Source organism: Solanum lycopersicum, chromosome 8 (assembly GCF_036512215.1).
Source record: "Solanum lycopersicum chromosome 8, SLM_r2.1".
In the NCBI taxonomy this organism is placed as follows: Eukaryota; Viridiplantae; Streptophyta; class Magnoliopsida; order Solanales; family Solanaceae; genus Solanum; species Solanum lycopersicum.
The window spans coordinates 18776593-18848681 of record NC_090807.1 but is presented as its reverse complement, the minus strand read 5'-3'; the positions used below and the strand labels follow the sequence as shown (position 1 = coordinate 18848681).

Here is a 72089-nt window from a genome sequence, read left to right as displayed (position 1 = left end):
TTTAATTGATCGTAGCCAGATCTTAAATAAACATTGGAAAATAGGTGGCACCCTGAAATTGATCATACAGATCATCTATTAATGGGAGATGATACTTATTCTTGATCGTAACATTATTCAATTGGCGGTAGTCTACACACATACCAAGGGAACCATCTTTCTTTCTTACAAAGATGACCAAAGCACCTAGGGTGAGACACTTGGTCTAATGAATCCTTTATATAACAAATCTTTTATTTGTTCTTTCAACTCTTTTAACTCTACCCGTGCCATTCTATATGGAGGAGTAGAGTTAGGACGAGTAAATGGAATGATGTCTATGTCAAAGTCTATTTCTTTTTCAAAAGGTACTCCGGGTGTAACATTCCATAAAAATTACATATCTTAAAAGAGCCCAGTAAGTCTGTAAGAATGCATATTGGGGGGTAAATAGGCATTTCAATGCCCAATATGTAGAAATATTGGGCATAGTATAGAAATTTGCTAAGTGGTATTAGCCAATTTCTATAAAATACCAAAATAAGCAAAATATTGGGTATATTAGAAAATATTGGCTTAAAGATTGTTAGAAAATTTTTTGAAGTATTGATAAGCTTGTTAAAAAATGTACTTGCAATGAAGACCCTAAGACAAAGAATATATATCATCCAACTCACAAAAAGGTATGACACATTCAAGTGTCATGCCTACCATGGCATATGATCAATTAAAATGATTATGTAGATTAAGCAGCGCACTAGGATATAGTGAGGATTCTTGGGACAATAAGTAAACACTCCCAAATGAACCATTAATAATAGTTAGTTAAGAAAGTATAACCAACCCATGTGCAAGAACATGCGCAAGACATGTGTAGAAGCTGCCAAAGGAGGGGACCACCCTAACCGAATTTGGTTAGGGTAGTTAGGGGGGAAAACGTGAAAAGGGACCACTCCATGTGGGGCCTAACTTCATAACAAATTCTAGACTCTAACCTTATTCCCTAACTAGATAACTAACCTAGGACTAAATGAAATAAACTAATTAGTACACCCAACAATCTAGGACTAAACCGGATTGGTACTACCCTAGTACTAGTTGAAGAGACAACCTTGTACCTAACCTACGATTGGCTAAAGTGTTAGTTAAGGTCCTAAAAACCTAGGGATAATTTGGTACTGTCCCTAGTCTATTTGATTAACTAATTTAGAAACTTAATAATTAATTTAAAGATGCAAAACCGAAATCACAAAGCAATTTCAAAATTTCGATTAAAACAAGAAAAAGACAACCTAGTACCTAACCTAGGATGTTCAAAGGACGTTATGATCCTAACGACTTAAGGGTACCTTAGTATTTACCTTAGGTAACCTAATTATTTAAATTAGCAATTTAACTAATAAGTTTAAATGGTCTAAACGAAATCCTTACACTAACCTAGTATAATTCAAAATACATCCTAGTACTTAATCTAGGATGGTCCTAGGGTTGATTTTTGTTCCAAAGACTTGGGGGTAATTTAGTACTTACCATAGGTCCATAAATTATTTAGATTAAAAATTTAATTAATTCATATAAAGTCAAAATGTTGATCAAAACCATAGTCAATCCAAATTTCCAGATTTTCAGTCAACTCAACATTCTCCTATGTTTAGTCAATTTAGGAAGGGCATTTTTGGTAATTAATTAATTAAGTAATTTTATTAAATTATTAGAACTAAAGATACTAGGAACCGAAAATCTTATAGAACTTAGTTTTAGATTTTAGAACATGATCTCTAACCTATTCAAACTCTTTAGTTCCCAGTATCCTTTTCAATTCCACATTAAATAGGTTAGAGATCACGTTGTTTGTATTTTTTGATAGCTGATATTTTGTGTAATCTTTTTTATTTATTAAAGTCCATTAACCTATGAAGTTGTGATCTTATAATGTTAAGTGCTTAAAACGTAAATCATGTATCGACAATGTGTTAGTTACACCCGTAATCGTTTTAAGTGTTGATGTGTTTGTACAAATGTTGCATTGCTGTTATTATGACGTTATAAGGTGTTAAATTCATCAAATATTAATATTATGCTGTCCAATATGTCATAAAAACGTTACACTAAAGTCCCGAACCATGATTTGTTAATAGAATGATACTATGTTCATATGATGTGTTCGAAACACTTGTGTATGAAGATGATTACGGTTTGTTGTGCATACCTACTGTAAATGTGACTTGTTTATGATGTTGTGTTTGTTAAATGATCATATTATGCTGTTCATGATGTTTAAAATGTTATGCCTAAAGTTTTTTAATAAGGTTGGCTAAAAGTGTTGCCAATCTGTGTTAAGAAAATCAGAAATTACTGGTTGTAATAATCATTCAGAAACACGAAGTAACTGAGATTTTTAGAACCAGTAAATAAGATGAACAGAAATTTATTTCTAAAAAATAATTTAATATGTAAAACATACCAAAATCTTGAATACTCTTTTTGATAATTTAGGAAAAAAATCAAGTCTACTGAATTCACAGTGTTCCCTTAAGGAAATTATTCCCCTCTAGTATCCGAGGTTTGATATGGAATATAACCTCCCAGGGTAAAATGATCTTAATTAGTAGAGTATAGATACCAAAAACTCTACTGTCAGCGAATCAATCCACAGCAGGAAAGTACACGAAGAAAAATGTGTTTTTCTTTAAGAATAAGGAAGATCAGAAAATTCGTTAGTAAATATTCTGAAGACTGAATGGTATTTATAGGCAAGAATAATATATTCTGAAAGGTTGCAACCCTTTCAGAATTGACACAACCATTAATGAAAGGTTGCAAACTTTCAAATGGTAAGACTGTTCCTGAAAATTGCAACCTTTCAGAACAGTGGCGGGAATTTTTTAAATATAACGGAATTTAAAACGGGTCACGCGCGCGGATCCGCTGAGTCGGGTCAGGTTAACTAAAAAGTTAAAAACATTTCGGTTAATTTTTGTTATCAACTGATTAATTGAAAATAATTTTTGGCCATTTAATTAATTAAATAAATAATTAAAATAAATTTGTCCAAAAAATTATCTCTCGATCGATCATTTGCCAAAGCCAAAGCCAAAGCCGAAGCCGAAGCGAGCGAGCAACGACGACGACGGCGCGAGGGGGGTCCCTCTTTCCAACCCTTTTAATAATTAAAAGGAGTGTTTATTTATTTAAACTCTCCTATTTTCATTTCCATTACCGATAAGGGACTATTGCCTTTTTTATTAAAGCATTAGAGGACTTTTCAAGTTCACAACCTTTCAAGTTCTAAACTTTTCAAATTCCTCTCCTTCCCTCTATTTCCCATCAATTCTTGCTACATACCCAACAATACCCCACATTGATGGGGAATAGTTATAACATAGGAACACACAGACAATTGTGTACTTTACAAGCAAGGATTAATTGCATCTGGATAAGTAGGTTTCCCCTTGGACTTTTCGTAGTGAACATATGTCGGATATACTCGATCAATCGGTAGATGTGATATCTTTGAACCGTCGAAATTTTGTGTATACCTAAACAACCATATGTCACACAATTAACCCTTTACTGTTTATGATTCTTACGGTTGTGTTCGTTTCAGCCATGAACACCTCCTGGTTTCATGAGTGTATAGAGAATAGGCTTTTGACATAAAATTCTCTTTGAAGCGGCTTCCACTTCACACTCACATAGGTGATTTCTAACCGTGTCATCTCGTAGATACACTATTTGGTCAAATCTACCAAACTTAGCAAATCATTAAAAAACTTTAAGCTTTATTACCTCATTAACAACCCTTAAAGTTTTAACCTTTTCCTGAACATTGTCTTCATCATGAGAATGGATTGAGTTAATTGACAATGTCGATCCGTCAGCCACAACTTTGTGTTTCTCCTTGAATCTAGCTCTTGGGATCTCCAGTCTGCTAGATAGAGTTACTGTCATGCTGACTTGTCCTAAGCTGTAAACCCATTCCCTTAGTTGATCTTTCAACTGCCTCTCTCACTAGGCCTTTCGTTAGTGGATCTGACACATTATCGCTTGACTTTACATAGTCAATTGTGATAATTCCACTAGAGAGCAGTTGTCTTATGGTGTTATGTCTACGTCGGATATGACGAGACTTCCCGTTGTACATAACGCTCCCTGCCCTACCTATTGCTGCTTGACTATCGCAATGTATGCAAATTGGTCCAACAGGTTTGGGCCAGAATGGAATATCCTCTAGGAAATTCCGGAGCCATTCCGCTTCTTCACCAGCCTTATCCAAAGCAATGAATTCAGATTCCATTGTGGAGCGAGCAATACATGTCTGTTTGGAAGATTTCCAAGAGACAACTCCTCCACCAAGTATGAATACATAACCACTCGTGGATTTTACATCATTTGACCCGGCGATCCAATTTGCATCACTATATCCTTCAATCACAACAGGATATTTATTATAATGCAAAGCATAATGTTGTGACCATTTTAAATAACCCAACACACGTTTTATAGCCATCCAGTGAGTTTGATTCGGATTACTAGTGTACCGACTCAGATTACTAATAGCACATGCTATATCTGGTCGCATACAATTCATAATATATATCAAACTTCCCAACACTCTGGCATATTCCAATTGAGAGTCACTTTGACATTCATTCTTTTTTAATGTACAACTTAAATCAATTGGAGTTTTTACTATATTGAAATTCAAGTAATTGAACTTATCCAATACTTTTTTAATATAATGAGATTGAGATAATGCTAGTCCCTGGGGAGTTTTTATAATCCTGACCCCTAAGATCAAATCAGCAACTCCTAAGTCTTTCATATCAAACTTGCTGGACAACATGCGCTGAGTAGCATTTATATCGTCAATTTCTTTACTCATTATTAACATGTCATCAACATACAAACAAACAATGACTTCATGATTCATAACGTTTTTAATGTAAACACATTTATCACATTCGTTAATCTTGAATCCATTTGCCAACATTAGTTGATCAAATTTAGCATACCATTGTTTGGGTGCTTGCTTGAGTCCATAAAGTGACTTCACAAGTTTGCACACTGTCTTTTCTTTACCAGGAACTATAAACCCTTCAGGTTGTTCCATGTTAATTTCTTCCTCTAACTCTCCATTTAAGAAGGCTGTCTTTACATCCATTTGGTGGATTTTAAGATCATGCACTGCTGCTAGTACTATTAACATCCTAATTGATGTTATCCTTCTTACTGGAGAGTATGTGTCAAAGTAGTCCAGACCTTCCTTTTGTCTATACCCTTTGACTACCAGTCTAGCCTTATTTGTCAATAGTCCCATCAGGATTCATTTTCCTTTTAAAGATCCATTTTGATCCTAAAGGTTTATTTCCTGGAGAAAGATCAGTCAATTCCCAAGTGTGATTGCTTAAAATTGATTCAATCTCACTATTGACTGCTTCTTTCCAATAAGTTGACTCTGACGAAGACATAGCTGCTTCAAAGGTTTGACGCTCATTTTGAAGCAATTGTGCTACAAAATCTGGTCCGAAAGAAACAGATTTTCGTTGTCGAGTACTTCGCCTAGGTTCCTCATTAGTTAGAATATTTTCCATGATTCTTCTCGTGGTCGTTTAGGTCTTTCTCTTGTTGACTCACTTTCAGTTTTATACGGATAAATGTTTTCAAAAAACTCTGCATTATCTGATTCAATTGTCGTATTAACATGAATCTCAGGATTATCAGATTTGTGAACCAAAAATCGACAGGCTTTACTATTCACAGCATACCCAATAAAGACACAATCTATTGTTTTGGGTCCAATTTTAACCCTCTTAGGTAAAGGAACCTCTACCTTGGATAAACACCCCCACACTTTGAAATATTTCAAGTTGGGTTTTCTTCCTTTCCACAACTCATATGGAATTGGTTGTGTTTTTCGATAGGGTACTCTATTGAGTATTTTATTAGCTGTAAGGATGGCTTCCCCCCAAAGATTTCGCGGTGAACCAGAATTGATCATTAAGGCATTCATCATTTCCTTTAATGTTCTGTTCTTCTGTTCTGCCAAACAATTTGACTGTGGTGTATAAGGTGCAGTAGTTTGATGAATAATACCATATTCCAAACATATCTCTGCAAAAGGAGATTCATATTCTCCACCCCTATCACTCCGAATCATTTTTATCTTTAGATTCAATTGGTTTTCCACTTCATTTTTGTATTGCTTAAATGCATCAATTGCTTCATCCTTACTATTAAGCAAGCATACATAACAAAATCGAGTGCAGTCATCAATAAAAGTTATAAAATACTTTTTCCCACCACGAGATGGTGTTGACTTCATATCGCATATATTTGTGTGAACTAAGTCTAAAGTTTTAGAATTTCTTTCAACAGACTTGTAAGGATGTTTAACAAACTTACTTTCCACACAAATTTGACATTTCGACTTATCACATTTAAAATCAGGCAATACTTCTAGATTAACCAATTTTCGCAAGGCTTTGTAATTTACATGTCCCAAACGGGCATGCCATAAATCACTTAACTCCAATAAGTAAACAGAAGCAGAATTTTTATTAATACTGTCAATAACTATTACATTTAGTTTGAAAAGACCCTGATTGAGGTAGCCCTTTCCTAGAAACATTTCATTCTTACTTATTACATCTTTATCACTAACTAGGACACACTTAAACCCGTTCTTAACGAGTAGTGCAGCAGAAACTAAATTCTTCCTAATAGTAGGGACATGCAGAACATTGTTTAAAGTCAACACTTTGCCGGATGTCATTTTCAGCATTACTTTCCTAGTTCCTGCAATCCTTGCTGTTGCTGTGTTTCCCATGAATAAATCTTCATCGTACTCAGCAAGAGTGTACGTTGCAAGAGCTTCTTTTGCACAGCAAATATGTCTAGTAGCACCTGAGTGGAGAAACCACTCCTTGGGATTTCCGACTAAGTTACACTCTGCATCTTCCATCTTTTCCACGATGTTTGCTTGAATTTTGCCTTTGCCTTTGTTTTTGTCCTTTCTTGGAGCATGACAATCAGAAGATATACGACCAGCCTTGCCACAATTTTAACAGTTGCCTTTGAATTTCTTCTTGGCCTGTTCTGACTTCTGCCCGTTGGACTTCTTTCTCTTTTTGTCTTTGGTAGTAGCTTCTTCAACAATATTAACTCCAATGATTGTTGAACTCTTACGTGACTTCTTTTCGGCATTTCTGTTATCTTCCTCAATCTTGAGACGAATCACAAGATCTTCAAGCTTCATTTCTTTACGCTTGTGCTTTAGATAATTCTTGAAATCATTCCACGAAGGAGGCAACTTCTCGATCATTGCAGCCACTTGAAAAGCTTCATTTACTACCATATTTTCAACAATCAGATCATGGAGAATAAGTTGAAGTTCCTGCACTTGTGATCCAACAGTTTTACTATCTACCATTTTATAGTCTAAAAACTTTGCGACCACAAATTTTTTCAAGCATGCATCTTCTGTCTTATATTTCTTCTCAAGTGCATTCCACAACTCTTTTGAAGTTGTTATTGCACAATAGACATTGTATAAGTCATCCTCAAAAGCACTCAAAATGTAACCTTTACATAGGAAGTCTGATTGTTTCCATGCTTCAATAATGATAAATGTTTCCCTGACTGGCATATCATCACCAGGTACTGGAGTATCTTCACTTGTAAATTTCTGCAGACCGAGAGTGGTAAACCAGAAAAATACTCGTTGCTGCCATCCTTTGAAATTCACACCTGTGAATTTTCCCGGTTTCTCTACTTCTGATACAAGAGTTCGGGTTGGTGCATCAACAGCCACTGTAACACCAGTTTTTTCCATTTCTGATAAACAAAATTGATACAATATAAGTAAGCAATAAATTATAATTGCAGACTTAAAGGAGTATAAAATCACAAAGATTTTTGTCTCCACTAGAAACACAGATTTATATAATTTCCTTAAGATTGTTTCCAATCTGTGTTAAGAAAATCAGAAATTACTGGTTGTAATAAATCATTCAGAAATACGAAGTAACTGAGACTTTTAGAACCAGTAAATAAGATGAACATAAATTTATTTGTAAAAAATAATTTAATCTGTAAAACTTACCAAAATCTTGAATACTCTTTTTGATAATTTAGGAAGAAAATCAAGTCCACTGAATTCACAGTGTCCCCTTAAGGAAATTATTCCCCTCTAGTATCCGAGGTTTGATTTGGAATATAACCTCCCAGGGTAAAATGATCTTAATCAGTAGAGTATAGATACCAAAAACTCTACTGTGAGCGAATCAATCCACAGCAGGAAAGTACACGAAGAAAAATGTGTTTTTTTAAGAATAAGGAAGATCAGAAAATTCTTTAGTAAATATTCTGAAGACTGAATGGTATTTATAGGCAAGAATAATATATTCTGAAAGGTTGCAACCCTTTCAGAATTGACACAACCATTAATGAAAGGTTGCAAACTTTCAAATGGCATTGATTGTTCCTAAAAGTTGCAACCTTTCAGAACAGTAGCGGGAATTTTTTAAATATAACATAATTTAAAACGGGTCACGCGCGCGGATCCACCGAGTCGGGTCGGGTTAACTAAAAATTTGAAAACATTTCGGTTAATTTCTGTTATCAGCTGATTAATTGAAAATAATTTTTGACCATTTAATTGATTAAATAAATAATTAAAATAAATTTGTCCAAAAAATTATCTCTCGATCATTTGCCAAAGCCAAAGCCGAAGCCGAATCCAAAGCCGGAGCTGAAGCAGAAGCGAGCGAGCGAGCGACGACGACGACGGCGCGAGGGGGGTCCCTCTTTCCAACCCTTTTAATAATTAATAGGAATGTTCATTTATTTAAGCTCTCCTATTTTCATTTCCATTACCGATGAGGGACTATTGCCTTTTTTATTAAAGCATTAGAGGACTTTTCAAGTTCTCAACCTTTCAAGTTCGAAACTTTTCAAATTCCTCTCCTTCCCTCTATTTCCCATCAATTCTTGCTACATACCCAACAAAAAGGATCTCCATGAAATAACAATTTGAGTGATTGTTTGGCTTATGCAAATAAAATGGCTAACAATACACCGTCCAAAATGGATGCATGAAAATGGATATAATATTATGTTAAATAATTAAAATATTGGCTAATAAATAATATACAAATTCACCCAAACATGAAATAATGTAAAATTGACATATGCAAACAAAGATGGTTATGTAATTTATACCCAAATGTTTATGCCAATACTAATCATATGCCAATCTTATGTAGTAAGAGTATCAAATATATTATAAGCACTTCTAAAGTAATTCAATTAATCCATAACCAAGGGCATGCCATTCATTGGGACAACTCCCAACATTCTCTAAAAGAATGAACGATGAACTTATGTAACTCACTGAAAGCAATGGTCATCATCCATAAACGATGAAATGAAGCTACTACACTAAAGTAAAGAAGTAACGTGAGTTATAACATAATTCAAGGGATCTAAATTAAGTAAGTAATAAAAATTGGGTGTTAAAATTAGTGAGACAAGTCTTACTTACACCTAATCTCCTATGTTAAAAGAATACTGACAAATAAAGATGTTAGAATGTGTGAGACTGGTCTCATTAACACCTAAAGATGATATGTAAGGACAATTCACATTCATCTATTTAAAGTATGAATGATATCTAAGGACATTTAACATTTCATCAATTTAAAGTAAGGATGAGATGTAAGGACAATTCAAATTTCATCAATGTAAAGTATGGATTATATGTAAGGACAATTCACATTTCATCAATGAAAGGTAGGGACGATATATAAGTACAATTCACATTTCATCAATGTAAAGTAAGGATCACAAGTCATCAAAAGAGTAAATAAATCTAAATGTAGAAGTAAGCTTCCATAATGCTTGAGTCAACTCTAAAAGATAATGAAAGCGACCGCAACACCGATAGACTAGTTATGAGCATGTTCTTGCACGTGCAAGTCTCATGAGACTATGGTACCACCGAGGTGGATAAGTATTTTTATTAATTCCCTACTCATTGAACTATGTCTAGACAACATACGGACTAGCAAGTGGTTTCCACCTATGCGAGCTAGGTATTTTCAGTTTCACTTTCGCCGGTGATTCCACCCATTTTCGGTGTGGGCAGACACTGGATTTCATGTTTAGTTCACATGGTCTATATTGGTTAATGCTCACGATATGTTCTTGGTTCACTCTATCAGTGAGACACTCCTTTTCAATGTGGAGTGAACACTTGAGATGGATTTGTCTTAGCCAAGAATTACCCCTTCTCGGTGTGGGGCAAACACATGACTTCATGAGTAGCTCACATGATCGAGATTCATCTTAACCGGTGAATCACCTCTTTTCAGTATGGGGAACACGCTGGATTACATGTTAGATAGCTTTATCTTATTCCTAATGATGTCTCTATGAAAGTACAAAAGCATGAAGATGATGGAACGTATGTTCAAAGTAAGCCATGAAGAAGAGCTTAAGAATACCAATTGTCAATGTCATACTCATGAAGTTTCAACAAATAATGGGCAAAGCAAAATAAGATTGGCTTATAATGACTTCTTATATGATGCCAATAAAGGAAAGTAGAAACATAATGTTAACTAAATACCTCATAACTTCCCTAAAAGGAAAGTAATAAAATATGTTGCATAGCAAATAGAGACTGGCTCATGAGATGTTAATGAATCTATAAGGTAATGAATGACTCATTGTAAGATAGTGAAATCATTCCTTAGACCTTTGATTACTTACATAGATTCATTGTGGGTATGGGACTACAAGGAATCCTAGCACTTGTAAGTATAAATTAGGACCAAAGGAATTATTGAACTACACAACAACAAGAAGAAAAAGACTGAAAAAATAAACTAAGTCCCTTAAAAGGAGCTCTTGGTATTTGCATTATCAAAATCCCAAAACTTCACCTTAGTTATTCTAAAATTATGTTGATGATACTAAAGTATTGTAATCATATAGAAAATGAGTTGTGTGCTTTGGCATATTCGCAACTAAGGAATTAGAAAAGTCTAGTGATGTCACTTTCTAGAAATGACATATTGTTTAGCAAGATCTTTCCTTCATCCTGCATAGCTTTATGTGTATGTATGAATACACCCATACCTAGTACAAGTAGTGTACTAACCCTATACATATTACTATTTTTATAGGTGCACGTCAGAGGATAGATTGATCACACTTAAAGCAATTGGACTTGAGCGTTTCTCCAGATCATTTTGTAGGTCCTCCTTATTTTAAGGATGCTACAGCTTAGTCTAGCATTAGATATCGACATAGCTAGTAGATCTTGTCACTAGACTTTCATTCACTGTTTATTTCTAAGGTTTTTGTAATGAGGCCGTTTTTGGCTAACGTATTTATGATATATTTATATTCAATTTTTAATTGATTCTGATGATAGATGGTTGTTTCATTTACGTTGAGCTTAGAATATGATGCAATTAAGTATTAACTTTATGAATGTTATGTAAATGTCATACACATAAAAAGTTCCATATGAATGTGATGAATTCAAGATGAGACTTTTCTGCGACTTCTTAGAGGTCAACGACGCTCGTTGTAATTCAAATTCCAGAATGTGGGGCGTGACACCAGTTAGATTCTCAGGAAAAACTGCTGGAAACTCCTTTACTATAGAAACTGACTGAAAGAGAAGGTACCTCAAAACTTGAGTCATTAACTCTAACAAAGTGACAACTCGAGTTCTACAATCTATTGACAAATAAGAGGCATGAAGCAAGTCCATACCTAGAATGACATCAAAATTTATCATGTCTCACTCCACTAGGTTAGCCATGATGTCCTTCTGCTTGATCGAAATAGGACAATCATGATAGCCTCTTTATGCTAGAATAGACTCTCCAATAGAGGTGGAAATATAGAAAAGTTCACAAAGTTTTTCAGAATGAATCTCAAACTGATTTGCAACATAATGAGTTAATAAAGACAAACTTTCTCTTGGGTCTCGAAAAACATATATGTCAAAAGTAAAGACTTTGATCATACCTTTAACAAATCTACAGAGTTCTCTTGCTCTTGGTGGTTAATAATTGTATAGAGGCGGATCTCCCCTCTGCCAGTACCAGAAGTGGATCCTCTAGGTGCAGCCCTATTTGGTGTAGCATCTGATGAAGATTGGACTTTGCTGCCCAAATTTCCACTACTTTGCCTATTCTTGGGGCACTCTTCATGAAGTGGCTCTCTTGACCACACTTAAAGCAATGTGTCTGTCAATCACGACATTTACCTTGGTGGTGCCTACAAAACCTAGCACATGCAGGAGCCCAAGTACGTCCCTCTTCCACACTTCCTTGAGACTGAGCAACTCCAGCTCTGATGTTCTGTGAATTCTGGCCTTGATGGTCACCTTTGTTTCTCGGTGTAGGAGCACTAGAAGATGACGGTGCATGCCCCTTTTTTTTCTAGAACTGTGGCCGATTCGAGCCACCTTTCTGCTACACAAACTCATTCCTAGTCTTAGTTTTCTTTTTTCAATATTCCTCTCTGTCCCACATCTCATCCTTTTTGACTTTCCGGACATAAACCATCAACGGGGATATGTCCATTTTACTGATCAATATTGGTGTTCTGTCTCTTTGATCTACGAACTACCTAAGCCAATGGCAAACAAGCACATTCTGCTCTTCATATCCTTAGCCATTTTATGAGCAAAGCAGAATAACTGGGTGAAATTCAACCCAAATTCATGTACACTCAAGGAGTGCTTTTTCATTGTCAGTAACTCTTGTGCCTTAGATTCTTTGTGTTTTGGGAAAAGAAACGCCCCAAGAAAGCTTCTTCAAATCAAGCCCACCTCGGATATGGTGCATTTGAATCTCTACCCTATTTCTACTGATCGAATAAAGTCCTAGACACATTCTTCAGTTGGGATGCAGAAAACTTGACTCCTTATACATCAACAACATGCATCACATTCAAAATCTTCTTCAACTCTTCCATTAAGCATTTTGGATCCGCAGTAGTAATCGAACCAGTTAAACAGGGAGGATTTATTCTCAGGAAATAACGAATCTTTAAGGTGTCAGCCTCTTCTTGTCGATCTCCTCTCTATTTCCTGACTTGGTTGGTCACTTTTTGCCTTAGCATTTGGATAGACTAACGAAACTCAACATTGGTTACTTATCCTTGAGGTTGCACGTTTGGTGCTTCAGGTACTCTAGATCCTCTACATTTCTTCTTGTTGGACGACCTCTTTCTACTCTTCGTGGAGGCATGGTTATCTGATACACGTGCAAGCAAAAATTATAGAGAGACTTTTAGAGATAAAACTCTAATGAACGAAAAATAATATGAAAGAAGTGACAAATTCCTAAATTTTGTAGCCTCTTAATCATAGATGTGGCGTGCTTCACACCGGTGACTAGGACTCTATTGACACGGATTCAAAGACTCCCTAGGACTCTTGAGCTCTGTGCTTTGATACTAAGTTTATCACGCCCAGAGCCTAAACCTTGGAGGTAGCCGTTACCCAATGACAATTGTTCTCCTTCATGGAACCTTTGGTTTGGCTAACTTAACTCAACGGAAGACTTAACTTAATCAAAAATCAAGAAAAAATTCTCAAAAGAATTACATAAACAAAATAATTTGGCATAAATTGCACGTAAGTCTCATGATGAAGTATTTGTAATAAAAAGAAGTTCAACTTAACTAACTGAGTAACCACTATCTGTGAAGCCTTTATAATACTTGGTTGAATGTTTGTACAAACCCCACAACATTGTATGATCGAAAAGACTTGAAAGCAATAAAAGAGCCTCTGGAATGCAATGAGGCTCATCACTGACTCCCAGAGATCAAAGTGGATCAACGAGCTACTAGATGCTGATCTTGATTACCTTCATTTGCATCATATGACTATATAGGCCAACTGGTATCTGTAGATTAAATGTATGAGTATGCGAGTTGGAATGCTAATATAACTTAAGCTCGAAAGGAGTAAGGAAGAACACTTACCTTGGCTCTACATAACTCATTGATACTCAACTCAATATATATAAGGCAGTAAAATACATGTGATATAAAAGTATATATAAAACTTTAAAGCAACTGAGACAATATTTGTTCATCAAAATAAGACAATAACGAACTTAAATTTAATCATTAGAAGTAATATAATTTCTATGGATGATTCTCCAACCGACATCCATCACTTTGAGCCTATGTGATGATACCAAATTTTACCTCATGCTTCCAAGGACCATCTTATACCTTGCCATCGGTATAGGACCTTACTTAACTTAGTGGATCCACTAGCTTAACTCACGTGATAATCTAAAAAGTATGACCCGTTAATACCCATGATGACTATATGGTTTTCTTGGAGACTTGAGTTAATATGAACTCTCATCCCCACATCATTGCTCAATAGTACTAATAAAATATACTTTAGCTCATACTTTTAAAATCAACTTTCTTTCTTTGGGTTGAGATAATTTCTCAAAAAATAACTTTATATAGCTCTCTTTGAATCAATGTTCCCTTTTTTATTCAAAAGTCTTTTCAGAAATCTAGTTTTCTTTTAACTTAAATGTGAAAACATTTATACACTTTCTATGGAATAAATAGTTCCCTTATAGCTTTTGAGAAATGAACTCAACTCTTTACTCGTTGCTTAACTTGAACTTGATTATTAAAACGAATTTAAAACATTCAATGAAGACTTTTGAAAACCTATATGAACTTTGCTTTGAGTTACTTCTTCACTTTTAACTTAACTCCTATCTTCTTTGACTTTGATTTTAACTTACCTTTAATTGGATTATAGATTCAAGGTTCATAATCATATTTTCATAGTCGTTTTTCATTATGTTTAGATGTACCCTAGAGTGTTAGAATAAACTATGAAAGATGGGGAATGAATGGGGTGCAAAGGCGTCCTTGGCACTCTAAGATATGTGGGGCTCTAGGCCAAAAACATCATAGGCCAAGTTGGGGCCCTCTAGTTGGCGCGCCACCTTGAGGCCATGCGGATAGAGACTGTGTTGTGAGGCTATGGGAGGCGCGACGCCCTATGACCAAATGGATAGGCGTTTTGACTTATATTCTGCATTTTTCATATCGAAACCCTCTAAACCTCTATGGTTCTTTACCCCAAACACTAAGGATCACTAATACCCAATAGGTTCGACTAAAAAAAAAACCTAGTAACACAAATCAAAGTAACTCTATACATGCCATAACTCAACAAAAAAGAATTCAACATTTCTTCATGAAAATAACCTTATTATTATTCAATCTACTAAGAGTTGCTCAATTAAACAAGTTGGCGTATGGGTGAACTAACCCAAACGAAAAGATCTTACATACCTTAATAGGGATTAACGTCGGTGAATTCCACTTGCCATTACTTTGAGTTTGTTATGCCTCGTATTTTTTTTATATACGTAGTGCGCATCATGATCTAGTAGACGTAAGTCTGGGGAATGAGATTTTATTTTAAGTTCCAAGTGATTAAAGAAATATTAGGCAAGGATGTTAATTCCAAATGTGATATTAAGTATGATTTGGCTAATGTAGGCGCCATTAACTTTAAGTGAGGGATTAATTAGTGGCTGATTAGGATTAATTTAATCCAGTGGGCCCCACCACTCATAATTGGTGGCTGATTAATATTTAATCCAGTGGGCACCACCACTCAAGGCAAAAAAATAAAAAGATCAGATTATGAGATGGCCTTAGTGGACAGGTGTAGAGGAGGGCTGCCTCCACTTCATACTATTAAATGAGGTGGAGAAATCTACTCTATGCTAAATAAAGTGGTGAAATGCATTGCTGCATATCATCTTCTTCTTCACCACTTGTTTTAGGCAGCCATGGAAATGGAGAAACCAACCCTGCAACTCTTGGCCAGCAGCTGCAAATAATTTGGTTAGTAATCTCCTTATTTCGTGTGTTAATTATTTAGAATACCTCTGTTAATTATCCATTAATTTTAAGAAGGGGGCGTGACCGGTAGCTTAGGAAGTTTGTTTTAGTTATTGAATGTACTAAGTATGAACGGAAACCATAATCGGATTATTAGTGGTGTCGTGTTGGTGCTTGGGCTGTTTTGATTAAAGCAAACTGCGGGAAAATTCTATTTTGGCATTAGGTATATGTTAAATGTGATTATGAGTATATGCTCCAAAGGATGAATACCATAAGGTAGATGTGTTGCGAATTATAAAACGAGTTATCGCTCGGTGTGTCATTGCTTCGCTGCTATGGTTGCCGAGACGGAACTGTTTTGGGGAGGGGGCTGTTTAATATGATTCGTTGGGTTATATGTGTTATTGGTATTGTTGTGGATAATTTGGGTTGTTGTCGTATTGGGACGAAGTAAGGAAAATAGGGGAAGTGCTGCCGAATTATCGTTAGATTATTAGCTAGCTTACAAGAAAGTAAAGTGCGATGTTTATCTAATTGTGGCACGATTGTTGCTTGTTATAGATTAATAGCTTGAGTAGTAAATATTGGACGTGCTGCCCGATTATACGGTATGTAACGCTGTCCCTTCTTTCTTTGTTTGGCATGACTTTTAAAAATAAGCGACTAACGGACAGGTTTGATACTTACCTCTAGAGCGTCTAGGTGACGTATATTCTTGCTTCCACAATTATTCCTCTATATATCGGCTATGTCTAAGGCTATGATGATCTCTCATATCTATGGTAGTGCTTCTTAGAGTCATTGAGATTTTACGTTTCCATATCGTATTAAAGGTTCATAATCTTGATAAAACATTAATCTTTGGAAATACTCCTTGCTGGTTCACGTTGACTTTTCTATTGAGTTATAAGAAATGATTTTAATTGCATATGGTTGCTCATAATATTCTGCTCGTGCATAGAGTCATTTAAAATTTCACCGAGTCCCGGGCCGGGTAATGTTCGTGCGGAGTTTCTTGCATATGTCACCGAGTTCCTGACTAGAGGGTCGGGTATGTATATTATATATAAAATTGGTGATGAGGATGGTCATGATGATGATGGTGATGGAGATGACGTGATGATTATTTTGCCGAGCCCCTTACTAGGGAAGCTGGGCACCTTATATGTTAAATATATGCATGATTTTCACTTAAAAGGGTATATGTGTAGCGATATTTTGTTTCGACTTGCCATATTGGTATCGTGTCATCTTTACCTTATGCTTTACATACTCAGTACATTGTCCGTACTGACCCCCCTTTCCTCGGGGGGCTGCACAGTTCGGTGATCCTCCCGCCTAGGATATCTACTCTGCTGATTGGGAGAGCTCCACTATTCCGGAGCCCAGTCGTTTTGGTACATAACTTTTTGTGTAGTCTTTTGCTCGTCTATGGGTATGGCGGGGGCCCTGTCCCATCAAGTTTCACTACTGTACTCTTAGAGGTCTGTGGACATTATGTGGGTTGTATATATATGTTTTGGATAATGGTCTGGACATGGTTTGTTTAGGATGTCCGCTTGTACAGGGGAAGCCTTGTCGGCTGCGTACATCATTGTGTATTGTGTAGTGGCACCCTTGTCGGCTTACGTATGTTAGTATGCTTTGAAATAGTGGCGGCCTTGTCGGCTCACGTATGTTGTTATGGTTGAATGGTTATGACTCCTTATGAGACAGGTCCTCTTTATATATATATGACGTTGGAGTTGGCTTGATTTGATTAAATTCCATATTGTCTTAGTTTCAGTTTGTTATACTTAGCAGGTTTGTATGTGGGTGTCCAAAACGGGCACTAGTCACGGCCCACTGGGCTGGGTCGTGACAAAGAGTGGTATCAGAGCGGTTCTTCCTCGGAAGTGTCTACAGACCGTGTCTAGTAGAGTCTTGTTTATTGGTGTGTTGTTCACCACATCTATAAACAGAAAGCTACAGGACATTTAGGATGTCATTCTTTCTTCTTATTCTAGATCGTGCGATAGAGCTATATTAAAAGGATGATCCCTCTATAACGAATCCATGTGTTTTCAGCTATGCTTCCAAAGAAAGCGACAGCCGCCTAGAAGGGCAAATCAGTACCAGAAGGTACTAGTCAGACCCGGAGAGTTACTAGGGCCTGAGCCTAGTCTATGCCAGTATTATGCTCTAGTCAGAGAGCTCTGCTACACCGCCACCGCCAGAGGAGCTTAGAGCAACAGCAGCTCCAGTTCGGGGGACACCACCAGCCCCCGAGGCCCCAACACCTGAACCTCCAGCTCCTCAGTCAGGGGCGGAGGATAGGGCCATGAGAGATGCGGTTCAATTACTGACTAGATTAGTTGCAGATCAAGCTCGCAGGCATGGACTAGGAGTTGATCATGCGGACAGATCTGATAGCTTAAGGGCTCGTGACTTCTTAAGTTGTAATCCTCCAGAGTTCTTTGGGTCAAGGCCCCAAGATGATCCGCAAGAGTTTATTCGTCAGATGCAGCGTACATTGAGGATAATCAAGGCTTCGGAGATCGAGTCTGTTGAGTTGGATACGTATCATTTGCGGGATGTAGCTATTAATTGGTATGAGTCTTGGGAGTTATCTAGGGGTGAGGGTGCTCCTCCAGCCGTATAGGATGAATTTGTGGAGGCTTTCCAGGGCCACTTCCTGCCTCCAGAGATAAAGCAAGCTAGAGTCAATAGATTCTTGCATTTGAAGCAAAATGGCAGGAGAGTTCGAGAGTATAGCCTCGAGTTTGATTCATTGGCTAGGCATGCGCCAACTATTGTGGCTGATATGGCAGACATGATACATCGTTATGTTATGGGATTGGATCGTTATGTGATTGACGGTTGTATGGCAGTGACTCTTCAGCCAGGTATGGACATTGCTCGGGTGCAGGCATGTGCACAGAGGGTAGAGGATCGACACCGGGGACGTCAGCCAGATAGAGATTATAATAGAGTCCAGCATAAGAGGGCTAGATCAGCAGGTTATCCTAACGAGTTTCGAAGCGGGCAGTCTCAGCAACATGTTAGATTTTCTTCCCAGCCAGCACAGAGTGCACCCCCACGTTTCATGGGTAGGGGGTTCGATCGTATGGGATATTCGGAAACTGGTCAGATCTCTAGGGCGTCAGGGTCACACATGGGCAGGGGTTTGAGCCAGTCGAGGCCACCTTTGCCTCGGTGTTCTCGCTGTGGTAAGTCCCATCCTGGGGAATGTTGTTGGGCTACAGGTGCGTGTTTTTCTTGTGGCCGTCAGGGCCATACTATGAGGGAGTGTCACCTTAGAGGTAGTGCAGGTGGTATAACACAACCTACAGGGTCCGTTGCTGGTTCTTCTTCTTCTGTGGCTATGCGCCCTATGGGGCAGGGTATTCAGACGCCAGCAGGCCGTGGTAGAGGACGTGGTGGAGCTTCTAGTTCTAGCGGTCCCTCTAACCGTATATATGCTTTGACTAATAGGCAAGATCAGGAGGCGTCACCTAATGTGATCACAGGTATATTATCACTATTCTCCCGAAGTGTGTATGCATTGATAGACCCAGGTTCCACCTTATCATATATATCTCCCTTTGTTGCTAGTAGGATCGGGATAGAGTCTGAGTTGATAGAACCATTTGAGGTAGCTACACCTGTAGGAGATTTTGTCATAGCTACACGAGTATATAGAAATTGTTCAGTAGTTATATATAGTCATCGTACCGTAGCAGATCTAATAGAGTTAAATATGATTGAGTTTGATATTATCATGGGCATGGATTGGTTGGCTGCTTTTTATGCTAATGTTGATTGCAGAGGAAAGATAGTTCGATTTCAATTTCAAGGGGAACCGATTATAGAGTGGAAGGGAAGTACAGTATTGCCGAAAGGTAAGTTCATTTCATACCTCAAGGCCGGGAAGATGGTTAGAAAAGGCTATATTTACCGTCTAATTCGGGTGCATGACATAAAGACAGAGGCACCGACTCTTCAATCAGTCCCGGTAGTTAATGAATTTCCCGATGAATTCCCCGAGGAACTTCCAGGCCTTCCTCCAGAACGGGAGATAGAGTTTACTATAGATGTACTGCCAGATACCCATCCTATATATATACCTCCTTATAGAATGGCACCTGCTGAGTTGAAAGAATTGAAAGAGCAATTGAGGTATTTGTTAGAAAAGGGATTCATCAGGCCTAGTACGTCACCTTGGGGAGCACCGGTACTGTTTGTGAGGAAGAAGGATGGGTCGCTGCGGATGTGCATTGATTATAGGCAGCTGAACAAAGTAACAATAAAGAACAGGTATCCCCTCCCAAGGATTGACGATCTATTTGACCAGTTGCAGGGTGCAAAGTGTTTTTCAAAGATAGACTTGCGGTCAGGTTATCATCAGGTGCGGGTAAGGGAGACAGATATTCCAAAGACGGAATTCCGGACCCGATATGGGCATTATGAGTTTAGAGTGCTGTCTTTTGGGCTGACTAATGCTCCAGCGGTGTTCATGGATTTAATGAATCGAGTATTTAAACCATTCCTTGATATGTTTGTTATTGTATTTATAGACGATATTCTGGTCTATTCACATTCAGAAGAGGAGCATGCAGACCATTTAAGGACGGTACTTAGGGTGCTTCAACACCAAAAGTTGTATGCTAAATTTTCTAAGTGCGAGTTCTGGTTGACTTCAGTGGCATTCTTGCGGCATATTATTGGAGCTGATGGTATTCGGGTAGACACGCAGAAGATTGAGGCGGTAAAGACTTGGCCCAAACCTACGACACCTACTGAGGTACGCATCTTTCTGGGGTTAGCAGGATATTACAGGAGATTCGTAGAAAAGTTTGTCTCAATTTCAGGGCCTTTGACAAGGCTAACTCAAAAGGCAGCCAAGTTCCAGTGGACTGATGCTTGTGAGCGAAGCTTCCAGCTATTGAAAGACAGATTGACTACAGCTCCAGTCCTAACTCTTTCGGAGGGACCAGATGGCTATGTTATTTATTATGATGCTTTGGGTGTTGGGCTAGGATGTGTACTGATGCAGCATGGCAAAGTTATAGCCTATGCCTCCCGACAGCTTAGGAAGCATGAAAAGAACTATCCTACTCACGATTTGGAGTTAGCGGTCGTGGTTCATGCCTTGAAGATATGGAGACATTATTTATATGGTGTCCATGTGGACATCTATACATATCATAAGAGTTTTCAATATATCTTTAAACAGAAGGAACTGAACTTACGACAGAGGCGGTGGTTAGAGTTGCTAAAGGATTATGATGTTGATATTTTATATCATCCAGGGAAAGCGAATGTTGTAGCAGATGCTCTTAGCCGTAAGTCCATGGGTAGCTTGACAGATGTTCCGCTTGTCCAGGGGCAGCCTTGTTGGCTGCGTACATCATTGTGTATTGTGTAGTGGCACCCTTGTCGACTTACGTATGTTAGTATGCTTTGAATAGTGGCGGCCTTGTCGGCTCGTGTATGCTGTTATGGTTGAATGGTTATGACTCCTTATGAGATAGGTCCTCTTTATACATATATGACGTTGGGGTTGGCTGTATTTGATTAAATTCCATATTGCCTTAGTTTCAGTTGGTTATACTTAGCAGGTTTGTATGTGGGTGTCCAAAACGGGCACCAGTCACGGCCCACCGGGCTGGGTCGTGACAGAGTTCTTTGCCAAACATTGATCTTTCTCCCTTTTATTTCTTCTCTTTTCTGTTTTCCAAACCCTAAGCTTAAAACAACTTTTCTAATATGAACTAAAAATTATTTTTACCCCAAATAAATCCTTAAACGAAATAGGAAATAAATGGGTGAAAAGACTATTTGCCACTCCTTGACCCGGATTGGGACTTTCCTCAATCCAACAACCCAAATTCCGATAGACATATCTCCATTATACGATATCAAAAAAGTTCAAAGTCCATCGGCATTGGAAAGATATATCCAAGGGATTTCCAACAATTTAAAGAACACTCCAAACTCATCCTGATCTAGGAGTCATTGTTGTTTAAAAATGACCAAACTCACTTCCAAAACTTAAAAAACATTCCAATATTTTACCTTTCATTCACGAAATGATACTTTTAGTTTCTTATATTAATCCTCGATTTTTTGAGTTACGAGATGTTATATACGAAATAAAGTAACATTTTGTTCTTTAATTTGTTACGATATCCTAAAGTCATTGGTGCAAGTTGACATTCGTTTGACGCATTTTTTGTTTTGTTTGTGGGTGTTTCTTCAATTTTTTGCCATTTTAGGCATTTATATACTATTCGTTCATTTTCCGGCTATTATTAAAGAAGTAATGTTTTTTATGTTATTTGTCACAATATTCTAAGGTGATTTGTTAAAGTCAAAATTCTATTGTGTTATTTTTTTTATTGTTTATTTGTGTATGTAAATTTTTTGGCAATTTAAGTAATATTCGACCACTTCCGGGCTATTACGAAAAGAAGTAAAGTTCTGTTCTGCTATTTTTCACGATATTCAAAGGTCATTGGTGCAAGTCCAAAATATGTGAGGCTTTATTAAATTTTTGTGTGTATCTTCATTTTACATCAAATTTGTGGCATTACGTAATATTCAACCATTATTTAGTAGTTACGGAAAGAAGTAAAATTATGTTCTATTAATTATCACGATATTCTAAGGTCAGTCATTAGTACAAGTAAAAATTTGTGTTGTGTTTTTTGTATTGCTTATGTTTGTTAATTTTTCAGCCAATTTTGGGCATTACATAATATTCAACCATTTATGGGCATTAAAACAAACAGAAGTAAAATTTGTTCTGTTATTCATCATGTTATTAAAAGTTCATTGGTGCAAATCCTAATTTTTTAAGGCATTTTTTGTATTTTTTTTGTGTTTCTTGACTTTACAATAATTTTGAGGTATTCACATAATATTAAATAATTTTTGGGCAGTTAATAAAATAATTAATGTCTTGTTCTGTTATTTATCGTGATATTCTAAGGTTATTTGTACAATTCAAAAATTTATTGAGGGAGTATTTGTATTGGTTTTTTCAGTGCTTCTTGATTTTTAAGCCATTTCAAGGCATTTACGCAATACTTCGCCATTTTTTGTTAGTAACTAAAAAAAGATAAGTTTTGTTCTATTATTCATCACGATATTCTAATGTCATTGGTAAAAGTCAATTTTATGAGGCAATTATTGTATTGTTTATGTGTGTTTCTTTATTTTTCTATCATTTTGAAGGCAATTACGTAATATTCCCTTTTAGGGAAATAACAAAAAGATTAAAGTTTTGTTCTCTTTTTTGACCAATATTCTATGTTAGTTGGTGCAAGTAAAAAATTATTTGAGTGTTTATATTGTTTATGTGGATCTCTTCATTTTTCCACCATTTACGTTCATTTTCAGGCAATTACGAAATGAAGAAAACTTTTGTTCAGTTATTCATCAAAATATTCTAAGTTCATTGGTGCAAGTCAAAAAATTTGAAGAATTGTATGTATTGTTTATGTGTGCTATTTGATTATTAGATTATTTCAGGACATTTAGGTAATATTTGGCTATTTTTGGGTAATTACAAAAGAAGTAAAGCTTTGTTGTGTCATTCATCACAATATTCTACGGTCATTCAGTTAAGTTGAAAATTTATGAGGCATTTTTTGTATTTTTTATGTGTATTTCTTTATTTTTGGCCATTTGAAACATTTACGTAATATTTAGCCATTTTCGGGCTACAGAAATAAATAATGTTTTGCTCCTTTATTCATCGTGATATTCTAAGGTTTATGGTGCAAGTTGAAATAGTTTTGAGGTATTTTTTGTATTGTTTATATGTGTTTCTTGATTTTTTGGGCCTTTTGGGCGTTTTTGTAATATTTGGTTATTTTCTGGCACTTACTAAAATAAGTAAACTTTTCTTCTAGTATTTGTCTCGATACTATTAGGTTATTAGTGCAAGTCAAAAAAATTTGAGTCATTTTTCTACTGTTCATGGGATTTCCTTGATTTTTTCCCCATTTATGGGTATTCAATAATAATCAAACATTTTCATGCAATTATAAAATGAAATAAAAATTTGTTTTGTTATTCGACATGATAATCTAAGGTCATTGGTGTAAGTTGAAATGGTTTTTGACCCTTTTTATATTGTTTCTAGTGTTTCTTTATTTTCAACAATTTTGGCTAATTATGTAATATTTGGCAATACTCGGAAGTTACCAAAAGAAATAATGTTTTGTTCTTTTAGTCGTCATGATATTTATGTGGTCATCGGTGTAAGAAAAAATATTTTGAGGTGTTTTTGTATTTTCTATGCGTATTTGTTGATTTTTAACCCTTTTGAGGTATTTTCGTGACGTTCATCCATTTTAGGAAAGTTACGAAAAGAAATAATTTTGTGTTCAATTATTCGTCACAAGACCTAATGTCATTGGAGCAAGTCGGATATGTTTTTCTAGCAATTTTTGTATTATTGACGTGTGCTTCTTGATTTTAAGTCATTTTGGGGAATATGCATAATATTCGGTAATTTTCAGGTAGTGACGAAAAAAATAAAGTTTTATTTAGTTATTCATCCTGATATTATATGGTCATGACGTATTTTGCATTGTTTATGTGTGTTTGTTAATTTTACGGTCTTTTTGGATATTTATGTAATATTTTGTCATTTTAGGGTAAAGAAGAAGAGAAGTAAAGTTTTCTTCGGTTACTCTTCATGATATTATAACTTCATTGATGCAAATCAAAACTTTTCAGATGTTTTTGTATTTTTTATGTGTATTTCTTGATTTTTTAGCCATTTGGGACCTTTACGTAATATTATGCCAGTTTTGGACAGTTACAAAAAGAAGTAATGTTTTGTTCATTTATTCATTACGATATTCTAAGGTCATTGGTGCAAGTTCAAAAAATTTTAAGTCAATTTTTTATTGTTTTATGCATTTACATATTATTTCACCATTGGTGGGCACTTATGAAAGAAGTAAAGTTTTCTTCTGTTATTTGTCATTATATTCTACGATTATTGGTAAAGGTCAAAATATTCTGGAGTTGTTTTTTGTATTGTTTATTTATTTGTGTATCGTTATTTTCTACATTTTTAGTAATATTCTGCCATTTTCGGGCAGTTGTGAAAAGAGGTAAAGTTTTGTTTTGCTATTCATCACGATATTAAAAGGTCATTGTTGCAAGTCCAATTTTTGTTTTAGTTTTTTTTTTGTTATTTTTTATGTGTCTATCTTGATTTTTCATCAATTTTGGGGTATTATGTAGTATTCGGCCATTTTTATGAATATAAAAAAGAAGTATTATTTTTTTTTTACTTGTCGCAATATTCTAATGTCATTCGTGCAAGTCAAAAAATATTTAAGGTGTTTTTTTATTGTTTATGCGTGTTTCTGGATTTTTTGCTATTTTGGAGCATTGAAGTAATAATCCTTCATTCTTGGGAAGTTACAAAAAGAAGTAAAATTTTATTCCTTTTATTCCTCATGATATTCTAAGGTAATTGGTGTAAGTCAAAATAATTTAAGCCGTTTTTTGTATTGGTTATGTGTGTATCTTCATTATTCAGCTACTATAGGTCATTTATGTAATATTTGGCAACTTTTAGGTAGTTATGAAAAGAATAAAAGGGTTTTTCTATTATTCGTCATGATATTCTAGTGTCACTGGTGCAAGTCGATATTTTTTCGAGGCATTTTTGTATCATTTATGTGTGTTTCTTGATTTTTTGGCAATTTTTGGACATTTACGTAATTTTGGGTCCTTCGTTGACAGTTACAAAAAAAGTATGTTTTTTTCCTATTATTCGTCACTATTTTCTAAGGCCGTTGATGCAAGTCAAAAAAGATTTGAGGCACTTTTTGCATTGTTTTTGTGTGTTTATTGAGTTTTCGGTCATTTAGTGGAAATTAAAGAATATTCGGTCATTTTCGGAAGTTTAGAAATATGTTGTTCTGTCATTCGTCACTGTATTCTAAGATCATTGGTGTAAGTCAAAAAATTTTGTGGCTTATTTTAATTGTTTGTGCGTGTCTTGATTATTTTGTAATTTTGCGGTATTTCCATAATATTCTGTCATTTTTTTACAGTTACGAAATGAAATTAAGTTTTGTTATGTGATTCGTCACGGTATTCTAAGGTCACTAATACAAGTCAAGAAAATTTAGGCTTTTTTGAATTGTTTATGTCTGGTTCTTTATTAATCAGACGATTTAGCGCATTTACGTAATATTTACCCATTTTCGAACAATTATTAAAGATTAGTTAGTTGGTTCGGTTATTATCACGATATTCTAATGTCATTTGTTCAAGTCAAAAATTTTACTGGCGTTTGTTATCATTTATGTGTGTTTCTTTATTTTTCAATATTTCAGAAATTTATGTAATATTCGGTTATTTTTGGGCAGTTAGAAAAGTAAAGTTATGTTTTGTTATTAATCACAATATTTTTATGTCCTTCATCAATGTTGAAATTCTTTTGAGACGTGTTTTGTATTGTTTATGGATTTTTTTAATGTTTCAACCATATTGGGCATTGGCGTAATATTCGTCCATTTCAAGAAGTTACAAAAAGATGTAAAGTTTTTCTCTCTTATTCGTCACAACATTCTAAGGTCATTGGTGCAAGTGAAAAAAATTAAGGTACTTTTTGTATTGTTTATGTGCTTCTTCAATTTTCAGTCATTTTCTCTCTGTTACGAAAAGAAGTAAAGTTTTATTCTTTTATTTGTCGCGGTATTCTAAATTCATTGGTGCAAGTCAGAAAAATTGCAGTGTTTTTTGTATTTTGTATGTGTCTTTCTTGATTCTCAGTAATTTTGAGGCATTTACGCAATATTCGGTAATTTTCTGGCAGTTATGAAAAGAAGTAAAATATTATTATGTTATACGTCACGATATTCTATGGTCACTAGTGCAAGTTGATTTTATTTCACGCATTTTTCTATTGTTTGTGTGTATTTGTTGATTTATCGGCCATTTTTGAATATTTACATATTTTTCGGCCATTTTCTGGATGTTATGAATAAAATAAAGTTTGATTCCTTATTCCTCACGATATTCCTTGGTCATTAGTTCAAGTTGAAATTTGTTTTTAGGTGTTTATTTGTTTTATGTGTGTTTCTTTAATTTTTAGTCATTTACATAATATTCGGCCATTTTTGGGCAATTACGGAAATAAGTAATGTTTTCTTTTGTTATTTGTCACGATATTTTAAGGTCATTAGTTCAAGTCCAAGAATTTTTTATGCATTTTCTTTATTGTTTATGTATATTTCCTCATTTTTGGTCATTTTCGGGCATTTACGTTATATTCTGCCATTTTTCAGATAGTTACGAAAAGAGGTAAAGTTTTGTTTTTCATTCATCAGATTTTCATTGGTGCTTGTTGAAATTTTTTTGAGGTGTTTTTGTATGGTTTGACATTTGTTTTGTTTATTTTTGGGCATTGACATAATATTCTGCCATTGTCGGATCGTTACGAAAAAAAGTAAAGATTTGTTCTTTTTATTTGTCACGATATTCTAAGGTCACTAGTCCAAGTAGAATTTTTTTTATATGTTTTTGTATTGTTTATGTGTTTCTTTATTTTTCGATCATTTTGTTGCAGTTATATTATATTGTTCATTTTTGCGTAGGTACAAAATGAATTAAAGTTATTGTTTTTTATTCGTCATGATAAGCAAGAGAATTTATGAAGTGCAAACAATTAAAGGAATTTTAAGAGTCAAGTCTTATAATGCAAGTGCACATAAGCAAGAGAATTTATGAGTCAAGGATTGAATTAGTGGCATTTTTAGGCCATATTGTGTCTAAATAATGAATTAAAGTTGATACTCAAAATTTGAGGCAGTGCTGATTTTTCCTAGACCCATATCTCCGACTGATATGAGGAGTTTCTTTGTTTTGGCTGGCTATTATCAAAGGTTAGTAGAGGGGTTCTCGTCAATTTCGTCTCCTATGATGAAATGGACTCAGAAGAAAATTATGTTCAATGGTTTGAAACTTGTAAGAAAAACTTTCAGAAATTGAATAAGAAGTTGACTAATGCCCCAATATTGACCTTACCATAAGGTACACAAGGTTTTGTTATCTATTGTGATGCGTCTACAGTATGTTGTGGCTGCGTATTGATATAGAATGGTAATGCTATTGCTTATGCCTCCATATATTTGAAAGTTCAAGAGAATAACTACCTACCAGATGACTTATACTTGGTCTTTGTAGTATTTTCTATGAACATATGGTGTCACTATTTTAATGGTATTCATGTTGATGTATTTACTGATCACAAGAGCCTTCAATATCTCTTCACTCGGAAAGATCTTAATCACAGACAAATGAGGTGTTTAGAATTGATCAAAGATTATGACATGAGTAATATTTATCACAAGGTAAGGCTAATGTTGTTGCGAATACCTTAAGCAGGTTGCCTATTGTAATACCACCCATGTTGAGTATGAAAAGAGAGAGTTAGAGAACGATGTACATAGACTTGCATGATTAGAATTCCGACTAATGGATTCCACGGAAGGACGAGTAGTGATGAATGGGGTTGCATCATCAGTAATGTCAGAAGTAAAATAAAAGCAAGACCATGACGCTATTTTTCTTGAATTAAATGCAATTGTCCATAAGAAAAAGTATTGTCCTTTGAACTAGAGGGATATGGTGTATTAAGTTATCAAGGTAGAATGTGTGTAGCAATGGTGTATGGACTCCAAGAGAGGATCATGGAGGAAGCTCATAGATTCAATATTCCATTCATCTGGGTTCCAAAAAGATGTATCATGACTTTATAAAGGTTTATTGGTGGAATAGTATGAAGAGGTAATTGCAGATTTTGTTGCTAACTGGACAAATTACAAACAAGATAACGTAGAGCACCAAAGGCCCGGTGGTTTTGCTAAGAATATTAATCTTACGAAATGGAAGTGGAAGATGATAAATATGAATTTTATCAAAACCTCATAGGTTTACCAAGGTCTCCAAATCACCATGATTCCTTTTGGGTGATCGTAAATAAAACGACAAAATTAGCCCACTTTTCTATGGTAAAAACCATCCATTAGGCAGAAGATTATGTTAAGTTATATCTCCAAGAAGTAGTTAGAGTTCATGGTGTTCCAGTATCCATTATTTAATAAAGAGGTGCGCAATTTACTACACAATAATAGAAATATTTTAGGAAAGGGTTGGGTTGAAAGGTAAACTTAAGTACCACATATCATCCTTAGACTGTTTGGCAAGCAGATTGCACTATACAGACACTAGAGGATATGTTGGGGGCATATGTGATCGATTTTAATGGTAATTAGGGTGATCTCCTACCTCTTATCGAGCTCACTTATACAATATTTACCACTCTAGCATCCAAATGGCTCCTTATGAATATCTTTAAGGGAGAAGATGCATATCTCCTATTGGATTGTTTGAAATTTGTTAAGTAGCATTGATAGGACCAGATGTAGTTCATCAAGCTATTGAGAAGTAAATGTTATTCGAGAAATGTTGAAAGTAGCATATAGTCGTCATAAATCCTACATTGATGTTTTGAAAAGAAAGTTAGAGTTTGAAGTAGATGATTGGTGTATTTAAAGATTCACCCATGAATGGTGTTGTGAGGTTAAGTAAGAAGGGGAAGCTTAGTCCCTCGTATTTTTTACCTTATGGAATATCCAAGAGGATTGTCAATGTAGCTTATCAGTTGCAGCTACCACAAGAGTTTGTCGCGGTTCATTCGGTGTTTCACATCTCCATGTTGAAAAAGTTCATGGGAGATCCATCATTGATCATACCAATTTAAGATATTGGGATCAAGTATAACTTATCTTATGAGGAGATTCTTGTTCGAATTCTAGATCGCCTAGTTAACAAGTTGAGGTCAGAAGATGTAGCATCAGCCATCGTCCTTTGGAGGAACCAATTGAAGGAAGATCATTAGGAAGCTGAGGACGATATCAAGAAGATATATGCACATATTTTTGAATCTGGAGTAAGCGCAAACCAAGGTACTCATATTCTTTTTTTTTCGTACTCTTAAAATTTTGAGTGAGCATGTTGTTTGTTTGCATTTTCTTGTGGGCATTCTAAGTTGATGTTACCACACTTAGTCTGGTAGAGTAATCCCCTTTGAGGAAGAATGTTCTCAAGGGGGAGATATTGTAATGTCTCTTAATTTGAAATTACAAGGAAGAAGCAAAGAATTGCAAATAGTCATATTTGGAAATAATGAAAATCTGTAAATTTGTTTATGTTAGGAAAAGTTGAGATTTTGGTCAACTTCAAATGGTCATAACTCCTATATTAGTATGAGTTAAGTAAACTTCCAGATATGGTTGGAAAGCTATTGGGATAATTTTTCAAATGCTGTCGAGTTTGAACGATTCTGAGTTTGTATGAATGAGTTATTCCTTTTTGATGTTGGGCAATTGAAATAAGAAAAATCCATTATGTATTTTGAAATTGCATTTCGGTCTTTTCCTTACCCTTTTATATTAATTTTTTTTGTAATTACTTAGTGGTAATAACTCAACTTAGTCAGTTCACGCTTTTGGAAAAAGAGTTAGGGTTATTAGAGAAGAGAAAAAAATATTAGAAATGAGAAGAACGTTAAAGATTCATCAAAATCATTGTGTTTATCTTATTAATGTCGTCAAGGGTGATCCTTACAGGGTATGTTAGATCACATAGTGTTGGTTTAGTTCATCCACATGCTAATTTTAATTTAATTTAGCGAAACATGTATGATTTGAAAGTAATTCTTTTGAGTTATTGATGATATTTGTTTGAATTTTATGGGCTTTCTTGTTGAAGTATTGAGGATTGATTTATGTTTCTAGGTGTAATTTTGGGTATTGTATATCATATAATGAGGGTATAAGTGAATATACGTGTTTTTAGAAAAACCAAGTGAAATAAGAGGGTTTAAAGTTGAAAACAAATAATTAAAGTTTAGAGTTTTCTTTGGATAGGGCTAGTGTGCCGTGACTCCTAGAGCGCATAAAAAGTTCCTGTGAAATTTGGGCTATGGCTCTCCGATCCTACCTTAAAACCCAAAAAGTTCTCTACACTTTGAGGATTGGCTCCCCGTGCATCTCAGAGCGCCAGGGATGCTAGTTCTCCCCATCCCCCCTATTGTTGTCTTACTTAGGAAAAATCTAGAAAATTTCCTTAGTCTAGGAAGTAAGTTTAGGCCATTTTCAGATGGCCATAACTTCCAACTCAGGATGAATTATGGGTATTTCTTGATATGTTTCGGAAGACATTGGAATGCAGCCTATTTTTCTTGATTTCGATATATTGAGGAAGATATTCCTTTCGTAAGTTGGGTTGTTGAAGTCAGATATGTCCAATTCCTGATTTAGTAAGGTCAAACTTCTCTTTTTACCCATTTATTTCCTAATTCATTTGAAGGGTTTATTTGGTGTTAAAATAAGTTTTAGTTCAGATTATAAAGGTTATTTTACGCTTAGGGCTTGGTGAAGAGAAAAGAGAAGAAGGAAAAGGGAGAAAATAAATCAAGAATGCCAAGATCTTCGAGTGGATTTCATTAGGGGTCATTCCTATTAAGGTATATGAGATTTTTCCCTGTTAAGTTTGTTCACCCGAAAACCAACTTTTTACTAAGCGATACCGAGTAGATTTAACGATGAAAAGTGAAGTTCTTGAAAAATAATTTTTTAATTCTTTTTGGTTGAGTTGTTGCATTCCAAGAATTGATTTGATTCGTGTTCTTGGGTTGTTTTTTGAGTATAATATATTGGGTATTGAGGGTATTACTGATCCCAAGTTTTTGGTCGAAGGAACCATGGTATTTTATAGGGTTTAGAGAAGAAAAGTCGAAACACACGTTGGTAGGGCTCTGGGGCGTTGCACATCCATATCTTCACAGGACAGTCTCTGTCCGTCAGTGCTTGGGGTAGCGCGCCAGCTAGAACACTCCAACATGGCTTCTGAAGTTTGGGGATTTATGCTTCACACCTCACACATCATTAAGCACATTAGTTAACCACATTCATTCCCCATCTTTTCATGCTTGTTACCAAGTGATGTACCCAGGTTTCCTAGATGATTTCAACACTCTAAGGTACAACTAAACATAATGAAATCATCCATATATATAATATCATGAACCTTGAATCCATAATCCACTTCACGGAAAGTTAAGACAAAAGTCAAAGAAGTTAAGAGTTAAGTCTAAAAATTAAGAAGCAAGTCAAACCAAAGTTTCTTAAAGTTTGAAGGGTTTTTAATGAACGTTTAAACATTGTTTTAAGGATCAAGTTTCAAGCTAAGTAAAAAGTAAAGACTTAAGTTCATTGCTCATAAGTTAAAAGGGAACTAAATATTCTCTAAGAGTTACAAATGTTTTCACATTTTGAGCACGAAAGGAAGCTAGACTTCCAACAGAGCCTTGGGATAGTTGTAGTAAATAGGGAACTATGAATTCCAAGAGAGGATTTTAAAGATATGTTTGAGCAATTACCTCAAACCAGAGAAGAAGATTGTTTTTAAAACATATGAGCTATGTATTTTGGGAGTAGTATTGAGCATCTATATAGGGAAGTGAGTTCATAATAACTAAGACCCATATAAACCATGTAGTTAACATGGACAGAAGAAGGGTCATACTTTTTAGATTACTCCTTATTGTATTTTAGCATAGACTAGCGGATCCACTTAGTAGTTCAAGTTATATACTGACAGCAAGGTATATGTAATACTCCGAAAGTCTAAAGTCTAATCTAGAGCCTCACATGAGTATATAAGGTTAGTAACACTGTTATAAGGCCTAAATAATGTTCATAAAAAATTTAGGAAGTTACAGAGCAAAAACTACAAAGAAAGAATTTGACATCCTGAAACTAGCTAAATTAATCTAGTAGACGTCCCTATGATTTGTGAAGGTTCGGGAGTGTCATATGAAGCCTAAAACTTGTAAAAAGACTATAAATAGGTAAAATATAGTATAATGGGTCCAAAATTCAATTTAATACTCCCCAAGAACACCCCGAAGGGTCCTTGAGGAGGACCCGAACATTAGTGAGCAAGGTGCCAAAGCAGGTTACGGCAGCCAAAGCAGCTTGCGGCAGCCAAGATTTGTCATCCACCTCGCGTCGTGCAGCCAATAATAGAAAGGGAAAAATTTTCCTCGTGACTCACAGATCCACGAGTTCCACTGCCTCAACCCATAGTTTCAAAAATAAATGTGAAATTTCCCTAGCGATGAGCAATAACTTCCAAGATTTGTCCGTGTTATATTTAAGTCTACGTTACTTCACAAAAAGACCCAATCAAGTGAGGTGTATTTTGGGTAATTTAGGGGTTTAATATTTTTGATTTAGGTTCAATTTAAATTCATTTTAACTCACTCCAATCAAATCCCAAAATCAAAACCTAAAAGCTCTCATCTCTCTCTACTTTCTCTCTCCTTTAATCCTCTATTGAAGAAACAAGAAAGCTTGAAGAAGAAGAACCATTTCTATAGGATTTCACTTGAATTTTGTGGATTAAGATTCATTAAGGTATGTTTCCTTAACTCTTGGTATTCCTTTCCCCACGTGGTCCTTTCAAAGTTGATTTCTAAATCACTCAATTTTAAGGGTTTTGTTCTACTAATGGGATTTCTTCTAAACTTTAATTGATGATTGATTATGATTAATTGTGATTGTCTATGACTAATTAAGTGTATATAGTAGAGTAATTGATGCTAATTAAGGGAGTTTCGTATGGATCAAGATCTTCACCCAATTTCCCTAAATCTTGGATCTTTCTTGTGAATTGATGGGAATTGAAGAATGTATTGATTGTAAGACTAGTTTCAACTATTATAATTCATTCATGGACTTACTAGGGTCATTTATTGTTGGTATGTAATCTATTTCTTTAAGAATTCACCCTATGTTATGTATTGAAGTTAATTTCGATAGTGTTGATGGACATGACTTAGTTATTATGTTAATTACTATTGAATGATGTTACTACACCTATTATTCGATAAAATTGGTTGGTTGATTGTAAGACCATGGATTATGTCTTTTTAAGGAGATGGGTAAGTCTTTGTGACCTTAACATTAACTTCAACTGTGATGGCTTGTGAATGGTAATGAAGTGCAATTGAAGCATATCTTGTGAATTCATTATGTAGGTGTTGGAATGATGATGCAATTGAAATGTCTTGATTATGTGAATTGTGAAATTAAGATTAATATGAAATGACATAAGGTTAGTTATGAATTGCCTATGTACCTTACTATGACATGATGATGGTAATGTACTAAATTTACAAATGAAGGGTTTCCATGAAAGGATATTATCATGTGATTCCTATTAAGAAAAACACTATGACTATTGTAGGAGTAGTCTCCTTTGACTTAATATAAGTTATGATTGTTAAATAAAGACATTTAAAAGGGGACTCTAGCTTAGCACCGAGTGAACTAGTAGTAAGCAGTATCCCTTTCCAAGTAGGGAAGGTTGGTTAACTATTGTACTAATGAGATTGGAGAATATAATGCATGTGTTTTAAAGAGGGTCCCAATTATATGTTCTAGTTCTTGAACTATGTTGCCTCCATAGGAATACTAGCTATTAGATCCACCTAGATACTATGTTTATGTTTTGGTTCTACCTTAGCAAGTAGTCCACCTTCTTTCGGTTTAGGGTTCTGATACGCTCAAACTTACTTCTCAAATAAGAAGTAAAGCGGTCGTGTCATGTAAATAACCCAACTAGTGAGGTTGGGATCTTTCCCATGAGGAAAATAGTTTAGACTAAACTTCAATCTATTATTACTACTGTTCAGTCAATTACTTCCTTGGAAAGCATAAAATGATAAAAAGGGGGGTTTCTCTTCTTAATAAATGAAAATAACCAGCGAAATAAAAGGAGACAACAAACAGCTTCGAATATTGGAGTTTAATCGATTAATCAAAGTAACTAGGGTTTACGTGTTCCCCACAGGTTCATAACTTAATAAATCTTACTATAACAATTCTTTCTTAGTATCTTGCATGCAAAGTGATAAGTTATGTATTTCTAAATCCTTGGTCTGCCATCTAGAAAATTTCACTCTGCACCTTGGTTCAGCTACGTATGTTGCTATCCTAACCCTTATCTTTACCTCATATTAAGCATCGTATTCGAAATTTGACTAAGTTATTACCTCGTACCAATAAACAATAGCCTATAAGATAGTATACACTAAATCTATGTTGATAATTCTTTTCCTATTATCTACCTCCTTGGTTCGGCAAGTAGCATTAAGCTGAGTTCTAATGATGGCCATCCGTTAAAAAGACTTCTATGCGAATGAATTATCAATACATGATAGACACTATTCTAGAATTGTTATCTTAGTTAGGTTTTACCTCATTATTTGCCTATGGTTCCCACAACCCTAGTTATGGAGTTTAGTTACCCATAGTCATAATTACAATATTCAAATATGTGATTTAAGATCTTACTTCGATAAGAAAGAGTAAAATCCAAAAGTTTGCTTGATTAATCAACAAAAATCATCAACAATCAATTCAAGGAATCTCAAAATAATCAAGAATCTAACAATAATCAAGGGCCTAACCAAATAATCCAGAGTCTAACCTCAAAAACAAGTTTTTTCAAACTATTTATAGAAAATAAAAACATAATTAAACAAGGACTCTATTTGCTGGAAATATGTCAAAACGCGGCTGGACCGACGGACATCGCGATGGATCGTCGTGGTCACGACGGACCGTTATGGACTCTGTCGTCCCATACTTGTTGAAATTCCTTATCCTACTCTTTTCATTATCCTCGACGGCAGGTATGACGGATCGTCACAAGCTCAACGGTCCGTCGAGGGTCTCCATTCCAAAACACTTGAACTCTTGGAATATGGGTACTAGGACTACTTCTCTGAACTTCATGACGAACCTGCAGGACGGACCGTCATGGACACGACGGTCCATCACGCTTTTCATAACCCCACACTTGGTCAGACTTCCCCATCTTCCTAAATTAGCTGCACTATGCTGCCACCTACGGACCATCACGAGCATGACGGTCTGTCACAAGCTCCGTAGGTGGTCTCTTCTGCATTTCTTCGCTCAAAAACCTCCACATTCATCATTGGACAGATTTCCTGCAAATAAGGAGAAACTTATATAAAAATTAGCACAAAAAGGCTTTTGGACACACTAAACTTAAGGAAAAAGTATTAATATTACCGGGACACCACGGTATATCAACACCCTCAACTTAAATTCGTTGTTTGTCCTCAGGAGACACACTATGACTCAATACACAATCTTTGTACAATAGTATCCATGTTTTATCCTTTGCAATCATTTGGCTATAAATCCCGATTAATCTCATCATATTTATGCATGCTATCACTATTAGGCTTGAATTATGTGGAATAAGACCATGACACAGACTCAACATGCACTAACACCTATCCTCTTCAATTTCTCACCAAGGTGCTAATATTTCCGGTAATGCAACTATTGTCCTCACTTCAAAACAAAATCCTCATTTTTCACACAATGATTTTAGTTTGAGTATAAGGATTACTTTTCAACACTATCTCTCAGAACAAATTAACACTCATTCATACCTATTGCCATAAGATTGCCCTTATTTTCAGTTCTTTAAGTTCGGTATACAACCCTTAGGATCACGATAGGATTTCTTAGCTTGTAACATAGGCTCAAGGCCAGGTAGGATATATTTAGGTATACTTTACTGACTTTTTGCGCTCCTTGACATATAGGCTAACATACCATTTTCTATTATTTAATTTTGCCCAGTTTCCCACAATCTTTTACCTTGCTATTTTCTCTTTTTTCTTCATTTGTGTAAGTGACTCTCTTCTTTTTTGTTTGTATTTCTTGTAAAAAAAATTTTACTTTTCTTTCAACTAATTCTTGAGTCACTTTACTTTTGTTCTTTCTCTCTCTTTGTTCTTTCAACCCCACTTTCCAAAACATTCCTCATAATAGCCACGCTCAACTCATGGCTTTGCCATGACTCAAAGTACACAATACCCAAAGTTGGGTCAGGGCCATAAAAAGGTTGTTTACTGCATTACCCACCCTCTACTTATGCTTTTGGCATAAGATGAGGTGCACATGTCCAAGGAGGGACCAGGGCGAACACATTATTCCCAGAAAAGATCAGTTGGGATGAACAAGAAAGGTCTAATTTAAGCTCAAATCATTTGGATCAAAGAAGGATAAATTTCATTTTGTTCTTTTATTTAGGCTAAAAATGGGCTATATTGAATAAGGACCTATGATCATTTCCTAATTGTCTATTACAACTTACTTTTAGGAGGACTAACTAGGCAAGTTCTAGCTCAGTACATATAGTGGACTATTCAAATCTTTCTCACACTCACTTGACATCTCATCACTCTGCCAGATTATACGACACATAGTTCAAATTTTAGACTTAGGCTCATGCAGTGGTGTATTTCTATGTCATGCTTAGAGCCACACATTTATCAATTACTATGCCTAGTCATGCATAATTTTCCATTTTATCAGGATATCATTTTAGCCATCATGCTCCAGAATTAAACTATGTACACATGATATAGACATGTCGGTTCAACAGAAAAAGTAATCAGTCTTTTGGGGGAAAAGAACACACGCAAGAAAACACCAAAAGAGGATAGTGAATTGGGCTAATCAGACTTCACCCAAGCACTCACTTTCAATTTACCGCACCCCCAACAAAAAGACATGCAATTGTCCCCAATGTATAACAAAAATTTAAATACTAGAGTGGTAGGTGAAGCAAACCTGGGGCGCAAAGCGCCGATGATCAGCAAGCTAGTGGGTCCGGTTCCCCGAAACCCACTACCTCTGTAATTTGGACACCCTCAGTGGTATCCTCAGCATCAACAACACTATTAGCACAACCTCCCGCTATCTTCACAGTTCTGAAGCTAGACGCCCCAGCAGCTAACTCTTCTGCTCTCATATGACGCGCCTCCTCCTCAGCAAGCAAGGCTCTCCTCGCAGCCTCCATCTCACGGAGCTCCTTCTTCCATGCTCGCGCCTCATCCTTCTCTCGACCCTTACGCCTCTTGGCATGCTCTCGAGGGGGAGGTGGCGAATAGGGTCGCCATCACTGTATCTTCAGCAGGCTCTACAGAAGGGGCCTCAGACTCAGGAACCCTAGCCTCTAAGATCATATCAATATATGTGCGAAGACTATCGACCGCAGCCTAAAGGGTCGACACATCCACCAGAGGGGCTGGTTGGGCTAGCACTCGCAACTCAAAAACGTACAAGCGCTGATGAACCTCAGCGGTCTTCTGCTCAGTGTGCTGGACCATTCTCCGCTCCAAACGCTCTTCTTCCTCGGTAATAGACCTCTGCATACAAGGCTGGATATGATGCAGAAGTGTAGCCATTTGCGCCTCTAATTTCTTAACCCTAGCAAGCGGGACGAGAGCGGGTAAAGGGGCTGAGGGAGAGGAGCTCGGGGCAGTGCTACTACCCGGGATAGAATCGACCGGGGTAGTGTTAGATGAAGCCGCCTTCATAGCCGTGTGGGCCTGTGCTACCGTATACGCAAGATTGTGACCAAGTGGAGGTAGCTCTTGACGGGGCCCTCTGCGTGGAGCCAAACTCGTCAGTGAGAGGGGTCCAATTAGCATCAACATTCTCGCCATATAGAAAGTGGCAGATAGCAGGCAGGGAGATATCAACCGAAATTCCATGTACTCAGAACTGCTCCAGTGGGGCCTGTTTGGTGGGGGCAGCCTACCTATCAATCTGCGATCGGAGAGTCGCTACGTAGGATACGTAGAACTATCGGTCCAACTCTTCACTATAACGTCCCAATGGATGTGCTGTCCACTCAAGTTGATGTTTGGTGAAGAGACTGTGGATCTCAGGCATCGTCGAGAGACTTCCCGTAAGGACCCGCCGCTCCTATGTAAGTGTCCGAATCATAACTCCTTTGTCATTCAGGAACTTTGCATCGGAATAGACTTGAAACTGCCCGTCCATACACCACCGGTTGGGCTGGTCAGTAACTGGGGTGAGAGCAGGAGCTGGTGAATCAGGTGTGGATTCCGAACTGTCAGCCTCATCTAACGAGGCCGACGTTGCAGAGGTGGCAGGTACGGGAACCTCAGTAGATCTAGAGGCTTCTTCCGACCACGAAACTCCTAAGGATCCAGATGCTCCTTCTTCATTAGTGGATGACCCAGAAGATGTGCCGGTCAGTGTGCGCTCCTCATCAGACTGGGAGGCAGTGACTACGCCAGACGCCACCTTTTTGGGTGTGGCTCTGGAAGCAAGTGCAGCACGGGATGGGGTGAAAGTGCCTGGGGGCACGTACTCAGGGTAACGCTCATCATCAGAGCTAATGACCAGGCAGGCAGAGGGGCGACAGACTTCGATCGCCCGCGTGCATAGACTCAATCTTGTTTTGGTGCCATAGTAGATATTACCTGTAAAATATCAATATTGGTACTAGAAGGAGCAAACAAGACAAGCAAAACCACATAAAATAAATAAAAAAGAAATGACATTTATATAGTAACAGTGAAACACGACGGGCCAGGTGACGGCTCGTCGTGACTATGACGGACCATCATGGGGTCTGTCGTGTCTTACTTAGACGTTGTATGTATGGAGAACCCTGAAGGAGAGTCTCTGACAAGTTTGACGGTATGTGCAGGACGGAGCGTCACAGGTACGACGGTCCGTCGTAGGTGTCCGTCAGAGAACACTTGAAAAAAAATGGAGACCCTTAGGAGAGGTGTCTCTAACCATCATAACAGTCATGCAGGACGTACCGTCGTGGGTATGACGGTCCGTCTTACTTGTCTATTTGAGGACACTTAGAAAAATAGAGAGAGACCCTTAGGAACAGGGTCTCTAACAACCTGAACGGTTGTGCGGGATGGACCGTTGTGGGAATGACGGTCCGTCGTATGTTTCCATTGGAGGACACTTAGAAAAAGTTAGAGAACCTTAGGAACAGTGTCTCTGACAACAATAACAGTTGTGCAGGACGGACCGTTATGGAAACGACGGTCTGTAGCATGTGGCCATTGGTGGACACTTTGAGAAAATTGGACTGTGGAGTGTTAAGGTTGTTGGAACGGACCCAATGACGGTCCGTCGTGGGTATGACGGTCCGTCATCGGGGTCTCGTTCTGTAACTCAGTGACAGAATTGGGGGTGACCCACTAATCTCCTATGACCCAAATCGAATTTGTAGTGTTATAACCTACATTTGTCTAACCCAAATACCTAGTAAACTAGCAACGCTAAAGCACCTATTTCTAGAGTTTTATCACGGCAATTTCGAGCACTTTTTAAACCTATGTCAGACTGAATTTTATTAAACAAATGAACATATCAAGAAGAAATAGGATAATACTAATTGATAAACAAAAATGCAATATAAATGAGTAGAAATTGGAGATACATACCTGAGAATTTGAGAAAAACAAAAGGAAAAGGTAAGTGGTTATAAAGAAAACACCCATAGCAGCAGCTCCGACTAGTAGATAAGGACTTTTAGGATTTTGGAGAATTTGGGGAAAATGATCGGTTGAAGAGAGAGATGATTTTGGAAGTTTAAAAGGGAGGGAAATAGGAGGAATAGTGAAGGAATGGGTTGAAATGAAGGGTTGGGGGTTTTAAATGTTGTTTTTTTAAAACCCCCAGCCGGGTCAGGTCGGGTATGCCTCATTAATGACGTGATGATTCAACGATGACGGTCCGTCTCATATGTGACGATCCGTCGTTGGTTCTGTCGCGTGTGCCTTAGTTTGAAAAATAAAAAAAAGACGTACCTGGAACGACGGATTCATGCGAGTAATTTTCTGCAGAATTTCCTGGTGATGTGCCTGAAAATTTAAAACCCATTAGTAGAAAATGATACAATTACTAGAAAGAAAATCTATAAGTATTGGGTTTCCTCCCAAAAAGCTCCTGATTTAACGTCGCGACACGACTGAGGACACTTACTTACTCAGACTTCATCAAGATGGTATGCCTCGATCAGTTCATTCACCGATGCAGTATGCCCAAAATAGAGTTTTATTTTTTCTCTATTCACCGTAAACCGCACTTGGTTTTTAACTCAACTTCTCCATGAGGGAATACTTGGGTAATCAAGTAAAGGCTAGACCGTTTGGACTTGAGCTTGCCAAGAAGACAAGGCAACTCGAAATTGTCTAAAAGAACCAATTCCCCAACAATAAACTCTTGTTGTGCACTTTTTTTTTCATTCTCCTTCTTCATCTTTTCTTTATGCGATATGGCAGATACCGATTGGAGCTCACCGCTCTGCCTCATGGTTCTACAAATTTTGAAGGTAGCTTCTTCATTGTTCAACCGAAATTTCACCTGCCCCTTTTCCATATCAACTAAGGCTCTACCTTTAGAAAGGAATGGCCTCCCAAGAATAATAGGCACTTCAAAATCGACTTCACAATCAAGAATAACAAAATATGCCGAATATATGAATGACTCCACTTTTACTAGCACATCGTGGAGTATCCCTATTGGCCTTTTCACTGTTCGATCAGCCATCGGTAACCGCATCACAGTGGGTTTTGGGTCACCCAAACCCAACTTCTTGTAAATCGAGAGGGGCATGAGATTTATGCTTGCCCCCAGATCACATAATGATTTCGCAAAATGTAATGACCCGACTGTACAAGGAATAGTGAACGCACCCGGATCTTCTTTCTTTTGTACGAGAGATCTTGTAGCAATAGCACTACAATGCAGCATTTTGTGCAACATATCCTCAACTCGCGCCATACTATCTCCACCATCCCAAGGAGTAACTTCACGATTTTGAGGAGGGACATAGGGCCCATTCCTATAATTTTTGTTACCGTAGTTACCCTTGTTGAAGTTGTTGTCGCGGTTGTATTTTCCATCTCGGACATAATGACCCTTACGGTTATAGTTACCATAGATCCGCCTTGGTTCCCTTAACCTTGGCACCAATTATCCTTATTTGAGCCTTGGGCACTCGGTCTGAAACCCCCTGTCTGCTCATTTACTATATAGGAGTCCTCTGCATAATAGCATCCATCATTAGGAGGTGGTGGTTTAGGCAAGTAGTTAACTTCATTTATCTTTTCTGCACCCCAGTGATATGTTTTAGTACCAACCCAAGCTTAGTTCTCATCTGAGCCATTTCTTCACGAATCTCATCTGTGGATGGGTTGTGAGTGGACTGTACTGCGAAGGTATTTCTCCTTGTATCTGACTTCCTAGTACTCCAAGATTTATTATTCCGGAAGATTTTCTCTAATTTTTCAGAAATCTCAACATAAGGACACTCCCCATAAGATCCACCTGCAATAGCATCCAACACCGCTTTATTATTATCATCTTGTCCTCGATAGAAGTATTTCTTCAGTGACTCATCATCTATACATTGATTTGGGACACTTCTCAAGAACGGGGTGAATCTATCCCATGAACTACTAACTGACTCTCCTGGTAGTGCCACAAAGTTGTTCACTCTGTCTTTGTGGTTTAATTTCTCGGAGACCGGATAGTAGCGTGCTAAGAAAACATCCCCTAGTTGGTTCCAGGTGAAAATTGAGTTGTACGGGGACTCAGTGAACCATATAGCAGCCTCTCCCTTCAGTGAGAGAGGAAACACTCTAAGCCCTATTACATCCAAGTCCAAGTCAGGCCTCCCTACACAGCTTTTACACACTGCCCTTACCTTAGCTATATGGGCATGTGGATCCCCAGAAGGTAGCCCTGAAAACAAACCTCTGGCAGTGAGCAGTTGCATCAGGCTACTAGTTACCACGAAGCTGTGGTCTAGTGGTACAGGAGGCAAGACAAGTGGCCCATCAGAGTCTTCTATGTTGTCATAGCCTCTGTAGTATGCTTGGGTCCGTGGAGCGGGATTTTGTCCCCTCTGTTGGTGTTCACCCGGAGCATCGGGTAACAACTGACCATGAACATCTACCGGAATTGGGATGTTCTGGTTTGGATCATCACCATTAATTCCCAAGTTTCTATTCATGTTGCGTAGTGTACGCTATAATTCGTGATCGTAAGGAAACAACGGTTCTCTTCCTCTTCGTGTATTTGGCATACAAGGAGGGTGGTTCTGCAAAAATCAAAAACAATAAAACAAAGTAACATCAAGAAAATATCAACTAAACTATAGTAATAAGTTTAAGTTAATCTAAAAGCTACTTTCCCCGGTAACGGCACCAAAATTTGATACGCTCAAATATAGTTCTCAAATAAGAAGTAAAGTGGTCATGTCAAGTAAATAACCCAACTAGTGAGGTTGGGATCTTTCCCACAAGGAAAATAGTTTAGACTTAACTTCAATCTGTTATTACTATTGTTTAGTCAATTACTTCCTTGGAAAGCATAAAATGATAAAAGAGGGGTTTCTATTCCTAAATAAATGAATAACTAGCAAAATAAAAGGAGACAACTAACAGCTTCGAATGTTGGAGTTTAATCAATTAATCAAAGTAACTAGGGTTTACGTTTTCCCACAGGTTCATAACTTTATAAGTCTAACTATAACAATTCTTTCCTAGTATCTTGCATGCAAAATGATAAGTTATGTATTTCTAAATCCTTGGTCCGACATCTAGAAAATTTTACTCCGCACGTTGGTCCGGCTACGTGTGTTGCTATCCTAACCCTTATGTTTACCTCATATTAAGCATCATATTCGATATTTGACTAAGTTATTACCTCGTACAAATCAATACTAGCCTATTAGATAGTATACACTAAATCTATGTTGATAATTCTTTTCCTATTATCTACCTCCTTGGTCCGTCAAGTAGCATTAAGCCGAGTTCTAACATTGGCCATCCGTTAAAAAGACTTCTATGCAAAAGAATTATCAATACATGCAAGACACTATTCTTAAATTGTTATTTAGTTAGGTTTTACCTCATTATTTTCCTATGGTTCCCACAACCCTACTTATTGAGTTTAGTTACCCATAGTCATAATTACAATATTCAAATATGTGATATAAGCATTCATGAACTTACTTCGATTAGAAAGAGTAAAATCCGAATGTTCGCTTGATTAATCAACCAAAATCACCAATAGTCAATTCAAAAAATTTCAAAATAATCAAGAATCTAACAATAATCAAGGGCCTAACCAAATAATCCAAAGTCTAACCTCAAAAACGAGGTTTTGAAAACTACTTATAGAAAATAAAAACCTAATTAAACAAGGAATCTATTTGCTGGAAATCTGTCAAAACGCGGCTGGACCGACAGACATCACGACGGATCGTCATGGTCACGACGGACCGTCATGGACTTTGTCGTCCCATACTTGATGAAATTTCTTTTGCTTCTCTCTTCATTACCCTCGAAGACAGGTATGACAGATCATCACAAGCTCAACGGTCCATCGAGGGTCTCCGTTCCAAACACTTGAACTCTTGGAATATGGGTACTAGGACTAGTTCTCTAAACTTCATGACGAACCTGCAGGACGGACCGTCATGGACACGACGGTCCGTCACACTTTTCGTAACTTCACACTTTGTCAGGCATCCCTATCTTCCTTCAGCAGCTGCACTACGCTACCACCTATTAACCGTCACGAGCATGACGGACCGTCACAAGATCCTTAGGTGGTCTCTTCTGCATTTCTTCACTCAAAAACCTCCGCATTCATCTTTGGACAGAAACTTATATAAAAATTAGCACAAAAAGTCTTTTGGACACACTAACCTTAAGGAAAAAGTATTAATAATACCGGGAAGCCACGGTATATAAGGTTTTATGACACCGGATTCCACATTAGCTCATATTATCTATATAGCTTAAGTAAATATGTTCCCGAAAGTAAAATGAATGACTAAATGAAATTAGACATTGACTAGGATGACATGTGAGTTCTACTTAGCTATGGGAATTTACCTAGACATTGCACAAGTTAACTCTAAAAGGAGTCTTTGAAGTTGGTCTTATACATTATGATATCATATATTATGAAATGTTAGTTATATATTATGATACTCTTATATGATGTCAACCATGTAAATGAATATGTTATTTGTTTAAGTTTATATGTGGTATGAAGCAAAGCATTACTTATTATCTCTTATCTTATTTACTAGTTTATGTGGTGTTACGGGGATTCACATGAGCATTGCGCTTGTAGGCTCGTGATGGGATTGTTTTTAAGGGTTTTGTATACTCTTTTTATATGAACTATTGAATTGGAAATGTTGATATGGCTTTATGTTGATGTTGTCTTTGGTTGTGAACTCATGAACAAGCTTTGTTGTTATAAATGATGTTAAAATTTCTTTGGCTATGGTTTCACTATGCTATACACATATTGACTTGGTTTAACTTAATTATATTTGTTTTATGTTGAATATATTTTGTTTTACGTAATATATGATTATGGTCTCATATGTGTTCTTGGGTTATGCATAAGGCTTTTCAAAGTAATTAGGCATGTTTTTATCAAATGTCACCTTTTAGCATAATTTCTTTGTTGTGTGTGCATATGTGCTCATAATTAGTACAAGTGATGTGCTAACCCCATTTCTCCCTTTGTCCCAAACATTTTAGGTTCCGATCGTTAAAAGGCTTGTTCCTAGTTTGCAAGAAGGCTCGGATCATTCCACCTAGTGTGGGCATGTCCTCATGTTCCGAGCAGGATGCCTTTCTTACTCTAGGTATGTTGCATTGTTATAATATAAAGACAATCATTTGCCTCTTTTGTTTTAAGACATTGTTGTAAGCCCTAAGTGGAATTTATTTATTTTTGTAAGGGTTTTGCCCATATTGTTCGATTTCATTTAGATGGTTCAATATGAGACATCCCATTTAAGACTCTATTGTGTATCTTTTATATGTATACATATATATATATGTGTGTGTGTGTATGTGTGTGAGTTTATGCCATAAAAGAAGAAAATTGTGTAATATTCTTATACGAGTGGTTTATGTATACTCGCTATGAATACATTATTTGTAAGCTAGAGGTCTAAGTAAACCTCATGAAGTAATTGTAGATGAAAAGTTTTAAATTTTCCTCATTTTTAACCTATGAATGTACTCATGAATGCTAAGAGTCTAGTCTTAGTCCTTTCCAAGTACGACGTGCTGGTTAAGTCTTGTGTGCTCCCTGGTTGTGACAAACATGGTATTAAATCATGAGGTTGATTATCTCTAGAATCGATTTCTCATTAAACAACGTCTGTGTAGATTTTTATACATAATTGTGAAGCGCGCCACACTTATAAATGAGAGATTATGTGATTCTTAGGAAACTCTCATCTTCTCGCATTCCTATTTTGTGCCTCTAAAGTAGTATTTTGTGCTTTCACCTATACCTTTTATTGTGGTTATAACTATGAATACTTGAAGGGAAGCGACAAGAAGGGCCAAAAAAGGTATTGCCAATGTGAGGGCTAATGACAATCAACCTCCTCCACAAGACAACTAAGTGACTCCCCTTGAAGAAGTTGCTATAAATTGTCAAGTTTGGGTTGTTCCTCCACCTATGATGGATGGAAAGATAAGGGCGACTTTTCTCAATTTGTCCTAAGCTAATGCGGTAACTTCTCAAGTCCAAGACCTGATGACCCAAATAAATAGGGAGGTCGAACCCCAAGTGCCTCAACATTCTAGAGCTATGGCTTCTCGTTTGAGAGACTTTTCTTGAATTAACCCACATGTGACAGCCGTAAAAATGAATATGCTATGTAATGGTTAATGTGTCTTGAATGCCTACGATTCGATTGCGTTCACATTGATTGATGCACATAGAACCAGACATCTTAATCCTTTCTACAACAAAGCCAACTAACTTGAAAGTTAGTGGAGTTATAAAAGGTTGGGTCCAACCATGTAAGTCTCTCGAATACAATGATTTACTTGAAGGAGTCTTTACCAAACTTAAAAAGGGAAAAATCTTAGGTTTGGAGTGTCTACGAGTAAATTGGTCTTTTTCCAAGATAAGGGTAGTATCTTAATAACTCGAAATATATAATTAGTTATTTAATTAATAAGGTTAAGGGGAATTTTTGGGAGAGAGGGTCAAAAATTGGCTCTTGAAGTGAAGTCTTGCTCCACCCGGGTTCGAACCTAGGTGGAATCAATGAATTAAATTATTTTTTTAAGTTGGTAAATTAATGTAATTAATTTATATTTTTTATTTATTACCTTAGTAAAAATAAAAACAAATCATATTTTTAATAATTATGTAAAAAATCTTATATTGCCTAAGACCTAAACTAGACTCCTAATCCTAAAAAAACTCTTCTCTCCACGCTCATCTCTCTCTTTCTCTCACGTATCTGTCACTCTCACTCACGATTCCCGCTGCAAAATAACTTCAAAAAAACAGTACGAAAACCAATGTTCTTCACTCTTGAAGAACTCACAACAAATAAATAAGAAAACAAATGAAATAAATCATGTAAGAAAAGAGTTGTTTGTCCGTCGAGTTGGTGTTGACTTTGAAAGGATTTGGACGTGATATTAGTTGATGTTTTTGGGCAGCAAGTCGAGGGTTTAACGTCAAAAAGGTATGGGTTCTCTTCTCTTTGTCCCTTTCCCAAGAGACCCCTAAGGTTGACACGAATCCATTCCGAAAACTAAGGTTGTTCCCCGTTGCATGTCCCTGTCACTAGCTCCCATTTAATCATAGGTTGGTTATATTTTCTGGTAGAAAACTAGGGATGAAATGTGTTTTCGTGATGATTATGTGTTTATATGTATGTTTGGGATTATGTGACTTATGTTGATGTTTTTCCGAAATTATGTGTACGTGTGTGTGCAATGTGAACCGTATCTATGTGCCTTAGGTTAAGGCTTTATAAATCTGATGTTGTGGATGTATTTCATGTACAAATGATTATGTAATTTGTGATGTTCGTATGAGTTTAAATGCTACTGATTTGCGTGATTATCTCTTGGCTAAACTAATCCATGAAAAATGCACCTAAGAACTTATTAAGTGATCTATGAATTACTCTATGAAATTGCGTATAAATGATGAAGAAAGTAGGGTGCAAATGTGATTAAAATTATTAGCATGTTGATAATTTAATTTCAGCTAATGTTGAAGTTTAGAAAAGTTTGAAATAATGTTTAAAATATGTGAGGTCAGTTGGGATTGAACCCAAGAGCTCACTATAAGGAAGCTATGAATAAAAGAAAAAAATGGGAGGCGTGGAAATCGAACCCACGACCCTTAGGAACTGAAGGAGTGTAGTGAAAATGCAAGAAAAGAAATGTGAGGCGTAGGAATCGAACCCACGACCTCTAGGCATTGAAGAAGAGTTATGAAAATGAAAGAAAAGAGATGTGAGGCGTGGGAATCGAACCCACGATATCCTAGGCCGATTCAAGAAGAAAATTAAATGAAATTAAAGAGGGGATGTGGGCGTTTGGACCCACAACCCCTTCTGCCAAAGGAGAAAAAGTAAAAGTAATAAAAATAAAAAGTAAATGATGTTGTGGGGGTTTGATCCTACATTCTTTTAGCACTATTAAGAAAAAATGAATGGAGGAATTAAGGGGAAAATAAAATGAAGGCATTGGGGCTCGAATTTGGGTCCCCAAACCGTATGGATCAAATAAAGTCAATTTAAAAAAAAGTAAGTGTTGTCCAAGGGATTTGAAACCAAGTTCCCTTGCCGAAATTCTCTATTTATACATATTTCATACATGAATAAAATATTCAAGAATAATGCTCCCTACATAAATCAAAATCGAGATCTTAGCATACATGCAAGATGCATAACTCTTGTACCACATAATCTTAGGAAGATATGACTCGCTTAAACGAACTATGAAAAAAGCCTCATGGAGCAAACATCTAAAAATAAGTGAACCTAAGATATACATAATGAAATGATAAAACCCTAGAAGGGTTAAGTAAGAGTGTGAAACATACTAAATTTCCAAGTACATAGGCATATGATGAAATGAACAATGAAATGATGAAATGAACAAAGAAATGATGAAATAAACAATGAAATGATGAAACCCTTGAAGGGTTAAGTAAGAGCGTGAAATACCCTAAATGTCCAAGGTGTAATGGCATATGATGAAATAAACAATGAAATGATGAAATGAACAAAGAAATGATGAAATGAACATAAAATAATGAAACCCAAGAAGGCTAAGTAAGATTGTGGAACACACTAAATGGCCAAGTGCATTGGCATATGATGAAATATACATTCACGTAAAATGGGGTGAGTAATTATGACGAGTAAATATGCTAATATAAATGAATGTGGTGAAAACATGATATGAGGATAATGTAAAAAATTAGAGCAATCTCAAATGCGCCTTAGTAAATGTTACCAAAATGTACTCACCTATGAGTGTAAAATTTATGAACAGACCAGTCTCTATGAATATTCTAATGATATTGAGATTAACACACCTAATACTAATGATGAGATGAGAAATCATCTATTGAGTTATGATGTCCTCATACTAGAAGACAGCTTCCATGACGTATGAGTTTAATGTAATGGAACTTTTTACTGAGCACCGATAGACTAGCTATGAGCGGTGATGCCTTCTTTGGGGAAGGGTGGAGGTTCATGTAACTCTCATGAGATGAGACTGTCCGATATGCCAGGTAGGGTCTCCTTATATCTCCTACTCTTTGAACCTATACTGCCAATATAGGGATCTGGACGGGTTCAATTCCCATGTACGCTAGCATGTTTTGGGTCACCTTGTCCGGTGATTCCACCTCTTTTCAATGTGGGGAAACACTAGATTTTATGATACTCACATGATCTATGTCGGGTAAAGTTAAAATTCTAAATGAATGAATGAGGCCAGCCTCAAATGATGCACATAATGAAATGAATGATATCATCCTCAAATGATGCACATAATGAAATGAATGATACCAAAGGTGTTAGGATAGTATGATCAGGAGGTGATATAGACTTAAGTAATGACACTAGGTCATTCTTGATCATTGCACAATGAACCCGATGAAAGTCTTAAACTACATCCTAGGTATAGCTGGTGTTTACACAAGCCTATGAATGAAATTTAATGAAGTACGTATGAATGAATGAAGCAGAATCTCTGTTTGCTAACGATTGCCCCTATTTGAGATCCCATATGTTGAACGCTCATTTTTGGAAGTCTTGATGTCATGTACATGATTCCAAGGTCTCATGGCATATGAGCGAATGATATATAATATGTTATGTGCTATTTGTAAGATGTTATGTGTTGTGTGCAATATGATAAGTATGAGGATGTATGTTACTCTCATGGCATGGCTTTCCTAATCCAAATTTTGAAAGCTCACTCACATTCCTAATCCAAATCTTGAAAGCTCACTGACATTCTTAATCCCAATTTGGCAAGTCCATTGATTTGACTTTCCATTATAATGTCATTAGGAATTAAGTATTCTTACTCATGCATGTCCTTGGTGTGTGCTTGAAAATACCCATAATTAGTACAAGTGTGTACTAACACTATACAACTCTACAATTTTAGGTGCAGGTATATGTGGACGCTAGAGCTATATGTTGACGTTGAAACTATTCGGACATGGAGCATTCATCCAGACTTAGTAGTCCCTCATGATTTCGAGTATTCTTTCCCATTGCATTCTACCTTAGTTATAGTATTGAGCTTGTGGTGTATGTTCCACTAGTGTTTCTTTCCGCTTCTATTCAGACATCGTATTAGTGCCATTTTTGCAAGTATACATTTAATGATGTATTAAGCTATTTATTTCATTTGATGATCTCAATGTTAGATGGTTGAAGGTGAACAATTATGAATAGAATGATTAGTATGTATGTTAAGAAACAAAAAGTTTCAAATTTTCCGCTAAAATTAACATAGACTAAGTTAAAATGACGTAAGTAGGCTTGTCTGCGACGTGTGAGAGGTCAACAACGCCGGTCTTGTTTAGATTCTGGACTCCAGTCGTGACACCACCTATGTTCTTATATTCGAAATCACATGATTACCCTTAATATTTTCTCGATGAGGTTTATAAAATTCTATATGCTATGAGTTGATCTCAATTGGAAAGGTCGAGCAGGCGGACAATGAACTCAAAGATATGTCCCAAACTTGGTACGTGCAATAGACGGATAATAGGACACTTAGAGGTGGTCCAATGACTAGGGAGATCTTCAAGAAGTCCTTCCTTGATACGTTCTTTCCTAAAGAGTTGAGGGAAGCTAAGGTAGAAAAATTCATCAACCTTCGTCAAGGAGGTATGAGTGTACTTGAATACTCCTTAAAGTTTTCTAAGTTGTCCAAGTATGCTTCATCCTTGCTGTCTAACCCAAGGGATGAGATGAGTCATTTTTTTACGGGGGTGTCCGAAGACTTGGCAGAAGAATGTCGTTCAGCTATGCTTCATGATAATATAAATATATCTCATCTCATGGACCATGATTAACAAGTTGAAAAAAGTAGGATAAGGACGAAGAATAGGTAGGCCAAGAGGGCCAAGACTTATGAAGGTGGTTCTTCAAAGAGTAGGCTTGACATTCAAGAAAGGCCTAGGTTGTAACACCTTAAAATGAACTATGGTGAACTAGAGCTTCTTAAATTGTTTGTGTGCTAGTTTTGTGTTTAAATGAGTTACACTGATGTTCATAGGCAGTGTGTGAAGTTTGGTAACATTTAGATGTCAAACGTTCAAGAGCATCCATGACGTTCAGAAGGTGTGTCTTAGAAAGTGTTCATGTGTCTTGATGTGTTGTAGTGAGCTTTACGTGTTTGTTTTGGCTGAAATTTGTGTGGGATGTTCCTAAGACCTATACGACTATGTTTAGTGGATTAATTCCCGAGTACGACCTAACCTAGGACCCACAAGAAGCCTTAGGTTAGGACCCCATTCATTTGGCAAGAGGATGCCAAGGATTTACCATCAACGACCACAAGAGACAGTCTGATTGTCAACAAATAGCCCGTCGACCTTGGGCAACAACTGGCCCTACTAGGATAGAAAGAGCCTGCAGAAATGATTCCTCAGTCCCAATCAAAAGACCCCCACCAACGGGGCGTCTATTGTGAAACGGTCTATTGATGGAGGAACCGTTGGTGCTTCTTTGAACAATCTGTCAAATATCTATTTTGACTTGGGGTGTTTGGTAAAATCACCCCAAGTCTTTTATGACTCTAGGAAGTTATTATTCGGGGTTTTTTAGGTATATTAAGGTGTTTCAAACCTTAGGACCTAATTTTAGACTTAATTTCTTAAAACCAAAAACCCTCTCTCAAAAAAAAATCTCTCAAAACTCTATATAAGATAAAACTCACGAAAGAGCTAGGAGGGTTGTTGGTGGTATCCTTCATCAAAATTCAGTGGGTTTGTTTCTATTTGAGGTATGGTAGTAATACTTGAAATTTCTTCCATTCAAGAAGTCCTTTTTAATAGATTTTCAAAAAGGGTTTTCAGCCTAAGTTCTTCGATCTTTGACTCTTAATATATGTCTTGCGTTAAAACATTTTAAATGATTAAAATATGATGTTTCTAATGTTAGCTTCTGTATTTAAAGCTAAAACTTCAATAAAAACATGTTAGAGATTTTTATAAATTTATAGCTTAGGGAATGGGTTGAATAAGCATGATTTTGGTAGTCTTTGAGCTTCGGTTTCCTTGTGTTGATATTGATGTTTAGCTACTTCCATAAGAGATTTATTATGATGAATTGTTGAAGAAATTAATAAAGGTAAAAGAATCTTGGATAAAGGGTAAGTTCGTTATGTTGCTTAGCTTTATTTACAAAATGCTCTTTTGTGGTATGGTCCACCTTTTTGGTGGCGATTTTTACTTGATGAATTTGGATATACTTGGTATGTACTGTAAGTGTGTCTTTGAAGGCCTAATATCTGAAATTATGTGATAATTATGATGTTTCTTGTAATGTGTATTGTGGAGCATGAATTGTATATCTTGCTTGGATTATGCCTAAATGGAGTAAGTGCATATGTTTAGCATGTTACAGTGTGTAATGTGATAAATGAATGTCTAAGCATGTATATAATTGAATGTAAATTAAATGATGCTTATGTACGAGGTGTGTTAGCATGTACACACACATTCACACTTGAATGAATGAATGAATGAAGCTAAGTTAAGTAAAAAGGGGAGGTTTGGGTTGACCACTCTTCGTGAGTTTAGATGAAATATTTAGTAGCAACATCACTACATTCCGAGAGCTTTCTAAGATAGGTCCGAGGATTGAAGCCCTTCGTGAGTTGAGAAGCGGCGTCCACTATCTATCCTTAACCTATAGCTATAATGTTGAGACTTTTTGGGGAATTATGCTTATCACCGAAAGGATATGAAGAAGGGGTGGTTACACTTCGTGAGTTGAAATATTGTATTCCAATGTACCTCTTGACATGAGTACTCCTCGTTAGTAGAGAATAAGTTACTTTGTAGCAATCTCCTTATCCCTTAACTATGCGCCCGCATAGGTGTAGCTATGTGGAAAACCATGTTAAAGCTAAAAGAATGAACCTACCCTAGGCAAGTGGGGAACCCTTCACCGATAAGGGTAGAATTTGAGATTCCATGTATAGATCTCATGGTTTATGTCGGTTAAAGCTAGTCCCCCACAAAAGATTGAAATGGAACGCTATCTATCCTTTTCACTAGGTAGGAATTCGGAAAGGGGAGTCTTGGTGTTTCTTCTATGAATTGTATGGGATAAGTCTTCTAAAAAGTGTACTACTTAGGGAAGATGGTTGAATGGGACGCCATCGATTAATTGCACTAAGTATGCATTCCAAAAGGGGAGTCTTGGTGTATCTTATTTGATGTGCTTTCGTGTTCTTCTAACGTCTTGTTATTGACTGGTGACTTGTTCTCACGAGTTGATTAAGACTATAAAAGGTAGTCTTAAGGATCTCTTAGGTGTGTATTGAAGGAGGTGTATAGGTGTTTCCTTCATGTCTTTCTTTGGAGAGTCATACGATAATCTTGGATTGGGAAACTCATACAGAAATGAGTTCACTTTCTCTTGGATTGGCCTTGGGGGTTCACATTTTCTTGATAGGAATGTAGTGCGCTTGATCCAAGGAAACCCTTAAGGGGCACTAAGTGGGAGTGGTGGTATGGGATGCTACTATCACGTTGCACTTAGTATAACTTATATGTCCTATTGGGGTAGAGCAACTAGATGAAGTTTTTAATGTATGAATGGCTCCTCTATTGTCTAATTATTATTGTGTGGACTTGTCTCTCCAACGAGGTAAGCGTATGGTTATTGGTCTTAAGGATCACTTGATTATGGAAACCACTAAGGAGATTGGTTCACTGTTTTGGGATTAAAATATTTCACTGTAATGCTAAAATGAATTCAATGTAATGATAAAATGAATTCCCTGTAACTTTTTGAGAGTTTACTGTAAAATGGTCCTTTTTGTTAAAATTATGAAAATCCTTCTCTAAAATGTATTTATGCTAAAATGTCACTTTTTACATGTTTTTGCATATTCCAAACTTATTACATCAATTGTACTAACAACATATTTTTCTATACTTAATAAGTATAGCTTTGGAAGCAAGGAGAAGTCTAGAAGGCAAAGCTTGTGAATTTACTCTCTCAAGGCTAAGTATGTATCTATTTTAATGTAAAGGGTTGTGTCCCTAAGATGTTATGTCGTGTCTTTAAGATTGGTTTGACGATGAGACTTCTTAGTATTTATGAAAGAATTCCTTTTTATATTAAATTTCGCGAAATGTTTTAATTCCGCACTACTTTTCATGTCTTATGCAATGAATGATCGTTAAAGATATTGTACAAGAAACCAAAGGGTCAAGTACGCCTTTTTCCAATCCAAGAGTGCTCCCTTGTTCTAAGGGGTACTCTCGGTTTGTTACTTAGGTTCAAGAAGAGGTTTTCTAATCAAGTTCCTTCGCAATTTCTCAAGGCTCGTGATGATAGGTTGTCTAACCCCAAGTCTAAAAAATTAAAAAGGTACTAATTCACCAAGCAAGAAGTCACTTTTTAGAAAGTGTGGTAAGAAACATTTTCGTGAGAGCCTTGATGGGTCGGATAATTTCTTTGGATGTGGCAAGAGTGGCCACAAATCTAGGATTTCCCTAATGTTAAGGGGCAAGACAAAGGAAGTGGGAAAGCTCAAGCTAGTGGTTCTAATGTTGATGCTCAAAGGAAGTATCACTTTACGCTCTTCGCTCTTGGGGTAAACAAGAGAGTTCTTCCGATGTGGTGAGTATTATGTTACAAGTCTTCTCTATTGATGTTTATGCTTTACTTGATGTGGGTACTACATTATCTTTTGTTACTCTTTTGGTAGCTCAAAAGATTGACATTTTTCCCACTATCTTTAATGAGCCTTTAATGGTAACTACCCCGGTAGATGATTCGATGGTTGCAAAGAGGGTACATAGAAATTGTCCTATAATGTTTCCAAACAGAGTTATTCTTGTTGAATTAGTATAACTTGATATGGTTAATTATGATGTCATTTTGGGAATGTATTGGTTGCATGATTGTTTTTCTACCATTGATTGTAGAACAAGAGTTGTTAAGTTCAATTTTCTAGATGAACCCATCTTAGAGTGGAAGGGGGAAATTCTATTTCCTAGAGGTCGTATCATTTCTTGTTTAAAGGCTTGTAAGAGGATCTTTAAAGGGTTTTTATACCATATTTTAGGAGCCAATGTTATAAACTCCGAAAATCTTCCAAGTGAGTCAGTCCTCGTAGTGAGGGAATTTCTGGAGGTCTTTCCTAAAGATCATCTCGGAATCCCTCCCAAATGAGATAATGATTTTTATATTGACTGGCTACCGAATACGAAACCCATTTCAATTCCTCCTTATCAGATGTCTCCAGCCGAATTGGATGAGTTGAAGACTTAACTCAAGGACTTACTAGACAAAGGCTTCATTTGACCTAGTATTTCTCCATGGGGTGAACCAATATTTTTTGTGAAGAAGAAGGATGGGTCTCTTAGAATGAGCATTGATTATCGCAAACTCAAAAAAGTCACAATTAGGAATCCTGTCCCTTGGATCGATGACTTTTTTTATCAACTCCAACGAGAAAGATACTTCTCTAAGATTGACTTGAGATCGGGGTATCACCAACTTAGGGTGAGACGTGAGGATATACCAAAAATGGCATTACGAACTAGATATGGTCACTATGAGTTTCTAATAATGTTCTTTAGTCTCACTAATTCCTCGGCGGCATTTATGGACCTCATAAATAGGGTTTTTTGAAGTTACCTTGATTTATTTGTCATTGTCTTCATTGATGAAATCTTGATATTTTCGACAAATGACGGTGAAAACGTTGTCCATTTGAGAGTTGTATTACAAGTGCTTAAGTAACACAAACTTTTTTCCAAGTATAGCAAATGTAAGTTTTAGTTGAGGTTAGTGGCATTTCTTGGTCATATCATCTCTAATATGGGAGTTGAGGTTCATCCAAGAAAAATTGAGGCGGTGAAAAATTGTCCTAGGACATTTACTCCAACTAACATTAAGAGTTTCTTGGGTATAGCGAGATACTATAGGAGGTTTGTGGATGGTTTTGCGTCCATTGCTTCTCCTTTGACTACCTTGATCCAAAAGAATGTAAAATTTGAGTTGTACGAGGCATGTGAATGAAGCTTCCAAATTTTGAAAGATAGACTTACATATGCTCTGGTATTGACTCTACCGAAGGGTACCAAGGGCTATATGGTATATCTTTATGCATCCCTAATGGGCTTGAGGTATGTGCTTATGCAACATGTGAAAGTAATATTCTATGCCTCTAGACAACTTAAGGTGCATGAGAAGAATTATCCAACTCATGATCATGAGTTTGCGGCTGTGGTGTTTGCCTTAAAAATATGGTGGCACTAACTGTATAGTGCCCATAATAGTATTTTATACCATACATAAGAGTCTTCAATATGTGTTTACTCAAAATAAGTTAAATCTCCAACAAAAAAGATGGTTGAATTATTGAAAGATTCTGACATGAGTTTTCTCTACCAGCCCAGCAAGGCCAATATAGTTCTACATACTCTAAGTCGTATGACCATGGGTAGTTGTCTGATGTAGAAAAAGCCAAGAAAGAAGATGTTCATAGTTGTCTTGGATGGGTGTTACATTGGAAGATTCTCCAAATAGTGGTTTTATGGTCTATCATAAATCTTAATCATCTTTGGTTGTTGAGGTGAAGTCTAAGCAACACCTTGATCAATCATTGATGGAGTTGAAAGAATCGGTTCTTGGTAAGCTTAATGAGTCATTTTACTTAGTAAGGGGATGGTGTTTTGAGGTATCAACAAAGGCTGTGTGTTCCCAATATATATGATTTGACAAACCGGATTCTGGAGAAAGCTCATGGTTCCATTATTCGATTGATCTGGTCTCTACTAAGATGTATTGTGACCTTAGATACTTGGGTTAGTGGGACAACATAAAAGGGGACATAACAGAATTTGTTGCATGATGTCCTAATTGCCAACAGGTTAAAACCGAGCACCTAAAGTCGGGCGGCTTACTCCAACAAATACGAGTTTCCACTTGGAAGTGGGAAGAGTCTAATATGGACTTCGTAATGGGTTTGCCTCAGACAAGAAGGCAAAATGACTGTATATGGGTGGACGTGGATAGATTTAAAAAGTTCTCTAATTTTTTTCTAGTCAAGTCCACTTACCCGGCGGAGGATTATGCAAGATTCTTCATAAATGAGATTGTGTTTCTTCATGGTATTCCGTTATAAATAATATAGGATAGGAGTGCACAATTCACATATAGGTTTTGGAGGTCATTCCAAAAAGGGTTGGGTACAAAGGTAAAGTTAATAACCACTTTTCAACCCCAAGCGGATAATTTAGTGGTGTGCACTATTCAAACCCTTGAGGACATGCTTAGAGCTTGTGTGATCGACTTTAAAGGAAATAGGGATGAATATTCGCCTTTGGTTGAGTTCTCTTATCATAATACTTACGATTCTTCCATATCCATTGCTCCTTTTGAAGCTTTGTATGGTAAGAGATTTAGATTACAGTTGGATGGTTTGAAGTTGGTGAGTCTTCATTACTTGGGCCCGAATTGGTGTATGAAACTTTGGAGAAGGGTGGTGTAATAAGGGATAGGTTAAAGAAGGCCTATATCAAGCAATAGTGTTGTGCCGATAATTGGAGAAGAGATCTTGAATTTGAAGAATGTGATAAGGTGTATTTGAAAATTTCACTGATGAAAGGGGTGATGAAATTTGGAAAGAAAGGGAAGTTGAGTCCTCATTATGTGGGTCCCTATAAAATTTTGCAAAGGGTTGGCAAGGTAGAGTACGAGATGAGATTACCTAGTGAGCTAGAATCGATTCACCCGATGTTCCATGTCTCCATGCTTAAGAAGTGCATTGGTGATCCCAAGTCCATTCTTCCCATTGAATGTCTAGGTGTTGATGAGAACCTCTCCTGTGAAGAGGTTCTGGCCGAAATCCTTGATCGTCAACTGAAGAGGCCGTGGAACAAAGAGGTCGCCTCAGTAACGATTCTATGGAGAAACCACCTAGTTGAGGGAGCAATATGGGAGGCCGAGGCCGACATGAAGTCCCATTATCCTCATCTCTTTTATAATTTAGTCTAGTTGTTCCCATTAATGATGAAATTAGTGAATAATATGAATTTGACTTTTTTCCAAGTATGTGCATATGTTGGTAAAGTTATTATCAAAATGAGCTATCATGAAAGAGGCTTTTTGTGTTAACCTGCATTTATGCGAAATATATGTTTTGTCTTCTTGATATTTCTGGTGTATTGATTTTGTCTTGGTAAGAATAGCTTGGTAATTCTTTTATGTTATTTTGAGCTCGTGATGTTGTGAAGGTAGTTCCTCATAATGTGTTATAAAATGTAGAGATGTTATGTGTTGTGACTTGAAATGCTATGTGTAATGTTGTTGAAATGTGTTGAACGGAGTTGTGAAGTACTCCTATAGGTTGTGACTCATGATTATTACATGAATGTTTGTTGATTGTGATGGTACTATTGAGTCTATCCTTTCCCTTCAAAAGGAATTTTAGTGTCATTTGGCGACTAATTTTCCTAAGGGGAATAATGTAACACTCTGATAGTCTAAAACCTAATCTAGACCCTCAGATTAGTATATAAAGTTATTAAAACTATTAAAAGGCCTAAATAATGTTCATAAACCATTTAAAAAGTTATAGAGCGAAGAGGACAAAGAATGACGTTGACATTTGGAAACTACTTAAATTGAACTAGTAGACGTCCCTATGTTTGGTGAAGGTTTGTCTATGTCTTATGAAGTCTAAAACTTACAAAAAGACATTAAATAAATAAAATATAGTATAAAGGGTCCAAACGTACAGTTAAAACTCCCCAAGGACCCCTCGAAGGGTCCTTGAGGATGAAAAGAACATTAGAAAGCAAGTTTCCAAGAAGCTTGCGGCAAATAAGATTTGGCATCAACCTTGTGTTGCGCATCAAACAAAAGGAAGGAAAAAATTTTCCTAACGACGCAGGGCCTTCACGAGGTAAACTTTCTTAACCCAAATTTTCAAAAAAAAAATGTGAAATTGCCCCCGCGACGCACAACCACTTTTTTGGGGTCGTTTGGGTAATTTAGAGGGTGACTATATATTGATCTAGGGTCAATTTTAAATCATTTTAATCAATCCAATCAAATCCCAAAATCAAAACCCAAAAGCTCTTATATCTCTCTACTTTCTATCTCCCTAAATCCTCCATTGAGGACAAGCAAGCTTGAAGAATAAGATCAATTTCACTAGTATTCCACTTGAATATGTGGATTAGGCTCCATTAAGGTATGGATTCTTCACTCTTGGGATTAGTTTCCCAATGAGGTCCTTTCAAAGTTTATTTCTAAATCACCCAATTTCAAGGGTTTTCTTCTAGTAATGGGATTTCTTCTAAACTTGAAATTGATTATTGATTATGATTAATTGTAATTGTATATGACTAATTAAGTATAGATTGTAAAGTAATTGGTGGTAACTAATGGAATTTCATGTGGCTCGTGATCCTTACCCAATTTTCCAACATGTTCGATATTGCTTGTGAACTAATGGGACTTGAAGAATGTATTGGTTGATGGACTAGTCTTAATTGTTCTAATTAATTTATGGACTTACTAGGGTCATATATTGTTGGGATTGAATCTATTTCTTGAAGAATTCAAGATGAACCCTTATGCCTTAACCCTAGGTTATGAATTGAAGTTAATTTGGATATTGTTGATGCAATTGACTTAGTTATTGCGTTTATTACTATTGAATGATGTTACTACACTATTATTTGGATGACATTGGTTGGTTGATGGTAATACCAATGATGATGGCTTTTGCAGAAGATCGGGTAAGTGTTTATGATCCTAACTTTACTTTAATCGTGATGGCTTGTGGTTGGTGACGAAGTGCAATTGAAGCATATCTTTTGAATTGATTAAGTAGTTATTTGTATAATAATGCAATTGGGATAAAGACTGATCCTATACAAGGAGAAATTTCCTATGACTTAATATAAGTTATGATTTTTAAAAAACAATATTTCAAAAGAGACTCTAGCTTAGCACCGATTGAACTAGTAGTGAGAAGTGTCCCTCCCCAAGTAAGGAAAGTAGGTTCAATATGGTACTCCTGAGATTGAAGACTATAATCCATGTTACATAAAGAGTATCCAAAGTAAATCTCCTAGTTCTTGAACTATGTTGCCCCATAGGAATACTAGCGAGTGGATTTACCTAGATGTTGCGTTCATTTTTGGGAACTACCTTGGACAGTAGTACTACTTCTTTTGGTGTAGGGTTCCATGACACCGAATTAAACATTATCTCATGTGGTCAATGTCAGTTAAGGCAAGATGTTCCCAAAAGTAAAATGAATGACTAAATGAAGGAAGACATTGATTCGGACGACTTGAGGGGTCTACTTAACATATGTAGGATTATGGGGATCTACCTAGACATTGCACAAGTTAACTCTAAATGGAGTCCTAGAAGTTTGTCTTATGTATCATGATATCATGTATTATGAAAGCTTGGTTTTACATAATGATAGTCTTTTATGATGTCGACCATGTAAATAAATATTTTAATGGTTTAAGTAGACATATGTGGTATGAAGGAAAGAATTACTTATGATCTCTTATCGTGTTCTGTTGAGTATATGGCGTTATGGGGATTCACACGAGGATTACATTGTAGGCTTGGGATGGAATTAATTTTAAGGGTTTTGTATACTATATTGATATGAACTATTTAATGGGAAATGTTGATATGGATTTATGTTTATATTGCCTTTGGTTGTGAACTCATGAAAATGCTTTGTTTTGAGAACATGATGTTAGAAATTCTTTGGCTATGGTTATAATATGTTACACACATATTGACATGGCTTAACTTGAGTAGGTTGGTTTTATGTCGAATATGTTTTTGTCTTATGTAATATATGATTATGGTCTCTTACGTGTGCTTGGGTTATGCATAAGGCTTTTCAAACTAACTTGCGTGTTTTTATCAAATGTCCCCTTTTAGCATGATTTCTTTGTTGTGTGTGCACAGGTGTCCATAATTAGTGCAAGTGATGTGCTAACCTCATTTTTCCCTTTATCCAAAACATTTGAGGTTTCGTCTTCGTTGAAGGGTTCATGGCCGATTCGCAAGAAAGCTTGGATCATTCCTTGAAGTGTGGGCATGTCCTCTTGTTTTGAGGGCGATGCCTTTTTTACTCTAGCTATGTTGCATTGTTATAGTATAAAGACAATTATTTCTCTCTTGTCATTTCAAGACATTGTTGTACGCCTTAAATGGCATTTATACATTTATAAGGGCTATGCCCATATTGTTTGATTTTGTTTAGATGGTTTAATATGAGTCATCGCTTTGATGACTATATTGTGTATCTTATGTATATATGTGCCACAAAAGAAGAAACTATGTAATCTTCTTAACGATGGGTCTAAGTATACTCGCTATCAATATATTATATGTAAGCAAGAGGTCTATGTAAACATCATGAAGTAGTTGTAGATGAAAAGTTTTAAATTTTCCGTAATTTTGACATATGAATGTAATGATGAAATATAAGATGCTAGTCTTAGTCCTCTCCGAGGATGAAGACACCGGTAATGTGTTAGGTATGCTCCCCGTATGTGACAGTTTAGGCCGGTCCTCTTGCAACGTGAGTTAAGGCGTTGTACCATGCCTTAGGCTCTTTGTGATAGTTGTCCATTAGAGAATCTTTTATAGAAACTACATTACTTTCATATAAGTAAAGTTTATTTTGTTACTGAAATTTCTTTAACGAACAAAATTGTTTTACTATTTTACAAATCTTTATATACATGACATGTGTTTTATTGCTTTTAATTAGGATCAGTACTTCATGATTTGAGCAGAGCCAAGGTAAGTTCTTTTTTATTCTTCTAAAGCTTAAGTTATTGTTTAGCATTCCAACTAGTATAGTTATTTACTCAATGTACAAATGTCAGTTTGCGTGTATTGTCTTATAATGCACACATAGGTGACTAGGAATAGCATCCAGCACCTCGTTGATCAAGTTTGAGCCCTCGGATTCAATGGTGAGCGTCGTTGAATTTTAGAGGACTCTTTAGCGCTTCCCCTTTTTTTATATATACAATATCGTGGAATTTTTCTCAACATTCATCTTAGTATTAAAGAGTCTCCATAGACAGATAGTTAGTCAGATATTCAGTTGGAGTCTCTTCTTATCTTGTATTTAAAATATTCTAATTTTGAGACATTAAGCGTCATTTTGTCCAAGACATTTATCTAAGTTATTTAATGAGAAATTTTATCACCTTATGATTAAGTTAAGTCATTCATTGAGTTAAGAAAGTCATGCCAAGGGTTCGCTTGGGGCCACCAATGGTCTTCAAGTGGCGGCCACGTCAAGGGTGTAATCTCGGGGCCTGACTTTAAGCATCATGAAATCATCCATAAACATGAGATCATGAACCTTGAATCCATAGTTGAATTAAAGGTAAAATAAGTGTCAAGACAAAAGAATTTAGGAGTCAAGTCAAGAAAAATTAAGAGTCAAGTAAAGTGAAATAACAGTCAAGTAAAAAGAAGTTCATAACCTTTTTTAGAAGTCTTTTATAAATGTTTTAACTTTGTTTTGAGAATTACGTTTGAGTTGAGTAAGGAGTAATTGAAGTCATTTCTTCAATAAAGTATATTGGAACTACGTATTTCCAAAGAGTAAATGGTTTCACATTTAAGGAAGAATGGAAACTGAGATTTAAAAATTAGTCTTTGAGCTAGTTTTTCAATAAAGAGGAAACTTTGATTTCCAAAAGAGATTTTGATCTAGATTTTTAGTAAAGAGGAAACTTTGTTTTTTTAAAGATCCTTTGAGATAATTTTTCATTAAATAGGAAACTTTGATTTCCAAGATATCTTTTAAGCTAATTTTAGAGTAATTATGTTAAACCAAAGAAAGAATTTTGTTGTTACAAATATATTAGCTAAGTATGTTTTGGGAGTAGTATTGATCAATGATATGGGGGAGAGTTCAAATAACTCATAACCAGCATAAAACATTTAGTCATCATAGTTAGTAAAGGATCATAATATTTAGATTAATCTTTAAGATGCTTCTATCATAGACTAGTGTAGGACCGTTCTGGCAACGCGAGCAAAACACTGTATCACTACTTAGGGTCAGAGTGGTGGTTATCGGTTAGAGAAACTCTCAAAGAAACTATATTAATTTATTATACTAGTAAAAATTGAGTTTGTTATTACATTTTCTTGAACGAACTATGTTTTTTCCACTGTTTTAAAAGCTATATATATATATATATATATATATATATATATATATATATGAATATGTGTTTTATTGCTTAAGATTGAGTTGAGTTATTCAAGAGTTGAGTAAAGAAAATGTAAGTGTTCCTTTCCAAATTCTTTTCAAAATTAGGTGTGTTTACAGTTAATCCTCGAATACTTATACATTCAATGTACTGATACAAGTTTGCCTACATCATCATATTATGATGCAGATGCCTCATGTTCAACACTCAGAGTCAGTTGGTGAGACTCCTTGCTTTTCGGATAGCTCCTTTTTCATTTACTTTTATAGTTTTTAGTTGTTAGGATGATCGGGGTCTGTTGCCCACATCCATCTCAGTATTACAGACTTCATCGATAGATAGTTAGCAGCCAGTTGTATTTACGTTGTTATTTACTATGTATTAAAGTTGAGTTGCCATTTTCGCTAAGTTGAATGTTTTATTTATAAAAATGTTCTAATTTATCTTTTAACCAGTTGACTAAGTGTAATTTAATCCTTATATTAATTTTTTAAATCTTCCGCTAAGTAAGAAAGTCATGCCAAGGATTCACTTGGGACAACCACGGTCATCGAGTGCCAGCCACACCCAAAGCTTAGGCTCGGCGCGTGACAATGTTTTGTTTTGTTATTTATCATGATATTCTAAGGTCAATGGTGCAGGTAAAAAAATTTTAGGATTATGTTGTGTTCTTTATTTATGTTTCTTGATTTTTCGGCCATTTTGGGCATTTACGTAATATACGATCATTTTTGGACAATTACAAAAATATTTAATATTTTGTTCTATTATTTATTACGTTATTTTAACATCGTGTCTGAAAGTTAAAAAAATTGAGGCTTTTTTATTATTATTTATGTGTGTTTCTTGATTTAAAATTTATTTAGGTCATTTATGTAATATTCGGCCATTTTTGGGTAAATATGAAAAAATTTAAAGTTTTGTTTTATTATTAATAATGATATTCTAAGGTTATTGGTTCAAGTAAAAAATTTGAGGCGTATTTTTTATTGTTTATGTATGTTTCTTATTTTATTTATCCTTTTTAGGGCATTTACGCAATATTTGACCCATATTGGGGTAGTTACAAAAAGATGTAAAATTTTGTTTCGTTATTCGTCACGATAATCTAAGGTCATTGGTGCAAGTAAAAAAAATTGAGGCATTTATTTTTATTTTTTTGTTTCTTTCTTGAATTTTTTGTCATATTGGGCATTTATATGATATTCTACCATTTCTCAAGCAGTTACAAAAAGAAGTAAAATTTTGGCCTATTATTTGTGAGGATATTCTAACGTCATTGTTGCAAGTCAAAAAAAATTGAGGTGTTTTTTGTATTGTTATGTGTATTTCTTGATTTTGGTCATTTTGGTAGCATTAACGTAATATTCATCCATTTTCAGAGAGTTATGGAAAAAGGTTGAGTTCTTTTCTATTATTCATCACGATATACAAAGGTGATTGGTGCAAGTCAAGATTTTATGAGTCGTTTTTGTATTAAGAATGTGTGTTTATTGATTTTTTGGGAATTTTCGGGCAGTTATATTGTTTTGTTTTATTGATCGCGATATTTTAATGTCATTGGTTCAAGTTGATATGTTTTTGAGGCATTTTTTGTGTTCTTTATGTGTTTTTCTTCATTTTTAAGAATGTACTACTATTCGGCCATTTTAAAAAAACTACAAAAAAGAAGTAAAGGATTGTTATGTTACTCGTCACATTATTATATGGTCATTTGTGCAAGGCAAAAAAATTTGAGGTATTTTTTTATACGTGTTTCTTAATTTTTTCTGCCATTTTTTGGCAATTATGAAAAGAAGTAAAGTTTTGTTCTGTAAATCGTACGATTTTCTAAGGTCATTCATTAAAGTCAAATTTTATGAGGCGTTTTTGTATTGTTTATTTGTTTTTCCTAATTTTTTCCAGTTTGGGGCATATACGTAATATTCACCACTTTTTGGGCAATTATGAAATGAAGTAAAGTTCTTTCCTCTTATTCTTCACGATGTTCTAAGGTCATTGGTGCAAGTCTGATTTTTTGAGACGTTGTTTGAATAATTTTTGGCCATTTCAGGGCATCTATGTAATATTAGGTCATTTTCATGCAATTACAAAATGAAGTGAAGTTTTGTTCTTTTCTAAAAAATTTTTTGCGCAGTTACGAAAAGAAGTAAACTTTGTTCTTTTATTCTTCATGATATTCTAAGGTCAATGGTGCATGTCAAACATTTTTTGAGGCATTTTTTTTATGTATGTTTCTTGATTTTCAGCCAATTTGTGGCATGTACTTAATATTCAATCATTTTCGGGCAGTTAGGTAAAGAAGAAAAAATTTGTTCTCTTATTCGTCATGATATTCTAAGGTCATTCGTGCAAGTCAAAATAAATTTTGTGGAATTTCTTGTAATGTTTATGTGTTTCTTGATTTTTCGGCCATTTTGGAACATTAATATAATACTCGATCATCTTCAGAAAGTTTTGAAAAGAAGTAAAACTTTTTTTATTTGTCACGATATTTTAAGGTCATTGGTGCAAGTAAAAAAAAATTTAGGCATTTTTGTATCTTTTGTGTTTTCCTAATTTTTCTGTCATATTTAAAGGAAATTTACATAATATTTCATCTTTTTCAGGAAGCTACAAAAAGAAGTAAAGTTATATTTTCTTAATCGTTATGACATTCTGAAGTCATTGGTGTAAGATGAAATTATTTATGACTCATTTTTTATGTTGTGTATGTGTGTTTCTTGATTTTCGATCAATTATGGCATTTACGTGCTATTTTGACGTTTTAAGGCAGTTACGAAAAGAAGTAAAATTTCGATCTCTTATTCATCATAATATTCTAAGGTCATTGGTGGAAGTTTAATTTTTTTAGCCTTTTTTGTATTTTTATGTGTATTTCAAGATTTTTCGATAATTTTTGTGCAGTTACGAAAAGAAGAAAAGTTTTGTTGTGTTATTTGTCACGACATTTTGAGGTCATTGGTTCAGGTTAAAATTTTATAGCATGTTTTTATTGATTATGTTCTATTCCTTATTTTTCAATTATTTTGGAGTGTGTACGCAATATTCGGCCATTTTTTGATAGTTACGAAAAGAAGTAAAGTTTTGTTGTGGTATTAGTCACAATATTCTACGTTCATTGGTGTAAGTCAAAAAATTTTGAGGCGTGTTCGTATTGTTCATGTGTGTTTCTTAGTTTCTTCCATTTTAGAGTATTTATGTAATATTCATCCATTATCGGGCAATTCAAAAATAAATTAAGTGTTGTTGATTTATCGTCACTATAATCTAAGGTTTTTTTGTGCATTTTGAAATACTTTTGAGGCATTTTTTGTATAGTTTATGTGTGTTTATTAATTTTTCGGCAATATTGGGGCGTTAACGTAATAATCAATCATTTTGTGGCAGTTATGAAAAGAAGTAAAGTTTTTTCCTATTATTCGACACAATATTCAAAGGTCATTTTGAATGTCAAATTTTTTTGAGGCGTTTTTTGTATTGTTTATGTGCCTTTTTTTTATTTTCAACCATTTTTGAACGTTTACATAATATTCGATCATTTTCGAGTTGTTCCAAAATATGTAAAGTTTTGTTCTATTTTTCTCCACGATATTCCAAGGTCATTACTGGAAGTCAAAATTTTTTGAGTAGTTTTTTACCTTGTGTATATGTGTTTCTTAATTTATTTACCATTTTTTCGGGCAGTTACGAAGAGAAAAAAGTTTTCTTTAGTCTTCGTCACAATATTCAAAAGTCATTGATTGAAGTTAGTGTTTTGAGGAGTTTTTTGTAGTATTTTAATAGTGTTTCTTGATTTTTTGGCCATTTCTGGACAGTTATGCAAAAAGTAATATTTTGTTCTGTTATTCATAACAATATTCGAAGGTTATTGTTTTAAGTCAAAAAAAATTTGAGGCGTTTTTTCTATTGTTTATATATTTCGAGATTTTTTGACCATTTTGGGGTATTTACAAAATATTTTCCATTTTTTGAGATGTTACAAAAAGAAGTAAGGCTTCTTATAATATTCGTCAAGATATTTTAACGTCATTCGTGTTAGTCAAAAATATTTTCAGGCGTGTTTATATTGTTTAAGTGTGTTACATGTTTTTTTTGGCCATTTTCCGGTAGTTACGAAAAGAAGTAATGTTTTGTTAAGTTATTCATCATGATATTCTAAGATTATTGGTTCAAGTTGTACTTTTTTGGAGGCATTTTTCGTATAATTTATGTATGTTTCTTGATTTATTCAGCCATTTTGGGGCATTAGCATAATATTCAACCATTTTCAAGCAGTTATGAGAAGAAGTAAAATTTAATTATGTTATTCGTCACGATATTCTAAGGTCATGTGCAATTAAAAAAATTTAAGGCCCTTTTTTTTATGTGTGTTTGTTGATTTTTTTGCCAATTTTGGGCAATTACGAAAAGAAGTAAAATTTTGTTCTGTTATTCTTGACAATATTCTAAGGTCATTTGTTCAATTCAAAAAATTTTGAGGCTTTTTTCGCACTGTTTATGTGTGTTTCTTAATTTATTGGTCATTTTGGGTAGCTACATAATATTCGACTATTTTCATGCAGTTACGAAAAATAATTAAGTTTTGTTCTGTCATTCATCAGGATATTCTATGATCATTTGTGCAAGTCAAAAATTATTACAGGCATTTTTTTGTGTTTTTTATGAGTGCTTTTTGATTTTTCAGCGATTTTGGGAGACTTACATAATATTTGGCCATTTTTGGACAGTTAAAAAAAGAAGTTAAGTTTTGTTCTTTTATTCCTCATGATATTCCAAGTTTATTGGTGCTAGTCAGATTTTTTTAAGTTGTTTTTTTATTGTTTATATGTGTTTCTTGATTTTCAGCCATTTTTGGGACATTTACATAGTATTCAACCATTATCGGATAGTTAATAAAAAAAGTAAAGTTTTGTTTTGTTTCTCCTCATGATATTCTAAAGTCATTGGTGCAAGTAAAAAAAAGTTGTTTTTGTATTGTTTATGTGATTCTCAAGATGTTTCGACCCTTTTAGAGCATTAACATAATATTCGACCATTTTTCAAGCACTTACAAAAATAAGTAAAGTTGGGTTTTATTGTACTCACAATATTGTAAGGTCAATTATGCTAGTAAAAAAATTGAGGAATTCTTTTTATTGTTTGTGTGCTTCGTGATTTTTTGGCGATTTTTGGGGAGCTACGAAAGAAATAATATTTGTTATGTTATCTGTCACGATATTCTAAGGTCATTCATTCAAGTCGGAATCTTTTTGAGGCATTTTTATGTGATTTTCATGATGTTTCGGTCATTTATGGGCATTTACGTAGTATTCGATTTTTTCGATAGTTACAAAAAGAAGTAATTTTTTGTTCTTTTATTCGTCACGATATTCTAATGTATTCGGAGCAAGTAGAAATTTTTTTGAGGTATTTTTTTTATTTTTTAGGTATGTTTCTTGATTTTTTTGCCAATTTTAAGCAATTACGAAAAGAATTAAAGATTTATTCTATTGTTCATCAGGATATTCTAAGGCCATTAGTGCAAGTTGAATTTTTTTGAGGCGTTTTTTGTATTGTTTATGTATGTTTCTTAATATTGTGGCCATTTTGGGGACATTTATGTAATATTCGGCTATTTTCTATTCGTAACAAAAAAAGTAATGTTTTTTTAATTTATTCTTCACAATATTCTAAAGTTATTGATGCAAGTTGAAACCATTTTGAGGCTTTTTTTAATTGTTTATGTGCATTTCTTAATTATTTCACTAGATTGGGGCATTCACGTAATACTCTGCGATTTTCTAGCAGTTACAAAATATGTAAACTTTCATTTTGTTATTCATCACGATATTCTAAAGTCAATGGCACAAAACGAATTTTTTAGGAGTATTTTGTATTGTTTATGTATGTTTGTAGATTTATCGGTCATATTTTTGCAGTTACAAAAAGAAGTAATGTTTTCTTCTTTTATTCGTCATGATATTCTAAGGTCATTGGTTTAATTTAAAATTGTTAAACTATTTTTTGTATTGTTTATGTGTGTTTCTTCAATATTACTATTTTTGCCATTTTGTGGCGTGTACGTAATATTCGGTCATTTTAATATAGTTATGAAAAACAATAAGGTTTTGATGTGTTATTCGTCACGATATTCTAAGGTCATTGGTTCAAATAAAAAATTATGAGGCTTTCTTTGTACTTTTCATGTGTGTTAATTGTTTTTCTGCCATTTTATAGCGTTTACAAAATATTCGGCCATTTTTCGGACTGTTTTAAATGAAATTAAGTATTTTTAAGTTAATCATCACAAAATATTCTAAGGTTATTGTTGAAATCAAAAAATCATTTGAGGCATTTTTTGTGTGGTATGTGTGTTTATTGATTTTTCAGGAATTTTGGGGCATTTACGTAATAGTCAGGCATTTTGGCATAGTTACTAAATGAAGTAAAGTTTTATTCTATTATCCGACACAATATCGTAAGGTCACTCTTCAAGTTGAAATTTTTTTGAGGTGTTTTTTGTATTGTTTATGTGGCTACCTTGAATTTTAGTCATTTTGGGGCATTTACGTAATATTTGACCATTTTCAAGTAATTTTAAAAGAAATTAAATTTTATTCTATTAATCCTCATGATATTTTCAGATCATTAGTTCAAGATTAAATTTTTTGATGCAATTTTTTATTGCTCATGTATTTTTCTTGATTTTTCAGCTCTTTTGAGAAGTTTAAGTAATATTCACCCATTTTGGGGTAGTTATAGAAAGAAGTAAAGTTTTAGTTTGATATTTGTCAAGATATTCTAAGTTCATAAGTGCAAGTCTATATTTTTTGAGGAGTTTTTTTTATTGTTTACGTGCTTTTTATTTCATTTTCGGCCATTTTAGGGGGATTTACGTAGAATTTCGTTTTGTTATTCCTCAGGATATTCTAAGCTTATTGGTTCAAGTCAAAAAAATTGAGGCATTTTTGTTTAGTTTATTTCTGTTTCTGGATTTTTTTTACCATTTAGGGGCATGTACGTACTATTCGGTCATTTTGCGCAGCTACGTAAATAAAGAAAATTTTGTTCTGTTATTGTCAGGATATTCTAAGACCACTAGTGCAAGTCAAAATTTTCTTGAGGTGATTTTTGTATTGTTTCTGTATGTTTCTTGATTTTTCAACCAATTTAAGACATGAACGTAATATTCGGCAATTTTGGGAAGTTTCAAAAATAAGTTAAGTTGAGAATGTCCGTTTCGGAGGGTATGGGTCTATTTCTATCTATTAGTCTTTGAACCTACGCTGCCAATGTAGGGTTCTAGCAGGGTTCATTTCTCTATATACGCTAGCATGTTTTTGTGTCACTTTTGCTAGTGATTCCACCTCTTTTCTGTGTGGGGTAGACACTTGATTTCTTGAAGCTCACATGATCTATGTCGGTTAAAGTTAATGTTCCCAATGAAAGAATGAGGTCAGCCTCATGTAATGCACACAATGTAATGAATGATACTAGAGGTGTTTGGATAGCATAATCAAGAGGTGAAATAAAACTCTTGTAATGACACTAGGTCAGTCTTGGTTATTGCATAGTGAACCCGATGAGAATCCTAAACAACATTCTAGGTATATAAATGGATGAAAATGCAGTACGTATGAATGAATGAAGCGGACTCTTTGTTTTCTAAAGAAGGCTCCCTAGTTGACATCCCTTATGTTGAGCCCTCATTAGGGAAGTCCTAATGTTAAGTCCGTTATTCCAAGGTGTCACGGCATATGAACGAATCATATGTGATATATGTATGTTCTAAATGAAATGTATTATGTGTCGTGTGCAATGTGAAAAGAATGATGATGCATGTTTCTCTCATAGCATGTCTTTCCTAATCTGATTTGGCAAGTCCAACTGACTTGGATTTCCATAACTCGTATCGTTAGGAGAGAGCTCTTCTTAATCATACATGTCCTTTGTGTGTACCTACATACACCCATACTTAGTACAAGTGTGTACTAATCCCATACAACCCTTTACTCTTAGGTGCAGGTGTAGGTCGATGCTAGAGCTTATGAGACTACGTTGAATCTATCTGGACGTGGAGAATTCATCCGGACATGGTAGGCCCTCATTCTTTCGAGGATGCTTATCTCTTACATTCTAGGTTAGACATAGGCATGAGCTAGTGGAGGATGCTCCACTAGCGTTTCTTTCTTACCTATTTTCAGACGTCGTAGAGAATCAATTTAACAGCTCATGACAATACTATACGACATTCAATTAAGGAGAAAACATAAATTTCACATAATCAAGAGATTCACAATACACAAAGAAACTAGATTTGATTCTATAACTCATCATGCAATAAAACTCGCATGCTTCATTCCAAATAGCAAAAACTCATTTTATATTCATTAT

General features: G+C 35.5%; 1 long non-coding RNA gene across 2 annotated transcripts; it reads left to right on the top strand.

Annotated features, from left to right (window-relative positions):
- Positions 1-22098: 22098 nt before the first annotated feature.
- On the top strand, positions 22099-50628 carry LOC109120849 (uncharacterized). 2 transcript variants are annotated; one of them, XR_011211058.1, is made up of 4 exons: positions 22099-26529; positions 27525-29897; positions 45461-45567; positions 50384-50628. It is a non-coding gene; the product is annotated as an uncharacterized lncRNA (long non-coding RNA). The 2 variants fall into 2 exon arrangements; XR_003247837.2 differs by having other exon boundaries at positions 22101-29897.
- Positions 50629-72089: the final 21461 nt, after the last annotated feature.